Genomic DNA, 72,089 nt, shown 5'->3' with positions numbered 1-72,089 from the left:
TTTCCAATCTAATAGCTTAGATCGAGAAATTTTAATTGAATTTAGTCAAGGATATATTTATTAATTACGTTCTCAAAGTTCGATTATGATTACGACATCCCTCTTCATAATTCGAATTTTGAGAACACGGCAAATAGAAATATTACGACAATATTATAGCAAGAAACTAGTAAAATATCACGTTTTTCATTATGAATCGTATCCCATACGCTTCGGGTATAGGATCGATTGCATATGCTGTAATATTTGATCGTTCTAAAATTTTCCAAATGCCTAGGGCATTAAGAGGGAAAAGGGACTAGAACCGGTTTGACTAAAATAAATTGAACAACTGTCAACGACAATCTAAGGTTCGCTAAGGATTGGTCGCTTATGATCAGTTGGAAGTATAGTAATGAATGGACCATATCGACATTATTATGAATAGATAAGACTCTATTCACAATGACTTGTTATATGGAAAATATGGAAATGTTTCCATATTGGGAGTTGGACGTTAAGAATTTATGTCTAGATTAGAAACTTCTATGCAAGAAGGATGTTCAAAGGAATGTACTTTGAATGTGAGTCTTCATGACTATGGAATTGTCTTGTAACAATCTCCAATAGAGCACTTTGTAATTTCATTGGCAAAGTCTTGGTGACTTTGGCGCTGTGATATTACGAAAGGACCGTTACATAAAATGTTAGAATCTGACATATTCTAGTAGTGGCGAGAATTTTGTATTCTTACACTAATGATTAGGAATTGTGAAATGAGCATCATTGGAAATGTGTTCAATTGATCTATTTCACAAAGTAAGGACCATATGTAAACATAGTGTGCATGCTAAGAGCATGGAACAATTTTTGTTATAATTCAAGTAATAAGTTGATTACCCGAAACAACAAATAATGAGTAATCAATATGGTGATTAAATAAAAGTGTTTTATTTATACTCAAAAGTTTGAGGCCATATAGGATTTGTATTATTCTTGTGTTTCACTTTGCATGTTTTGACTTCCCGAATAATAAGATTATTCAAACCCTCCACAGTCGCTCATACTTTGGAAGTAGGTATGAAAGAAGACTGTCATGAATCCGTCTGTAGATTGACTAAAGCGTTTAGACATAGCACAAGTTTGCTGCAGAGTTCATGAGTGCTGTTATAAGATTAGAGTATTGGATTAAACCCACGCTCACTTGGATCGCTTCATGGATTTTATCACGAGTGATTGGTGAGACGATAATATCTTATATTCTTGAAACCGAGATGTGTGAGTTGTATTCTGCAAGTCGGTTGCACATTGATAATATGTAAACGCACCAGTAACTTGGTGTTATACAACATATTCTTGTGTGTGATTTGATGAGTAGGTACAAGCGAGCATTCGAGTCGAAGTTTATCCGTTCCTTTTACCTAAAGTGGGATAAAAGCGATATCTGTGGGCCCCTCGATGATTTAGTGATGACACCCTAAGCGCATAGCCAAGCCGTGACTAAGTTGATGCGTTCAATTGTAGTCTGTTGTCATTCTTCATAAATATAAATCAGGAAACAACACGTGAACATAGAGTATGATTAAAATCCATGTCTCAGTTCATACGATATCTAGAATGGAGGAATATATGATCCCTTATCTAAAGGACAGGTTACTGATAAGATTAGAGTTCGACAGTGTCTTTCAGAGCTACGATTGCTAATCGAATAATACTTGCATTTATAGTTACTAGACGTATCCAAGTGGGAGACTGTTGGATTAGTGTCTAAGCCCGTAACTATATTTAGTAAGTATTTGACCCGGTTGTGCATTGTCCTTTTGGGTTGCCTTCACCAAAGCAACTTGATAGGATGATTTATGGAGAAAGAGGATTAATTATGATTTATTAATATATTATATGAATAATATAAAAGGAGAAATCATATTGTTTAATTAATATTAGTAAAGAATTAATTAAGAATTAGTTTTGTGACTAAAAGACATTAATTAAACTTAGGGGACTGGAATTGTAATTATAAGATAATTACAATTGGGCTATGGATCACCTTGGAACATAGGTTGGACGAATTCTATGGGAAGGCCATAAGGAATTCGTCTAAGGGGTGTTCTAAAGGAGTCCATGGGCTGCTTGGAGCCTAAGCAGTCAAATTAGGGTTTCCTTGTTTGATAACCCTAATAGCCTCACTATATAAAGACCCCTATGGTCCCAAAAACGTGGCTAACTCTTTTGGAAGAACCCTAGGACGTTTTTTGGTGCTCCTCATCCTTCTCATAAGTCATCCTCTTGCTTGTGGTGTTTGTAAACCATTAGAGGAGTGATATTTGTGACTCTAAGCTCCAAGGATACGAGATTCAAGCCATTCTATAAGAGGTATTCATCTAGATATATTCTTACATGTTAATTTCGATATACATATGCTAGATCTAGGGTTTATGAGCTTTGGATGATTACTGCATGTTCATTAGACAAACTAGATCCAAAGCTTTAGGGTTTGCATGTACACCATAGGAATGATGTAGTGCTCATAACCCATCACCTCCCTCAGGTGCTTCTCGTGCTGCTCCTCAGTCTTGGAATAAACCAAGATGACGTTGTACTCTCCCAATCCCGCAATTTGGAAAATGATCTATCGCTATCCGCTAATAATTCTCGGTATGAAATTGGCATATGAAATCTCTTGCAAATATAATTCAAACACAAAAAGAGGATAACCCAGAGTTACACTTACTCAAACCCTTGGAACAAAAGGCTCCCTTGTGCATTTTCCCGCAAGTGCTGCACCGAATTTGGTCCTGCTGGCCTCTCAAAAGCTAATCCTAAATCTTGGGTCTCCTCCCGAGACCCTTCAGTATAAGCAACTGATCTGATTCCCTCTTACCAATGTGCTCCAACTCCATATCCCGTTCTCGAGCTCTAGAAGTCATATCATTCCGGGTCTTGCACCCTGAGATACTCACGATCTCCCTGCTATCATTATACAGTATGTTCTGATACCTTACCTTCTTCATTTCCTAATCTTCTGCATACTATGGTACCATATAATCTCTTTCCCGAGACTTGCCAGTGATCACTGCCACAGTCTCAGTCGTCTGGTGGAGATCTAACAACTCTTGAGCCAACTGCTGCGCCTCAATCGCCTGGGCACACTCTGCCCAGAATTTGGTCTAAAAGTCATCCCATGACATAGCATCAACCGATCATCACTCAACCTTCTACCAACCTCTTTCCATCAATCACGTGCCCTGTCCTTCAGGAGGCAGGAAGCAAGTCGGTTCTTGTCCCCTTTCGAGACTACGGCTGGTACAAAAATATTGGCGACATCTGCCAATCACCTGCTGCTAGCAATGGGGTCCCTAGTCCCATGATAATTTGGAGCTTCACAAGCTCTGAAATACCCACCTTGATCATACTGAAGATCACAAGAGTCTGGTCAATGATACTGCGCGTACTCTCAGATGGAATGAACTCCCTCATCTGACCATCAAGCTACCCGGCTCCAGAGTCCGAGCCTGATCCCTCGCCGGTACTAGAACTGCCATCTGGTCTGCCACGTAGCATCACTATACTCGGTAATATACCATCACTAACATCATAATACTCATCATAACTCGAGGGATCTCACACACTACAAGTTTCCTGGATTCATCTCAGCCTTCCTTGATTCGAGTACGGATCCTCTGCTTTCAGTATTACGGGCCCATACTACCTTCCACATCTATCTGTACTTTCCTCAAGAACTGCCTTGACTCCACCAGGTCCCTTCTACTACTACTACTACTACTGCTGATCTCATACTAAACTCTACCTAGGCTTGCCCTAGGGTAATCACCAACCCACTCTCCGCTATCAGCTGCATAAGAAGTCCCTGCTACCTCCCCCTAACTAGCTTGTGAATATTATTACATATTACTAAGACTAGATAATTCTTCGAATGAGAGATCCTACCATACAACGGTTGAACTCAAACAAGAGTTGCGCAATAGAGCTATACCTAGCCTTCTGAAATTATTTAATCCTCGCAATATGTAACGTAACATATTCATTTACTAGTTAGTAAAAGATAACTAAGACTCCTTAAAGCACAAAGCAAGCAACATTCAAGCATCGAGTAAACATAATCAAGCATATCTCTTTCAGGCTATCCCTGACTAATCTGTACTAGCATGTAGTTCATAGAGCTGATACACATATAATAGGCACATAAGGCATCCTTCCTAGATCCTTAGTCCTAATCTAGCATGTTGTTCTCATAAAGTTGATAATCATAACATAACATAAACTTGTATGGGTAATTTGGGAGTACTTACTTGAGCTCGGCTGATTGCATGCACCACACCTTTTTCTCTTTTCAAAGTTCTTTTCTTTTTCAAAATTCTTTTCTCATTTCAAAATTCTTTTTAAAAAAATGATTTTCTTTTGAAAATTTTCATACCAAGTCCTTAGTTTGAGTCCAGACACACCCGAGAGTGTGCCCAAATCCCTCAAACCAAGGCTCTGATACCAACTTGAAACATCCCAAAAATACAGTCTAAAAATTTCGTTTTAAATCATTAATAAAACCATAATTATCATTCAACATGTAAAAATCATAAATCGTATATCTTAAGAAGATCATAACATCTGTCAATATATCAGAGTATAAACATCTCAGGCTGAACAAATGGTGTGTGCACTGCAATCATCTCGAGCTCCTCTTTTGAAAACCGAAGTACCTGAAACCAAAACTGAAAACTGTAAGCACGAAGCTTAGCGAGTCTCCCCAAACTACCACATACCATACACATAACATGCAACTAGGAGATACGGGTCCTGCCCACTCTCATGGAGATTCGGGCTCCGCCCACACTCCACTATCTAGGAGATTCGGGCCCCTCCCACACTCCGCTGTCTAGGAGATTCGGGCCCCGCCCACACTCCGCTGTCTAGGAGATTCGGGCCCTGCCCACACTCTGCTGTCTAGGAGATTCAGGCCCCGCCCACACTCTGCTGTCTAGGAGATTCGGGCCCCGCCCACACTCTGCTGTCTAGGAGATTCGGGCCCCGCCCACACTCCGCTGTCTAGGAGATTCGGACCCCGCCCACACTCCGCTACTAACATGCATACAAGTATCACACATACAACAAGTATATCTAATTCTATCAAGCAGTCACATATCCATACTCAAATAATACTACGAGATTCGGGCCCCGCCCACACTCGGCTGCTATGAAATTCGGGCCCCGCCCACACTTGAATAATAATGAGATACGGGCCCCGCCCACACTCACATACATAAACAACCACATACATATATCACACAGACAACAAGTATAGCAATCCAACAATCTGACTGATATATATACTCTGGTAATAATGAGATACGGGCCCCGCCCACACTCCGTGTTCCTATCAAGAACGTATAAACTACACGAGCCGACATTGGTGCCTTAGACCCGTTCCTACTAGAAGAGGACTCACCTCACACTGCTGAAATCCCACTGACAAAACCCTAGCTGCTGGATGACAGATTCTCGAATCTGGCAACATCCAAATAACACCTAATTAACCATTTTGGTTTCCAATGCATAACTCTAAAATACACACTTGGGGTAAAAGGACCATTTACCCCTAACATAGCTTGGTCCAAGACCAAGGCCCCACTCATACTCTGAAAGCCCAAAAAGTCCAATAATCAACCAAGACCCAATAATGGCCCAATTTTCCAAATTGGGCCCAAACCTCTACATGGTCTTGCCTTAAGGCCCAACAATTTATTCTTGGTCTAATACTTGGCATTATGATGGTCCAATATCTCATAATCATCAAGGCCCAGTTATGGCCCATCTATGGCCCAATTTTCCAAATTGGGCCCAAGCCTGTCCAATGTACTTATCCTGAAGCCCAATCCAAATACTCTAGTCTATTTACTTATTAATAGTTGGCCCATCAAGAGTCCAGACATCTAGGCCCAACTCTAAACCCAGCACAATTAGGGTTTTCTAATGAAATGACGATTAGTGTTAATTAGAAACACTTAACCATATAAGGACATAATCTATTAACCCCATCAATCTACCAGGTCAATCATACAGTGTAATTGGGCATAATTCAAATTTCAATTCCAATGGCCCATAACGTGGGTCCCGATAGGTCCAAACCAAAAAACCCAAAATTAGGGTTTCTAACCCAAACACGATCCAACCAAGTCCAATATTAAGCTTTTAGGTCCATTAGGCTTCCACTAGGCCGAGCACCACCCACTGCCACCTCGGGTAGTGGTGGTCGGCGGCGGCTCACGACGGCAGCCACCACCTCACGGTGGTGGTGGTGGTTTTTTCCCTTCCATCCTTCCGCCAAAAATGCTTAACCAACGCCCGATATGCTAAACACATACACACACAACACCATTCAAAACACACACAACCACCACCTCACGACGGCTGGTGGTGGTGAAGCGGTGGCAGCCACCACCTCATGGTGGTGGCGTTGAATTTCCGGCAAAAAAGAACATTCCACATAATCGAAATGCAACAGCAAAGTAAAAACTCGAACATGCACCCACACAGCCACCGCCTAGGCGGCAGTCGTCGCCGGAAAGATAAACAGTGGCCCTATGACCACCGACGCCGGTAACGATGTCTCCGACGTCGTAACCACTAGAACAAACGAGAGAGAGAGAGAGAGAGAAGAAGAAGATGGGTTGCGTGGGACTTACCGATCGTTTCAGGTGACTCACGACCCACTCACGGCGAACAGAACGAGTTTCTCCAGTCCTAGGTAGTTCTTCGGTTACCCTCCGATGTCTCCGGGAGCCAGCGTCGCGATGACAACGTTCGCCTGGCACTGTAGCGGCGGCGACGGGTTTTGGTGTTGCACTGTTGCTGAAGGCACTCCCATGGTGGCGGCTAAAACTATGTGCCCTAGGGTTAGAGTTTAGATGATGGGAAGGGACACCGGTGTATCCCGTGTTATACCAAACTTTCATTCGTTTTAACAAGTTTAGTCCCTCCTCCACAAATCTTTTCCAACTTAAGACCAAAATTTACCCTTTAAACCCTGATCCCATAAATTCCTTTCATAATAGGTCCCTAAATTACCAATCAGCCCCCTAAGCCTTCAAATCTTTTCAATTTAAATCCATTAATTACCAAACGCACACTGACTTCTGAAATCCTTTTCAAATTAAATCCAGAACTTACAGTTTTAACCCCCAACTTCTAAAATTGTAACAATTAACCCTTGAGACCAACGCCTTGCCATATTATTACAGATTTCAGGGCTACTATTAATTTATTAATTTGCTCATTTATTTATTTAATAAACGAGGTGTTACAAAAACCATGCCACTTATCAAACAAACTATCCACTCAACTCCTGATTACTTGAGGCTCCTACTAGAAAATAGAATCACAGACCAACTGCTGCTGCTGAAAACCTTTCGCTTGACCAAAAGGGATTAGGTATTCCTTCGAGAAAATTCCATGAACACAATGAGCTACAAGATACAGATTTCTTTAACCGATGGACCATACGCTGCTGCTATAATTCTGAAGCCCCATAAGTTGCTCGACCTTCACACAGGTATAACTATTTCAAATCACAAACACAAAATCCTTTGCCATACCGATTTCCTAGCCCACATCTCACTGAAATACAGACCTTGCACGAATACACTCGTGATTCCCTACGCAAGTTTCCACCAAAAGCCAACTCGAAAATGGCAACTCATGAAATTTTCTCATAACCCTTTCGTAAGACTGATGAGCATCCATTCATGAATCTGCCCCTAGTCCCTGACTGGAGACACAACCAAAAACATGCATAACATGATCCTCAAAATATGTTGACCTTGAACTTCACCCAAATCCCAATTCATATGATGTACCAAAACCTTAAATAACCCTTGACTCTCTACCATTCCATTACCAACCACTTCTCCGACGAGCAAAGATAATCAAACCAAGAATTTCTACGTTGCATCCAACCCCTATCAGATAAGGTGTACCCCCCACCTGGAAAACCACTCGAGACATTCATAAAGAGCTTTATGATTTGCGACCTCATAACCGATTCCCAACTTGATAATCAAACCCCTAACAACAGCTTGCGAACAAACATAATTATAATGCATACATTCCCCAAAGACTTTCTGATACCTGACTTATACTCCCTACAACCCTTACTGCTCCCTTTATCCAAACCAAATTATTTGTGAGTCTCCCGACTTCCATCAACGTGTCAACACCGAAAGTACTACAAGCAGAAGAAATGAACAATCATGATCACTTGGCCCACAACTTATAACTCGAATACCCCTACAAGGTCCTCAGCATAGTTCTGGATTTCCTTCGAGCCCACATCATGAGTCTGGAGTGCCTTACCCGGCCCTCAGCCCATGTCTGGAATGCTCCCGATATCACACTGATCTTGTCAACATTACATCATTCGCCAAGCACTCCGGGCCTAAAGATGATGGGTTTTGAGCATAACAACATCATATGTGATCATGCAACCCTAATTGCTTTGGATCTAAGTTTTTCACTAATTGAACATGCAAAATAAATTCCAAATAAATAACCCTAGATCTAGCATATATAACTCGAAATTTATACATAAAAAGGGTTAAGAAGATTACTTTGCTTGATCTTGACCTTCGAAAGCTTAGTGCCTCAAATGTTGCACCTCTAATGGCTCACAAACACTTGTAGCAAGAGGATGAGAAGGAGAGATGAGGATACTCTAAGAATTTCGGCTAGGGTTTCTTTAAGGAAGCAGTGGCCGAAAATCACAAGACATGGGGTCTTTAAATAGTTGGTGGGTTGCTAGGGTTTCTGGAGGAAACCCTAATTTCCTGCTTAGGGCTTAAGCAACCCATGGACCTCCCACTAGGAGGCCTTGGACGAATTCTATAGGGCCTCCCTATAGATTTCGTCCACTCCTTTCCAAAGGAGTCCAGCAACTCGGTTTTGCAACTATCAATGATTTGCAAAACAGTCCCCGTACTTTTAATCAGTTCGTTTAATCCCAAAATTAATTCAAAATTAATTTCTGATCAAATACTAATTAAATAATATGATTTCTAATTAATATATTATTCTCATAATATATTAATAAATAATTTATTAACCTCTCTCTCCATAAGTCATCATGTCAAGTTGCTAAAGTGAAGGCAACCCAAAAGGACCATGCTACTACCAAATCAAGTACATACCAAATATAGTTATGGGCTTAGACACCTAATCCAACAGTATCCCACTTGGATAAGTCTGATAACTATAATTGTAAGTACGCCTTCAGAATCTGATTAGCAATCCTAGCTATCAAAAGTCGTTGTCGAACTCTGACCTAGTCAATTGTGTGTCCTTAAGATAAGGGATCATATAATCCTCCGTTCTGCAAGATATCATGTGGACGAAGACATGGAACAAAATCATTCTCATTTTCCAACAGTTTGTTTCCCGATTTTTGATTTGTATGACAACGAACTTAATTGAACACATCAATTCATTCCTGACCGGTCCAGACACATAAGTTAACACAAAATCATCGAGGAGCCCAAGATATTGCTTTTACCCCTTGATATCAAAAGGAACAGATAAACTTTGACTTATATGCTTTTACTATTCACTCATCAAATCATACACAACAATACATTTTATAACATCAAGTTACTGATGTGTTTACACATTATCAATGCACAACCAACTCGTAAACAACAACTCATATATCTCGGTTTAAAGACTATACGATATTATCGTCTCATAATTACTCATGATAAATTCAATGAAGTCATTCAAATGAGCGTGGGTTTAATCCAATACTCAAATCCCCATTTTAGGTGTACTCATGAACGTTGCAGCAAACAATTGATATGTCTAAACACTTAGACAATCTATAATTCAATTCATGACAGTCTTAATTCACTACATACTTCTAAAGTATAATGACTGTGGACAATTCAATTCATGACAGTCTTAATTCACTACGTACTTCCAAAGATAGTAAACAATACTCATAAATAAATCTCTATTAATTAATCATCAAATGCCAATTACATTTATCTATTACAAGTTTCTAAAATATCTATCTAATCACTAAAACTAATATCATCCTTCAGACTAATGCTCCTCGCATGTTGAACGTGCCTAATCCTACTCAGACACTTTGTGAGGGGATCTGCACGATTAACTTCTGATGATACCCTCTTGATGACGAGGAGTCCTTCTTCTACCCGATGTCTGATGAAGTGATATTTTATGTCCATATGTCTGGATCTTCCATGATCCCTTGGTTCCTTGGTTAAAGCAACTGGTCCTTCATTATCGCAGAAAATCTCCATAGGCTCCTTTATGGCTGGAACAACTCCAAGGTCTCCAATGAAGTTCTTCAACCATATAGCCTCCTTTGACGCTTCGATCATGACTATATACTCTGACTCGCACGTTGAATCAGTCACGGTCTCCTGCTTGTAACTTTTTCAAGTTACTGTTCCTCCATTGAGTGTAAAGACCCACACAGACTGAGAACGAAAGTTGTATCAGTCTGTCTGAAAACTGGAGTCACTATAACCAGTAACTCTCAAGTCATCACTGCCTCTAAATACAAGGTCCCAGTCCTTTGTCCTTCGCAGATACTTAAGAATATTCTTAACTGTTATCCAGTGAGCTTTACCCAGTTCCGTTGATATCGACTGACCATGCTCAAAGCAAAAGCCACATTAGGGTGAGTACATGTCATAACGTACATGATCGAGCCAACGGTAGAAGCATATGGTACTCGACTCATTTCCGCTATCTCTTCATCGGTACTCGGACTCTGAGTCTTACTCAACTTGGTATTTCTCTGGATAGGCAATTCTCATTTCTTGGAATTCTCCATGCTAAAATGCTTTAACACTTTATCCAAATAAGTACTTTGACTAAGTCTAATTAGTCTTTTACTCCTGTTTCTCAAAATCCTTATTCCCAGAATATAAGTAGCCTCTCCTAGATCCTTCATAGCGAAACACTTTCCAAGCCAGGACTTGACTTCCTGCAAGGTTGGAACGTCGTTTCCTATTAGTAGTATGTCATCAACATATAATACTAGAAAGCTAACTATACTCCCACTAGCTTTGACATATACACTGGAGTCATCCTCACTCCTAGAGAAGCCAAATTCTTTGACATTCTCATCAAAGCAAAGATTCCATCTGCAAGAAGCTTGCTTCAATCCATAGATTGATTTCTCAAGCTTACACACTCTATTGGCAACCTTCTTTGTCGGGACTAGATTAAGGATATGTGCAGCAGTCTCTAAGGCATACCCCCAGAATGAGATTAGTAGCAAAGCTCGACTCATCATGGAACAAACCATGTCCAACATGACGCCTCTCAGCCACACCATTAAGTTTTGGTGTCCTACGAGGTGTCAATTATGAAACAATTTCACATTCCTTAAGATAGGCATGAAACTCGATACTAAGATACTCACCACCCCTATCGGATCTGAGCATCTTGATCTTCTTACCCAATTGATTTTCGACTTCATGTTTAAACTCTTTAAACTTTTCAAAGGTTTTTGACTTGTGCTTGATTAAGTAGATATATCCATATCTGCTATAATCATCAGTAAATGTCACATAAAATCGATTTGCATCCCTTGTGGTGGATCTGAAGGGCCCACACACATCTGTGTGTATGAGATCCAACAATCCTTCACCTCTTTCACAAGAACCAGTGAAAGGTGATTTAGTCATCTTTCCAAGCAAACAAGACTCGCATGTATCATCCGGCCTTAGGTCAAATGATTCCAACACTCCATCCTTTTGGAGTTGGGCATTACGCTTCTTGTTGACATGTCCAAGACGACAATGCCACAAGCATGGTTTGTCTAAATCATCAGACGCATCAATTTATAACACACTATTTCCTATAGCGTCTACAACCATCAAAGTTTCATATACACCATCACAAGGCAATGCTTCAAAATAAAATACACCATTATAATAAGCATTAATAGAACCAATTTCATTATTAAATGAAAATCTAAAACCTTGTCTGTACAAACCATGAAAAGAAATAATATTCCTCGTCATTTCTGACGAGTAGAAACAATTGTTCAAGTCTAAACATAACCCACTATTAAGCAATAAAGAATAAACGCTGATCTTGGTAACAGGTGACGATCTCCTATTTCCCATTATCAAGTTCATCTTCCCGTGCTCCACATCCCTACTTCTTCTTAGTCTCTGCAAGTCAGAGCAAATGTGAAAACCACATCCTGTATCAAGGACCCAAGAATTAGAATGTAATGAGTTTTTAGACATAATAGTGTAAATACCTGCCGAGGTAGGCTTGATCTTACCATCCTTAATGTCTTGCAGGTACTTGGGGCAACTTCATTTCCAATGCCCCTTATCTTGGCTGTAGAAGCACATTGCTTCTTTTGGATTTGAAGAGGGAGGGACAGAACCGGATTTTCCTTTGGATCCACTAGAGGACCCTTCATGAGGCTTTCCCTTCCAGTTTGACTTAGAGGGAGCTTTCCTATTTTTCCCCTTCCCTTGTCCAATAGCCAGGACTGGAGCAGCAGCAGTAGGAGTGGATTCAACAGCTTTTCCTTTCCATCCACTTTCAGCAGTTGTCAGCAAGCCTTGAAGTTTGCTCAAGGTGACTTCCTCTTTGCTCAGATGATAAGTCATTTTGAACTGATCATATCAAGGATAAAATAAGTGTAGGACTATGTCAATAGCCAACTCCTTATCAAAGTTCACATTCAGTTTGAGAAAACGATCCACATATCTCTGCATGAGTTGCAGGTGGGTCGTGATGGACTCTCCATCCTTCATCTTGGCAGTAATGAATGACCTGACTATCTCATACCTTTCTTGATGTGGTCTTTGATGGTACTTCTCCATCAAGTCCTGACACATCTCATAAGGCCAATAGTCTTCATAAAACTGCTGAAGCTCAGGATTCATAGTCACCACCATAATGCACCACGCCTTAGTGGCATCCTTGCATTGGGCCCTATACTCAACAATTTCTGCAGGAGTAGCTTTGGTTTCGTCTATCTCGTTCAACTGTTTGTCGAGGACGTATTCCTTGTCCTCGAATCGCAAGGCCATTATGATGTTGCGAATCCAATCATTAAAATTGGATCCATCGAATGTCACCTTGGCACAAATGCTCAAGAGCGAGAAGGACTTGGAGGAGCCAGAAGCGTTGTTTGAAGTAGACATCTGAAAAAGAAGAAAGACAAGTTTTGATTAGATATGGAAATCCTTAATATAACACCCAAAATGAAATATTAAGGCTAGGACCCAACACAATAATTCACAATTCAGAAAAGGGATGTCGTAATCTAACTGTAAATTATTTGAAGGTAGATAAATGACGATTTCCGATTCCACCATGAAAACGAAATTTTAAATGAATTAGGTTTTGAATGAAATGAAATTCCTAGATCCTTTGAGATTCATTGAACTATTCAATGACATGTTTAATCTCGATTATGCCCTTCAAGTTTGTGACTGGGATACCGAGGATCACAAACAAGGTGTGAATAACCATGCAAAATAGCTTGGTACTCTCGATGTAATTTACCACCTAATCAATGTGCCGGTTAACCACACACGCTCCATTGATCAATGATAATTTACGAGCTACCCATTGCCACCCTTTGTTAGTCCAAGTTAGTGTGCCAGTTAACCACACACGCTCCACTAACGACTTGACAAAATGCAATGTGCAATTTCATGGATTAGCATAAAATTCACAATTTCCTAAAGTAACTAAGATTGGGAATTTATAAAAACATTTAGTTACTTTATATTTAAAATTATACTTACTAATGAGGAACTAATGTCTTATCCTACCCGTTTGGCTAATGACCCTCCACTAGTCAAGAGTGCGGTGGGTAAGAATGGATACCCAATGACGGTCATTTTACAAGCCGCTTCCTTAAACACCCCTTATAGACCAGCTTCGTGAATGAGGCCTACTAACGGTAACACTGACTTTCTTATACATATACACATATATATAAATATATATATATATATATATATATATATATATATATATATATATATATATATATATATATATATATATATAAATTAAGCTTTTTATATTATAATAGTATAAGGGTGTATTGTAAACTTTTAAATACTAGGGTTCTAGAATTTAATATTTCAAAATTAAACTTTTAATTAAATTTTAAATTCCAAAACTAAATGGTGTAATTTGAAACTTTTCAAAATTACTAGATCACATCTTAAATAATTAAATTAATCAAATAATTTTGTCATTATCATAAAATTTGACCAAATCAATCTGATTTGATAAGGAAATCAGATTACCATTGAGAAAATTCAATTCAAGGCATTTAAAACGAATTATGGTAATTATCCTAATCCAAACAAGATCTGAAAATCGAAAAATCAGGAAACTGAGGAGTCAGCTCGTCGAGTCAGGCTATGAACTCGTCGATGTAACATCCTGGAATTCATGTATATTCCTTTGATCCTTTTCTTTCCCCAATTTGTCAAAATTAGTCCTTGAAAGAAAAGTTTGGCTTTTGAGTACGCTGAGCGTAAGAGAGAGTACGATGCGCGTACTCATGAGCCTGTTCTTGACGCAGAGTCTACCCAGTACGTTGGGCGTACCATAGTGTATGCTAGGCGTACTAGGCCCAGAATGAAACCCTAATTCTAAGTGAGTCCCCTATTTAAAGAATGTTATGGCCTCCTTCTTGGCCACCATTTCTAGAGACTTGTCCACCAAAAACCCTAATCCTCATTCTTGTAGCTAGAGAGTGCTTTGAGAGCTTGTTGGTGCGTTCTTGAGTATTAGAAGTGGAAAGGAAGCTTTGGAGAAGAAGGAGTGAGAGCCCAATCACTTGGATCTGAGCTTAGCAGTGAGGGAAGCTTCATTTGGAGGTATAAAGCTTCAAGCTTTCTTACCCTTTTCTTTTGTGTATATATATGAGGTGTTTTAGGGTTTTGTCCCCAAAGTTGATGGCTTTATGAGTTGATGAGCCCCAAGAATCCGAGATCTGTCGCTTGTCAATGTATTTTGTGTTATAGTGTCATAAAAATCCAATCTTGGACGTTAGGAGTGAGCCATGCATGAGATATGAGCTCTTTAGTGAAGGAAGTGGTGTGTTTTGGATGTTGATGACCATTACAGCCATGTAAAGGCGTAAAGTCTTCCTCTTTATGGATTAGGAGGCTGTAGGGGGTCCATATCTGTATTTTGAGCCAAGGTCTTAACTGATTTAGACCATAAGTGAAATAATAGTGAAACCAGGATTTACGCTGGGCGTAATCCCAGTACGCACAGCGTAAGGGGTCGAGCTCCCTGATACTGTGAAGCGGTCGAGTACGCCCAACGTAGGAACTGGTATGCGCCGCGTAGTCCGGAGGGTTGACTTTCATTGACTTTTAGGGTTTAGTCAACATTTGGACCTTTGGGCCATTGGAGGGGTAAAATGGTCTTTTACCCTTCTGAGAGAATATAGGGAGGGATTGGTCTAGCCTTGAGAGCCGTTATTGATTTGAGATAATTACTTTATGTGATTAGGCGGGGGCTAGGTCATTGTTTGAGTTTGGGGATATCGAGCACGTGAGTTACTAGGCATCATATGAGGTGAGTCTTCTCACCATACCTTACCTAGAGTGGTAATTATGTGTGACCAGAAGGTCTTATGTGCTATGACGAGTATGTGATATATGTTTCTATGTTTCTATGTATATGTTATGTATGTTATGAGTAGCATGGTATGGACCGGAAGGTCAGTATGGTATGGACCGGAAGGTCAACAGGGTATGGATCGGAAGGTCAGCAGTGTTGGACCGGAAGGTCAATATGGTATGGACCGGAAGGTCGACAGAGTAGGACCGGAAGGTCTACTCAGATTGTGGGACCGGAAGGTCCCTGAGACACATTGACCGGAAGGTCTCGTAGAGCTATAGCCTCGAGTGGCTAGTTGTATGTACATGGTATTTTAGGGAACTCACTAAGCATGCGTGCTTACCGTTTATGTGATATGTGTTTCAGGTACTTCAGAGGACCGCGGGAAGGCACCGACATGATTGTACACACACACTATGTTTTGGGAAGAGCTACTGTGGATCCTGGATTTATGTGATGATTTTGAAAACTTTGTTAAATGAATAATTGGTGTTGAACAATATGATATATGTTTTTATGAATTAAAAATGAAAAATTGGTTTGAATTTCCACGACGTTACAAGTTGGTATCAGAGCCTTGGTTTGAGGGATTTGGATACACCTTCGGGCATATCTGAACTCAAACTGAGGATTAGAGAAAAGTTTTCAAAAGAAACAATTTTCTAATATAAGTAAAAGATTTTCAAGAAAGCGGAAAAGAGCAGTGTGTACAATCAGCCAGCGCCCGAACGGTGATTTCCCAAAATACCCTTACGTTATATGTTATGAGATATTATGTGATATGTTATGCATGCTAGAGAGTGGGCTAGGTATTCATATCTAGGACTAGAGTGGCCTGATTTGTGATGCCTTAGACTAGGAGTTACTGCTACTATGAGTTACTACGAGAGTGATTAGGTAGCAGAGAGGAGCTTACGAGAGGTCTACTGGAAAGTGGCCTGTGTGTGATGAGATGTAGAGTACTTGTGAACTGGAATCCTAGGAGGAGGACTTGGGGTGAATATTGACGTGGTGTGGAAGGTAGTATAGGGCCCGTACTACTGGAAACACCGGATTAGTAAGCAGTCCAAGTAAGAATCCTTAGGATACTAAGGAACAAGTAGGATTGGGTGATCGAGTGCGATTATGATCGAACGAGTCTGTGATTTCTTTTATGTTGTGGTTCAGAGACATCGTGGTTGGTACACGTCACACACTAGAGAGCAGCGGAGTCAGTGATGACGAGATTCGCAGGATGATTCATGATGGGGTGGCCGCAGCTATACGAGAGGCCATACCGGAGATGTTTGGGTCTATTAAGACCACGTTGATTGAAACGTTCGATGAGCGATTCGCTGCTGTTATGGAGGCTGCTGCTGCTGCAGCCACCGCAGCTGTCGCAGCTGCTAGTCCACAGGGGGGTGACTCGTTGCTGTACCGAGAGTTCAGCAACATGAAGCCACCAGAGTTTTACGGGACACATGATCCGATAGCCGCAATGAGGTGGATCTCTGATGTTGAGGGATGTTTCTACACTTGTTCCTGTCTGGAACATTTGAGAGTACGGTTCGCGCTGAACCAGCTTCGCTTGGGAGTGAAGGACCGGTGGAAGTTTGTGACGGCAGATTTTACTCCTGCAGAGCTTACCGCGGTGACCTGGGAGAGGTTCACCACTATGTTCAGAGAAGAGTATGTTCCCCCGGTGGAGAGGGAACGTTTGGCCCAGGAGTTCTTGTCCCTCAAGCAGGGGACGGAGTCTGTGATGATGATCACACAGATGTTTCATGAGAGGGTGTTGTTTTTCCCTGAGCACGTGTCTACCGAGCAGGCACGCATGAGTCGATATTTGAGCATATTGAGGAGAGACATTCGGGAGTTCATGGCGAACTCGACGTACCGAACATTTGCCGAGCTCCAGGAAAATGCTCGGAAGAGGGAGATTGAGCTAGAGACTTAGGCCAGGGAGGAGGCCGAGTCTCAGAGGAGGGACAGGCGGCCAGTGCAGTCTCAGCCGGCAGCCAAGCAGGCAAAGCCCGCCGATACGAGATCTGGAGGCCAGAAGGGCCGCACTTGTGGGAAGTGCGGTAAGGGACATGATGGAGTTTGTCGAGCAGGTGCTTGCTACAAATGTGGCAAGGAGGGGCATATAGCCAAGGATTGCCCCAAAGGATTCATGGTTTGCTTTCATTGCAACCAGACTGGCCACCGGAGGGCTGAGTGCCCGCAGCTGTTACAGGGATCTGCCCCTTCTGCTGCACGAGCTACTGAGGGTCGACCAGCGAAGGCCGAGGCACCGAAGGCACGAGGGAGAGCCTTCCAGATGACAGCGGAGGAGGTCCGCACAACACCTGATGTTGTGGCTGGTATGTATTCTTATGCTTATGCTGTATTTGAGGTATATGTACTTATAGTATGATATGCGTAGGTACTTTTCTTGTGAATTTTGTACCTGCTTTGGTGTTATTTGACTCGGGTGTGAGTCGTTCGTTTGTGTCATTAGCATTTAGCCACCATATCAGCATTCGACGGGAGGCGTTGACTCGGCCCCTGCGAGTTTCCATAGCTGACGAGCGCGCGGTTCTGGCTACTGATGTGATACGAGGATGTGTACTCCAGATCTTCGGTGTTGATTTCCCGATAGATTTGGTCCCGATTGCGATGGGGGATGTTTTTGTCATTGTGGGCATGGATTGGTTGAGCCGAGTTGGAGCTGTTATCGACTGCGAGCATTAGTTGGTGACCATACGAGACCCTAGTGGGGGAGTACTTACGGTGTATGGCGAGGGTACCCGATCTGGGTCAGCATTTTGTTCGGCTGCCAGAGCGAGACAGAGTCTACAACAGGGCTGTAGAGGGTTTGTAGCCTATGTGATGGATACACGAGTTTCCGCAGAGAGGCCGAGTTCTGTCGGTGAGGTACCGATAGTGCGAGAGTTTCCGGATGTTTCCCCGAGGAGTTTCCGGGTGTGCTACCCGAGAGACCGGTGGAGTTTCGTATCGATTTGATTCCGTGGGCGACACCTATTGCCAAGGCACCGTATCGCCTTGCGCCACCGGAGATGCAGGAGTTATCCTCGCAGCTTCAGGAGCTGTTGGGGAAGGGATTCATCCGACCGAGTAGCTCACCGTGGGGAGCACCGATCCTTTTTGTAAAGAAAAAGGATGGTTCACACCGGATGTGCATTGATTACCGGGAGTTGAACAAGTTGACGGTCAAGAACCGTTATCCACTACCGAGGATCGATGATCTGTTCGATCAGTTGCAGGGAGCGTCTTGGTTCTCCAAGATAGACTTGAGGTCTGGATATCATCAAATGAGGGTGCGTGATGAGGATATCCAGAAGACGGCGTTTAGGACTCGTTATGGGCATTACGAGTTCGTGGTGATGCCTTTTGGGCTCATCAATGCACCAGCAGCATTCATGGATCTCATGAACCGAGTATGCAGACCGATGTTGGATCGATCGGTGATCATGTTCATCGACGAAATTCTAGTGTATTCGAGATCCAGAGAGCAGCATGAGGAGCATCAGAGGGAGATCCTTGGAGTGTTGAGATCGAAGAGGCTTCATGCCAAATTCTCCAAGTGTGATTTCTGGTTACGAGAAGTCTAGTTCTTGGGGCACCTCGTTAATCAGAATGGGATTCTGGTCGATCCGACCAAGATTGAGACTGTTATGAGTTGGGAGGTGCCGAGATCCCCCACCGAGATCGGGAGTTTTCTGGGATTGGCCGGATACTATCAGAGATTTATTAGAGACTTCTCCAAGATTGCCGTTCCCCTCACCAGATTGACCCGGAAGGGCGTTGCTTTTACTTGGGGTCCAGAGCAGCAGACCTCGTTTGAGACTGTTCGCCAGAGACTATGCGAAGCCCCAGTGTTAGCCCTTCCCGAGGGAATGGAGGATTTTATGGTTTACTGCGATGTGTCTATATCAGGGTTGGGTGCGGTACTCATGCAGAGAGGGCACGTGATAGCATACGCATCGAGGCAGCTGAAGCCTCACGAGACGAGGTACCCCATCCATGATTTAGAGTTGGGGTAAGTGGTGTTTGTCCTCAAGATATGGCGCCATTATTTGTATGGGGTTCGGTGTACCATATACACGGACCACAAGAGTTTGAAGTATCTGATGGATCAGCCCAACCTGAATATGTGTCAGAGGAGATGGTTGGATGTGGTAAAGGATTACGACTGTGAGATCATGCACCACCCGGGCAAGGCTAACGTGGTAGCCGATGCTCTAAGCCGCAGGGCGGAGAGTGCCCCTATTTGAGATATATGTATGAGGATGACGGTGATGAATCCGGTGTTGGATACCATTCGAGAGGCTCAGGCAGAGGCTGTGAGACCGGAGAACCGCAAGAGGGAGCGGGTGATTGGACAGGTGTCCGAGTTTGTGACGGATAGCCGGGGGCTTATGACCTTTCGCGGTCGGATTCGGGTGTCGTTTACGGGCGGGGCACGTAGCATACTGATGGAGAAGGCGCACAGATCGAGATTCTCTATCCATCCCGGGGCCACTAAGATGTATTTGGATCTGAAGAGGGATTACTGGTGGCCATGTATGAAGAGGGATGTTGCGTGGGTAGTTGAGAGGTGCTTGACCTGTCGCCGAGTTAAGGCCGAGCACCAGCGTCCGCATGGTAAGTTGCAGCCACTAGAGGTTCCCCAGTGGAAGTGGGGACAGATTTCTATGGATTTTATCACCAAATTACCGAGAACCGAGAGGGGTGTTGACACAATTTGGGTGATTGTGGATCGGATGACGAAGAGCGCTCACTTCCTTGCTATCAGTGAGAGCTCTTCTGCAGAGAGACTGGCAGAGATGTATGTGAGAGAGGTGGTGTCGCGGCATGGAGTACCGATCTCGATTGTGTCAGACCGAGATGTACGTTTTACTTCCAGGTTCTGGAAGAAGTTTCATGAGGAATTGGGTACGAGATTGCACTTCAGTACTGCTTATCACCCACAGACGGACGGGCAGAGTGAGCGGACGATACAGACGCTCGAGGACATGCTTCGAGCATGTGTTATGGACTTCGGTGGAAGTTGGGATACATACCTACCCTTGGCTGAGTTTTCTTACAACAACATCCACCATTCGAGTATTGGTATGCCTCCCTTTGAGCTGTTATATGGGAGGAGGTGTCGAACTCCCATCTGTTGGGGAGAGGTAGGGCAGCAAGTGATGGGTAGCACTGAGATAGTGCTTAAGACGACTGAGCAGACACAGCAGGTCAGACAGAGGTTACTGACAGCCCAGAGCCGCCAGAAGAGTTATGCGGATTGGCGGCGATCCGAGCTCGAGTTCCAGGTTGAAGATTTCATACTCCTGAAGGTGTCTCCTTCGAAAGGAGTGATCCAGTTTAGGAAGAGGGGCAAGCTGGGGCCCCGATACATTGGTCCGTTCAGGGTGACCGCGAGAGTAGGTAAGGTAGCATACCGTCTAGAGCTACCCGAGGAGTTGATTCAGATCCATGATACCTTCCACATATCCTAGTTGAGGAAGTGTATAGCCGATGAGAAGGCGGTAGTGCCGCTAGAGGATATTCACCGGTACTTGATGGATCAAGTACCCTTTTGATATGCACCGGTACTTGATGGATCGCTACCATCAAAGTGCTCGTCAAGAGAGGTATGACATCATCTCCTCCATGATAACAACCCGGATGAAGGATGGTGAACCCATCACGGGCCACATGCAGAAAATGCAAAGGTATGTGGATCGTTTGCTGAAATTGAATGAGAACTTCCCCGAGGAGTTGACAATTGACATCATTTTGCACTCCTTACCTTCGTGTTATGATCAATTTCGGATGACATATCACATGAACAAGGAGGAAGTTACACTCAGCGAACTTCAAGGACTTTTGAAGACCGCAGAAAATGGTCTTAAAGGTAAATCGGTTGTAACAACCCGATATTTTAAGTCAAATGTAACATTCAAAAAGTCAAATATAATGAACTATTAGGAATCAACGAAATTAGCGTAAAAAATGAAGTGTTCTAAAATCTTAATTGGGATGCATAAAGTGTTAGATATCGTGCCAAGGTTTCCAAAAACATAAAGAACACTCAAATCCGAGTTATAACGAAGGAGTTATGACCAATCGAAAATCCACGACACACCTGGTAAAACACTGCTAAACGTAAAAAGTGAAACTTCAATAAAATGATTTTTAACCTTAGGTATCTAAACGAAAGTCGTAGATTACGTTAAACCGTGAACATACATAAAAAGAACGCCCAAATCTGACTTCGTATGAGGAACTTATGATTTTTCTAAATTTCGGAATAGCGGTAGACAGCTAAAAACTCGAAATAAAGATCGAGCGATTTTTAGCCGACGCAACCTAAACGGGAGTTGAAGGTCTCTACAATAGTAGTGCAATGGTAAAAAGACATACGAAAACGGACGTCGGATAAAGAAGTTATGGATTTTTAACGGAATTATCATGTCCCGGCCTATTAAATAAAATATAATTAAAAATAAAATCAAAATTAACCGACGAAGTCTAAATGAAAGTTGTAGAGTATTTTCTCACCTTCGCGTGGATATAAAGAACGTCAAAATCGGAGCTCGTATGCAAAAGTTACGGATTTTCCAAGTTCGAGGTGCACAAAACGAGACGATTTACGCCCAGCGTACCCTCGTACGCCCAGCGTACTCGGATGCTAGGCTCCAGATCGTCCACGTCGCCCCTACGCCTCTACGCCGTCCCGTCCGAAGTCCGGCAATCGAAGATGCGGTCATGCATGACGTCCGAGTACGCCCCGCGTACCCTCGTACGCCCATCGTACCGTGGGCCTTCAGCCACTATAAAAAGGATGCGAGGGTTCCGGGCATAAGTGCTCATTTTCTCTTTTCCTCTTGCGTTTTTACTCCGTTTTACGTGCAAGAAATATCCCGAAGCCCTGGTTTTCATACCTCAGCCCCGACGAAGGTCCAAAGCCCCGAGATTCCCGAGAATCTCACCACTTTCCGGTCGAAGCGCCGCCCGTGAAAAATCTCGTTTTCTTCGAATCACCACACTTTTCAGGTGAGTTCATACCCCTACTTTTTACCTCTTTTCATATTTTAGGGGGGGGGGAATACAAGTGCAATACGGGAAAAACTTATCATTTTATACGGATTCAAATACACCATCTACATTTTATAAATGTTAGAATAACTTTTATATCAACGTTATACTTTACATGCAAAGTTAGTATTACATCGAGTTTTTATCGCCAAATGGAACAAACTTTCGGAAAAACTATAATGGGTATAGTTTGCGGGTTATTCATTACATCTTTACGTAAACATTGTGAAAATGAAATACTTTCATCTACACGAAATATAGACTTTTCTTGTCGTAAATCTATTAAATACTAAGAGTTGTGAGACATTCAGCTTCAACGTACTATCAAGTACGTATTTCAAGTCCTGTATTATAAACCATAATCTCTTGGAGGGAGAGCGTGATACTTGTGTATAGATCTATACGGGATTGACAATCCCGCACCTAAACTGTTAGCTACAGTTAGACCGGCAGGTCTGGGGTGACAAACGTCATAACACTACAACGCATGAAGAACGTTGTTACAGGCAGTCTAGGTCAATAGCATGGTTATAAAACTCACACGGAAGTATTAAAATAAGTTTGATTTACGAGACTTTTGAATGCATTCAGTAAATACATTATTTGAGTATAAATACACTTTCATTATTTTGAGCACGAAAGACACTATTGTACTCTAGTCCTTGGAACTTTTTCAAACTATATGTAGAAAATATTGGATTTTCTGGAAAACACGTTCAATTATTTTTACTAAAGGACATACAAATTTCAGTACAAAAACGCTTATGAACTCACCAACTTAATTGTTGACACTTTTCAAAACTACTTGTATTTCTCAGGGAATCAGTAATACAGGTAACCATCAGCTTTTGGAGAAGGAACGCTAAGGCGTCTATTATCAAAACATTTAAAATCATCATATTTGTAATATTCTTTTGAAACATGTATTACACGCAACAATGTAAGTTTTTATTATATTTATGATGGTTGTGTTTACTTTCTTTACAATATTCAACTGTTATGATACTACGTGAAGTCACCCACCCCCGAATGTTTCCGCCATCCTGGTTTGAGGGTGTGACAGATTGGTATCAGAGCATTGTTTATAGTGAACTAAGTATATCGAACCATATAATATATACATACTATAAATGCAAAGGGACCAAAAACCCTATAACATAACGTTTTCATAAACGATACTTTTAATAAATTAAAGTGATATACATTTTTTTTTAAAAAATATAAGTACACGCATGCATCAATCTCGTATCATAGCAAAGTTTTATAAAGAAGTATTAAGACAAGTTGCGACACTACGACTAGGCCTCGGGGTATGTAAATCAAATCGAGAATAAATATAGCCTGATCAACTATATTTATCCTGGATGTGACCAACGTATGTCGAGGAATGGTCGTAGTAAGCAACAAGTCGAAAACGTACCGAATTAAATACTAGAATCAAACTCACGAATTTGAAATAATATAGGAGTATTTTGCAAAAACTAAAAGAACTGTTATAATCATGCGAATCTCAGTATTTAATTAGAAATAGGAATCGTCGAATAAAATTTACCCTTATCGAAAATTTCCCTTCTTACTCCCGAGTTTTATATAATTCTCTTGCCCCTATTCTCGATCAGACGAAATGGCAGGTTTTCACATTCCCGGGGATCCCTACTACCCTAACCAGGGTAATGGAGGCTGGATTGAGGAAGAACCCGAAGAGGATTCCGAAGAGGAAATTCCCGAGGAAGAACCCGAAGAAGAATCTGAAGAGGATCCTGAGGAAGACCCAGACGAAGATACAGAAGAGGAAGGAGATGGTGGGAGCACAGACTCGGAGCCCGAGATCTACAATCCTCCCCGAGGAGCAGCAAATACCCCAAGGAACTTTCAGGGCCCGGCGCCCCGCTGGGCTGTGGATCTGAAGCGATGGAGCAGGTAACAAGGGCAACGCCCACCCTACGGCATGGCGCGAGGCTTTTATAACCTCCGCAACGGGGTTTCGGCTGACAGGGCACTCCCTGTCATGGTCCGACGCATTGCCAACCAAGGCGAGCAAGCAAGAGCAAATGCCAACCAACTTTTGGACATTAGGGCCACCGCTGCTGTCACCGCGGTACGTCTTCGTCGTCTGGACAAAGAACATGAGCGAACAATAGAGCACACCTTTTCCCTGCAGAGGGACATTACTGCTACAAGAAACGAAGTGAGGGAGCTCCATAAGAGCCAAGCCGCCATGGAGAGGCGCGTCATCGAGGCCGAACGTCAAGTAGCCCGAGCTAAGGCTTCCACAACCACATACCATGGTCCGCAGCGTGCCACCCGCTCAGAGTAGAGCACGTACTTCTGACGCTATGTATATACCTATTAAATAAGTGTTGGTGCTACTCTTTTCTTTAAGAATGTAAACCCGACGAATTGTGAGAACGCAGTTCGGGGGTCGAAATGCGGTCAAATTTTCCCATTTTCATTGGTGTACCCTAGACCTATATAAGGTCAAATTTTCCTGATCGTTGTATCATATACTAATATCAATGAAATTGACACGCGTTTATTATTTCCTTGAGTATTCCATTAAAATTCTTAAAAGAAGCATACACTTATTTTTGAAAGTTTCCATTTACATGCGAAAACCAGAAATGTTCAGAACTAAAACTGATAATACTAAAACCTTCCATAATCATTTCTAATGACTTATCAAGAATTCGTCTCTTAACTTGTGGCAGAATCATGCCACCAAGGAGAAATCCCCGACGTTTCAATACAAACGGAGCACCAGCACCAGCACCACCTCCACCACCCCCTCCATCAATGGATGCTGCTACCTTTCAGGCTGTTGTAACAGCCGCCGTAACCGCAGCAATGGCACAAATGAGTAACAACGGATCAGGAGGAGGGATAAATAGCTCTACTAATGGCCAAAATCAAGGTCGCTCTGGGGAATGTACTTACAAAGACTTCTCCAACAGCAAACCCATCCCCTTTAATGGATCTGGGGGAGTGATGGCTCTATCCCAATGGATAGAGAAAACGGAAGCTGTGTTCGAGATATGCTCATGCCCCGAGGAAAGCAAAGTAAAATTTGCCGCCTGTACTTTCTCCGAGCGAGCCCTAACGTGGTGGAATGGCCACGTCAAGTCACTAACTCTGGTGGTGGCAAACTCAATGGGTTGGGAGAACCTGAAACGGATGCTACTACGAGAGTACTGCCCAAGGGGCGAGATTCAGAAGCTCGAACAGGAGCTTTGGGGCCTTACGATGGTAGGCTCGGACATCACAAGCTATACGAATAGGTTCAGTGATTTGATGATACTATGCCCAGGAATGATGATTCTGGAAAGCCAAAAGGTGGAAAGGTATATCTGGGGGCTGTCGCCCCAACTTCAAGGAAGTGTGCTAGCTTCCAAACCCACGACGTTCGACAGCGCCAAGGAACTGGTACAATCTCTCGTTGATCATGGGGTCTGCCAAAGTATCACGACCGTCGTCCCGGAACCAACCAAAGGAAGCAACAACAATGATAGCAATGCCAACAACAACAACAAGAAGAAGTTTTGGAACAAGAGGAAAGGTCAAACTTCGCAAGAACCATCAAAGAAACAAATAGTGGCGGTCCATGCCGCTACTGCCCCCACTGCTGTTCCCGCTACCCCCGCGCCGACAAAACAATACGCTGGGAATCTGCCAAAGTGCAACAAATGCAATTACCATCACCACGGTAATTGCCGGGAAATGCACTGTAAAAACTGCGACAGAAAAGGGCACACTGCCCGTTTCTGTAAGGCACCGGCGCGACCAATCACCCAAGTTTCTGGTACTGGAGTAAGCCAGGCATGTTATGGGTGTGGGGAAACTGGGCACTTCAAGAGGGATTGCCCTAAGGCAAAGAATGTTGGCGGTGTAGGAAGAGTGCTGGCAATAGGGCAGAAAGAGGCAATAGCTGATCCCACGGTGGTTACGGGTACGTTTCTCCTCAATGACATTTATGCATGCATACTCTTTGACTGTGGTGTGGAGAGAAGTTTCGTGAGTCATAAATTCAAACACTTACTTACTCAAAAACCCCAAGCACTCAATAAAACATTCACGGTAGAAATGGCAAACGGGAAAACGGAAAGCACAAACGATATGTACATGGGCTGTACGTTAAATTTAAATGAACACTCGTTCCAAATCGACCTTATGCCGATTACTATAAGAAGTTTTGATGTCATCATCGGTATGGACTGGTTAAGCCTTCACCATGCCGATATACTTTGTCACGAAAGGGTCGTTCGCCTCAATCTGCCAAGTGGCAAAACTCTTGTCATTTATGGTGACAAACCCAGTGCAAATTTACAAATCATCTCATGCGTCAAAGCCCAAAAATACCTTCGCAAGGAATATCATGCCTTTCTAGCCCACGTAGTAGACAAGAAACGAGAAATGAAGGACATTAAAGACATTCCGGAAGTCTGTAATTTCCCCGACATTTTCCCTAAAGATCTTCCAGGGATCCCACCAGAACGTCAAGTCGAGTTCAGGATCGACTTGATTCCCGGAGCTACCCCAGTAGCAAAATCGCCATACCGTCTAGCACCGGCTGAAATGCAGGAGTTATCTAGCCAGCTGAACGAGCTTCTAAGCAAGGGATTCATCAGACCGAGCTTCTCACCTTGGGGAGCACCAGTCTTGTTTGTAAAGAAGAAGGACGGATCTTTTCGCATGTGCATTGATTACCGGGAGCTGAAGAAACTCACGATCAAGAACCGATATCCCTTACCACGCATAGACGATCTATTCGACCAACTACAAGGAGCGAGCTACTTCTCAAAGATCGATTTGCGGTCTGGGTATCACCAGCTACGAGTTCTGGAAGGAGACATTCCCAAAACAGCATTCCGAACTCGCTATGGTCACTACGAGTTTGTGGTGATGCCCTTTGGCTTAACAAATGCACCGACGGTGTTCATGGATTTGATGAACCAAGTATGTCGTCCGTTCGTGGACAAATTTGTAATCGTGTTCATAGACGATATACTCATCTATTCAAGGAGCAAGGATGAACATAGCCAACATCTCCGACAAGTCTTACAAACGTTAAGGACGGAGAAGCTTTACGCAAAATTCTCAAAATGCGAGTTTTGGATTCGGAAGGTAGATTTCCTAGGTCACGTAGTCAGCGAGGAGGGGATACACGTGGACCCTTCCAAAATCAAGGCAATCGAGAACTGGACAACTCCAAGGACTCCAACGGAAATCCGACAATTCTTGGGCCTCGCCGGGTATTACTGAAGGTTCATACAAAACTTCTCAAAGATTGCTAAGCCACTTACCACCCTGACTCAGAAGGGAGTAACCTTCAGCTGGGGAGAGAAACAAGACGTTGCATTCCAAACATTAAAGCGAGCCCTATGTAGTGCACCTATATTATCTTTGCCAGAAGGAAGAGAAGACTTCGTGGTCTACTGTGACGCGTCAAACCAGGGACTTGGATGTGTCCTGATGCAACGAGGGAAGGTCATCGCATACGCCTCAAGACAACTGAAGACGCGCGAGGTAAACTACACCACGCACGATCTCGAACTAGGAGCCGTCGTTTTCGCCCTAAAGATTTGGAGGCACTACCTCTACGGCACGAAATGTACAATCTTCACCGATCATAAAAGCCTTCAACACATCCTCAGTCAAAAGGAACTCAACATGAGACAAAGACGGTGGGTAGAACTATTAAACGATTACGAATGCGAAATTCGTTATCATCCCGGGAAAGCTAATGTAGTGGCCGATGCACTCAGCCGAAAGGAATACTCGGGCCGCCGAGTGAAATCCTTAACAATGACCATCCACTCACACTTGTCCGCACAAATCAAAGAAGCACAGGAAGAAGCCTTGAGGCCAGAGAACGTGACAGGTGAAGCATTGAGAGGAATGGACAAAAACCTTGAAGTCAGGGATGACGGAGTTCGTTGTCTCATGAATCGGATCTGGACACCAAAATTTGGTGGATTCAGGGATGTTGTCATGAACGAAGCTCATAAAACTCGCTACTCCGTACATCCCGGCTCAGACAAGATGTACTTAGACCTCAAGAAACTGTATTGGTGGCCGAACATGAAAGCCGAAATTGCTACCTACGTAGGCAAATGTTTGACTTGCGCCAAAGTCAAGGTGGAATACCAAAAGCCCTCAGGATTGTTGCAATAATCAGAAATACCCGAATGGAAGTGGGAGCGGATAACCATGGACTTCATAACTAAGTTACCCAAGACGGCAAGCGGACTCGACACCATCTGGGTGATCGTCGACAGGTTAACCAAATCCGCGCACTTCCTACCAATCAAGGAAACGGATAAACTGGAGAAACTAACTAGAACATACATCAGGGAGATTGTACGACTGCATGGTGTGCTAATATCCATTATCTCGGACCGAGATAGTAGATTCACCTCGAGGTTCTGGCAGTCACTACAAAAATCTTTAGGAACGAAGCTAGACATGAGTACCACCTACCACCCACAGACCGACGGCCAGAGTGAGAGAACCATTCAAACCTTGGAAGATATGCTAAGAGCTTGTGTGATCGATTTTGGTAAGGCGTGGGACACCCATTTACCATTGGTCGAGTTCTCGTACAACAATAGCTATCACACTAGCATCAAGGTTGCCCCATTCAAAGCCCTCTATGGCCGTAAGTGCAGATCACCTCTGTGCTGGGCCGAAGTGGGTGACACCCAACTAGCAAGAGGACAAGCAACTGACAGCACTCTCACTGGACCAGAAATCATAAGGGAAACTACGGAAAAGATTGTTCAAATCCGGGAGCGACTGAAGGCTTCCAGAAACAGACAAAAGAGTTATGCGGACAAAAGAAGGAAACCTTTAGAATTTCAGGATGGAGACCGAGTGCTATTGAAGGTCTCGCCCTGGAAGGGGTTAATATGTTTCGGAAAGCGTGGTAAACTAAACCCAAGATATATCGGACCATTCAAGATCCTTGCCAGGATCGGACCAGTGGGGTACAAACTTCGATTACCACAGGAACTCAATAACGTACACCTTATCTTTCACGTGTCGATGAGACCCTCGTTATTCCTCTAGACGAAATTGAAATCAACGAACGTCTCCAATTCGTTGAAGAGCCAGTAGAGATCATGGATCGGGAAATTAAAAGAACTAAACAAAGCCGCATACCCATTGTGAAGGTCCGTTGGAACGCCAGGCGAGAACCTGAATACACCTGGGAACGCGAGGACCAGATGAGACAAAAGTACCCACATCTTTTTCCTAATCCATAAACTCTGTCTTAGATTAAATTTCGGGACGAAATTCCCTCTAACAGGGGGATGATGTAACAACCCGATATTTTAAGTCAAATGTAACATTCAAAAAGTCAAATATAATGAACTATTTGGAATCAACGAAATTAGCGAAAAAATGAAGTGTTCTAAAATCTTAATTGGGATGCATAAAGTGTTAGATATCGTGCCAAGGTTTCCAAAAACATAAAGAACACTCAAATCCGAGTTATAACGAAGGAGTTATGACCAATCGAAAATCCACGACACACCCGGTAAAACACTGCTAAACGTAAAAAGTGAAACTTCAATAAAATGATTTTTAACCTTAGGTATCTAAACGAAAGTCGTAGATTACGTTAAACCGTGAACATACATAAAAAGAACGCCCAAATCTGACTTCGTATGAGGAAGTTACGATTTTTCTAAATTTCGGAACAGTGGTAGACAGCTAAAAACTCGAAATAAAGATCGAGTGATTTTTAGCCGACGCAACCTAAACGAGAGTTCAAGGTCTCTACAATAGTAGTGCAATGGTAAAAAGACATACGAAAACGGACGTCGGATAAAGAAGTTATGGATTTTTAATGGAATTATCATGTCCCGGCCTATTAAATAAAATATAATTAAAAATAAAATCAAAATTAGCCGACGAAGTCTAAATGAAAGTTGTAGATTATTTTCTCACCTTCGCGTGGATATAAAGAACGTCAATATCGGAGCTCGTATGCAAACGTTACGGATTTTACAAGTTCGAGGTGCACAAAACGAGACGATTTACGCCCAGCGTACCCTCGTACGCCCAGCGTACTCGGATGCTAGGCTCCGGATCGTCCACGTCGCCCCCTACGCCTCTACGCCGTCCTGTCCGAAGTCCGGCAATCGAAGATGCGGTCATGCATGACGTCCGAGTACGCCCCGCGTACCCTCGTACGCCCAGCGTACCGAGGGCCTTCAGCCACTATAAAAAGGATGCGAGGGTTTCGGGCATAAGTGCTCATTTTCTCTTTTCCTCTTGCGTTTTAACTCCGTTTTACGTGCAAGAAATATCTCGAAGCCCCGGTTTTCATACCGCAGCCCCGACGAAGGTCCAGAGCCCCGAGATTCCCGAGAATCTCACCACTTTCCGGTCGAAGCGCCGCTCGTGAAAAATCTCGTTTTCTTCGAATCACCACACTTTTCAGGTGAGTTCATACCCCTAATTTTTACGTCTTTTCATATTTTAGGGGGGGGGAATACAAGTTCAATACGGGAAAAACTTATCATTTTATACGAATTCAAATACACCATCTACATTTTATAAATGTTAGAATAACTTTTATATCAACGTTATACTTTACATGCAAATTTAGTATTACATCGAGTTTTTATCGCCAAATGGAACACACTTTCGGAAAAACTATAATGGGTATAGTTTGCGGGTTATTCATTACATCTTTACGTAAACATTGTGAAAATGAAATACTTTCATCTACACGAAATATAGACTTTTCTTTTCGTAAATCTATTAAATACTAAGAGTTGTGAGACATTCAGCTTCAACGTACTCTCAAGTACGTATTTCAAGTCCTGTATTATAAACCATAATCTCTTGGAGGGAGAGCGTGATACTTGTGTATAGATCTATACGGGATTGACAATCCCGCACCTAAACTGTTAGCTACAGTTAGACCGGCAGGTCTAGGGTGACAAACGTCATAACACTACAACGCCTGAAGAACGTTGTTACAGGCAGTCTAGGTCAATAGCATGGTTATAAAACTCACACGGAAGTATTAAAATAATCTTGATTTACGAGACTTTTGAATGCATTCAGTAAATACATTATTTGAGTATAAATACACTTTCATTATTTTGAGCACGAAAGACACTACTGTACTCTAGTCCTTGGAACTTTTTCAAACTATATGTAGAAAATATTGGATTTTCTGGAAAACACGTTCAGTTATTTTTACTAAAGGACATACAAATTTCATTACAAAAACGCTTATGAACTCACCAACTTAATTGTTGACACTTTTCAAAACTACTTGTATTTCTCAGGGAATCAGTAATACAGGTAACCATCAGCTTTTTGAGAAGGAACGCTAAGGCGTCTATTATCAAAACATTTAAAATCATCATATTTGTAATATTCTTTTGAAACATGTATTACACGCAACAATGTAAGTTTTTATTATATTTATGATGGTTGTGTTTACTTTCTTTACAATATTCAACTGTTATGATACTACGTGAAGTCACCCACCCCCGAATGTTTCCGCCATCCTAGTTTGAGGGTGTGACATCGGTTGTTACCACTCCTACTCCTATCGCGTCCCCTGTCTTGGCAATCGGGAAAGGTAAAGGGAAGAAGCGGAAGAGCCCTTTGAATGGTACCAAGGGAAAGTCCCTTGATGGCTCCTCTTCGAGTGGAACCAAAAGAGGTTATGTCACTCCTTCTGCCAACCCTAAAGAGGCCGAATGCTTCTATTGCCATGAAAAGTCACACTGGAAGCGAAACTGCCCAAAGTACCTGCAAGATGTTAAGGATGGGAAAGTGAAACCCAACCATGCAGGTATTTACACTATATTGTCTAATAACTCACCCTATTCTAATTCTTGGGTCCTTGATACAGGTTGTGGTATTCGCATATGTTCTGATTTGCAGGGACTAAGAAGAAGTGAGAATGTGGAGCATGGGAAGATAAACTTAATCATGGGAAATAGGAAAGCTTCACCTGTCACCAAGATTGGAGTTTATTCTTTGTTGCTAAGTAGTGGGTTAACATTAGATTTGAATAAATGTTGTTACTCGTCTGAAATGGCGAGAAATATTATTTCCTTTCATGGTTTGTACAAACAAGGTTTTACCTTTTCGTTTGATAATGAATGTGGTGGTATTAATGCTTTCTTTAATAATGTTCTTTATTTTAAAGCATTACCTTGTGATGGTGTATATGAAACTGGGTCGGTTGTAGATAACCTAGGAAATAATGTGTTGTGTATTGATTCTTCCACTAGCTTGGATAAAGCATCATTATGGCATTGTCGTCTTGGACATGTAAGCAAGAAACACATAGGCCAACTCCAAAAGGATGGAGTCTTGGAGTCATTTGACCTAAAGTCGGATGATAGTTGTGAATCTTGTTTGCTTGGGAAAATGACAAAGTCACCCTTCACTGGTACTTGTGCTAGGGGTGAGGGTTTGTTGGATCTCATACATACTGATGTGTATGGACCCTTCAGAACCGCCACAAGGGATGCTAACCGCTTCTATGTGACTTTTACTGATGATTATAGTAGATATGGATATGTCTACTTAATCAAGCATAAGTCAGAAACCTTTGAAAAGTTCAAAAAGTTTAAACAGGAAGTGGAGAATCAGCTGGGCAGGAACATTAAGATGCTTCGATCCGATCCAGGTGGTGAGTATCTTAGTACAGAGTTCCTTGACTATCTTAAGGAATTTGGGATTGTCTCACAATTGACACCTCCCAGGACACCGCAGTTGAATGGTGTGGCTGAGGGGCGTAATCGGACCTTGTTGGACATGGTTCGTTCCATGATGAGTCGAGCTTCGCTACCAATCTCATTTTGGGGGTATGCCTTAGAGACTGCCGCCCATATCCTTAATCTAATCCCTACAAAGAAGGTTTCCAAAACACCTCACGAGATGTGGACTGGAAAAGTTCCCAATCTAGATCACATCAAGATTTGGGGTTGCAAGGCTTTCGTGAGGTGCGAGACTCACGATAAGCTCGAACCTCGGAGTAAGCGGTGTATTTTCATCGGCTACCCATAGAAATCCTTTGGTTACCTTTTCTGCAGACCCAGTGATAATGTGGTCTTTGTAGCAAGGAGAGGAGTCTTTCGCAAGAGAGAGTTCATAAGCCAAGTAAACAGTGGGAGGCAAATTGATCTTGAAGAAATTCAAGAGTCAAATGGTGAAGGAACCTCAAACCCTAGTAATCAACCTGAGGAGGAAACTCCTGTTGATCTGACTGACGAGTCTGTACCTCTGAGGCGTTCCACGAGAGTTAGGAATGCACCTGAGCATTACTATGGTTTCCATATTACTGGTGAAGGTGATACACTTATCAGTGATAGCACACTGGTAAGTCTGGATGAACCTAACAGTTACACGGAAGCCATGGCAGGCCCTGAGGCTGCTAAATGGAAAGAGGCTATGGACAGCGAGATACATTCCATGTATGACAATCAAGTTTGGAACTTGGTTGACAATATACCAGGTCGTAAGACAGTCGGGTGCAAATGGATCTTCAAGAAGAAGACCGACATGGATGGTAATGTACACACTTATAAGGCGCGACTGGTTGCAAAGGGCTTTTCTCAAACTCCGGGAGTTGATTATGATGAGACCTTTTCACCAGTAGCAAAGATTAAGTCTATTAGGGTTATGTTAGCCATTGCTGCATTTCATGATTATGAAATATGGCAAATGGATGTCAAAACCGCTTTCCTTAATGGAAAGTTGGCTGAGGATGTTTACATGAATCAACCAGAGGGTTTTGTCAGTACAGAATACCCTAATAGAGTGTGTAAGCTTGAGAAATCCATCTATGGATTGAAACAAGCACCTCGCAGAAGGAATCTTTGTTTCGATGAGAAAGTCAAAGAGTTTGGCTTTTCGAGGAGCGAAGATGAGTCCTGTGTATATGTCAAGGCTAGTGGGAGTATAGTTAGCTTTTTGGTATTGTATGTGGATGACATACTACTCATAGGAAATGACATCCCAACTCTGCATGAAGTGAAGTCCTGGCATGGGAAGTGTTTCGCTATGAAGCACCTTTGTGAAGCTGCCTATATCCTAGGGATAAGGATTTTGAGAGACAGGAGTAAGAGACTAATTGGACTTAGTCAGAGTACCTACTTGGATAAGGTGATGAATAAGTTCAGCATGCAGAATTCCAAGAAAGGAGAGTTACCGATCCAGAGTAACGCCAGATTGAGTAAGACTCAGAGCCCGAGTACAGAGGCTGAGATAGTTGAGATGAGTCGAGTACCGTATGCTTCCGCTGTAGGCTCGATCATGTATGCTATGACTTGTACTCGTCCTGATGTGGCCTTTGCTTTGATCATGGTCAGCAGATATCAGGGGAACCCTGGCAAGGCTCACTGGACTGCGGTAAAGAACATTCTCAAGTACCTGCGGAGGACTAAGGACTGGGTCCTTACCCTCGGTGGGAGTGATGACTTGAGAGTAGTGGGGTATAGTGATGCTAGCTTCCAGACTGATAGGGATAATTTCCGCTCTCAGTCAGGCTGGGTCTTTACCTTAAACGGAGGAGCAATTACTTGGAAAAGTTCCAAGCAGGAGACAGTGGTTGATTCAACTTGCGAATCAGAGTATATAGCAGCAAGCGAGACAGCAAAGGAGGCTATATGGCTAAAGAACTTCATTGGAGACCTTGGAGTTTTACCAGCTATAAAGGAGCCTATGGAGATTTTATGTGATAGTGAAAGTGAAGTTGCCTTACCCAAGGAACCAAGGGATCACGGAAGATCCAGATACATCGACAGAAAATACCATTTCATCAGACATCGAATAGAAGAAGGACTCCTCGTGGCAAAGAGGGCATCATCGGATGAGAATCCAGCAGATCCCCTCACGAAGGGACTGGGTAGGGTTAAGCATCTTCAGCATGCGAGGCACATAGGGCGAAAGGATGATATTAGTTTTAGAAATTAGATAGCTTTGAAATTTGTAAGGTGTAATTGACATTTGATGATAAATAAAAGTTGTTGTTTATTTATAAGTAAAGTGTTGTTATCTTCTGTCAATCGTTTACTATCATTTCATTTTGCATGTTTTGACTTCCAGAATAATTATGTTATGGTATATCATATTATTCAAATTCTCCACAGTCGGTCATATGTTGGAAGTAGATATGAATCAAGACTGTCATGAAGCTGGCTTGTAGATGTCTAAAGTGTTGGACATAGCAAGAGTTGCTACAACATTCATGAGTGCTCATATGTTCTGAGTATTGGATTCAACCCACGCTCACTTGTATCACTTCATGGAATTTATCTCGAGTGATCGTGAGACGGTAATATCATATAAGTCTTCAAACCTAGAGATATGAGTTGTTGACTATGAGTTGGTTATACATTGATTGTACGAAAACACATTGGTAACTCGATGTTATAAAACGTGTCTTTGTGTATAATTCAACAAGTAGTAGAACAAGCATATGAGTCGAAGTTTATATGTTCCTTCTTGGATTAGAAGCGATATTTGGACCCCTCGATGATTTTTTTGTTACCTATGTACCGGGCCCGGTCAGAACTAAATTGATGTGTTCGATTAAGTTCTATGTCAAACAAATCGGAAATCGGGAAACAAACTGTTGGACAATAAGTAAGACATTGTTCCATGTATTTGTCCGACTGATATCTGAGACATAGGATTATATGATCACTTATCTTAAATGATGTATCATCATCATCTTAGTTTCACAAGACTTTGAAAGAGCTACGATTTCTGATCGGTTCCTGAAGTCATTCTTGCAATTATAGTTATTAGACTTATCCAAGTGGGAGACTGTTGGATTAGGTGTCTAAGTTCATAACTATTTCTGGAATGTACATGACCCGGTTGGCATGGTCCATTTGGGTTGCATGGCATTGCAGCACTTGGATAGACTAAATGAGTAAAATGACACTTTTGGTTTATTAATATATTATAAGTTCTAATATACTAATAATATTATTTAACTAGTATTGATCAAGAATTAATTTAGAATTAATTTGGTGATCAAAAGGAGACTAATTAAATATATGGGGTTGATTGTGTAAATCATTCATTCTTATATAGTGGGCTCATGATCGATGGTTTATTAAGTTGGGCTAAAACCCATAAGGTGCTCCATGGATAGTCCATGGAGGTTATAAACCCATGGATCATGGAATATGAAAATCCATGCACATTAGGGTTTACATGGAGTAACCCTACATGTGGCACACTATATAAGAAGCTCCATGGCTAGCAAAATCGACTACTAAGAAAGAACAAGAGGGATAACCGATTTTGAGTGAGTGTGGACTTCTCTCAAAGTTATTCCAAGAGTTGTGGTGTTGTGTGAAACATTTGAGGCATCACACTTGAGGTGCTAGGCTCACAAGGTTCTCAAGGAATCCAAGCAACAAGAAAGGTATGCTCTCCTAATAGCTTTTATGTTTCAAAGTTCCCCATGCCATGCTAGTTAGGTTAAGAACCTTGGAAAATCAAATTTACATGTATCTTAGTAAAACATAGATCCAAGGTTTCTAGGGTTGCATGTACACCTTAGGAGTGTTAGAATGCTCAAAACCCATTAAAGGCAACCCAAAAGGACCATGCTACTACCAAATCAAGTACATACCAAATATAGTTATGGGCTTAGACACCTAATCCAACAAAAGATACTCACCTCATTCCATCGCCTTGCAGGGACCTAATCAACGTCCCTCATAACGCTAACCGAGCACAACAATGCCGAAATCATACCACACACGATTCCTTTTACAGAACAAGCTGCTACCAATGCAAAACTCTACGAAAACATGGTCGCACACGACCCGAGAATAGGATAAACGAACGCACTCTTGATCCAATTCAAAGGCTATAACCCAAAAGAACCATGCACATAATTCGAACCAAGTGCTCCAATGCTATATTTCCCAGCTCACATATGCCCCTATCGACAATATATATGAATTTACCACCATGCACATCCTTATGGAACCCATAACCTCATCCAAAAAGGGAAGAAATACCAAAGTTTAATCGAAACAACACCTTAATTGATTGAGACTGAACAGATTCCACCAGTACGAAACTAGCTCGAGAAGACTTCCAAGGTGATCTTGAATGCTACCAAAACCTGAGCCTGCTATGAACCAAAATTCCACTCCATCATTGAGGGTAATCATACCCATAGACCAAAGGAACATAGAACATACTGAACTTAATGACAGGTTGACCCGTCCATTGAAATTCGAATGTCACAACTTGAACCATCGCAGAACCTCCGTTGAATGATGAATGCGAAGACCAACAATCGAGACTGCATTGATAACTAACCCAATAACCCAATACACTGCTTGCAGAATACCCCTATTAACCATTCTTCCAACACAAAAAACTCAAACAGATCAATGATCCTCCAGGCAGAATACCTAGTTCTCCCCCACTTAGGGATCGAACTACCACCCACTGGTGTTGTGAACAAACCAAATCTCAACCGGCTTAACCAGGTACAACCACCCCTGACTCTTATGTTAGATTAGTGTCTAAGTCCATAACTATTTTGGTATGTACTTGACCCGATTATGAGCATGGTCCTTTTGGGTTGCCTTCACCATAGCAATATGTAGGATGAATTAAGGAGAGAAAGGTTTAATTATGATTTATTAATATATTATGAGAATAATATATTAAAGAAGAAATCATATTGTTTAATTAATATTAGTCAAGAATTAATAAAGAATTAATTTTGTGGCTAAAAGAGATTAATTAAACTTAGGGGACTGGAATTGTAATTATAGGATAATTGCAATTGGGCTATGGATCACCTTGGAATAATAGGTTGGACGAATTCTATGGGGAAGCCCATTAGAAATCGTCCAAGGCATGTTCCAGAAGGGGTCCATGGGCTGCTTAGGGCTTAAGCAGTCAAATTAGGGTTTCCTTGTTGGATAACCCTAATAGCCTAAGTATATAAGGAACCCTTGGGCACCAAAAACGTGGCTTACACGGGGATTAGGGTTTCCAGCCGTTTTTGGTGCCTCCTCTCTCTTCTCTCCTTCATCCAATTGCTTAGTGGTGTTTGTGACTCCATTAGAGGTGCAACACTTGAGGCACTAAGCTTTCTGAAGCCACAGATTGATTGTTATTGCTATATAACAATCAAAGGTAAGATCTAAACCCTAATTTCAGTTATAGTTTATTAGATCTAGGGTTTATGGCTTTGGATTATCAATTGCATGTTCATTAGACAAACTAGATCCAAAGCTATTAGGGTTTGCATGTACACCATAGGATTGATGTATTGCTCAAAACCCATCAGTGGTATCAGAGCCTAGGGCTGTTTGTTAGTGAATTTGATGCTTACTTGATCGAAAATTGGCTGAAAAACGATTTTTTTTGAATTTTGGGGCTGGACTCGCCGAGTCTATGACTGAACTCGCTGAGTCCACTGGGTACTCGACGAGTCCAGTGCTGACTCGACGAGTCAGCGCGTCTAGCAGCGTTTTTTGGCGATTTTCTTGCTGTTTTGGTTTGGGATACTTACCACAAACGTTTTTAATTCATAAAATCCATTTTTTATTGAGATTAGGTGATTATCCTTGCCAAAATAGAAGATAATTGTCAAAATTTAGATAATCTTTTGTTTTATTAGATAAAGATTGATTATTTGTAATTTAGATTTGAATTATCTTGTGAAAAAGTTTCAATATTCCCCTTTAGGTTTTATAGTTTAAATTTGAACTTAAAAGTTTTGTTTTTTTGAAATTTAAATAGTTAAACCCTAATGTTTTGTAAAGTTTCAAAACTTGCCCTTAAGTTTTGGAATTTAAATTTTTTGATTAAAAGTTTAATTTTGAAATATTTAAATTCTAAACCCTAATGTTTTGAAATGTTTCAAAACTTGCCCTCAAGTTTTGGAATTTAAAATTTTGATTAGTAGTTTAATTATGTAATATTTAAATTCTAAAACTCTAGTATTTTGAAAAGTTCAAATTACACCCTCATGGTTTTGTTAAGTTAATTAAAAGTTTAATTAAAAGAGAAAGTTAATAAAACCACCTAGTATTTTAAAAGTGTAAAATACACCCTATACTATATATATGTAACATTAAAAGTCTAATATTATATATATATATATATATATATATATATATATATATATATATATATATATATGAGTAAAGAGTCAGTCTTACCGTTAGTAGGCCTCATTCACGAAGCTGGTCTATAAGGGGTGTTTAAGGAAATTGCCTATAAAATGGCGATTGAATGGGTATCCACTCTTACCCACCGCACTCTTGACTAGTGGAGGGTCGTTAGCTGAACGGGTAGGATAGGACAGAAACCTTCCATTATAAGTATAATGAAGTACAAAGTAACTAAATGTTTTTCCAATTTCCCAAATCATAGTTACTTTAGGCAAAATGTGAAATTGTATGCTAATCCATGGAATGACACTTTGTACCCTTGCCGAGACGTTAGTGGAGCGTGTGTGGTTAACCGACACACTAACTTGGGTTTGGCATTGGTAGCGAAGGGTGGCTCGATGTTTATCATTGATCAATGGAGCGTGTGTGGCTAACCGGCACATTGATTAGGTGATAGTAGCATTGAGTGCACCACGTGATTCGCACGGTTATTCACACCTTGTTTGTGATCCTCGGCATCCCAGTCACAAACTTGAAGGGCATAATCGAGATTAAACATGCCATTGAAAAGTTCAATGAATCTCAAAAGATCTAGGAGTTTCAATTCATTTAAAACTTAAATTTTCTTTTTCGTTTTTCATGATGGAAATTGGTAAATCGTCATTTACCTACCTTCAAATATTCTGCAACCAGATTACGGCATCCCTGTTCTAGGTTGTAAAGTATTGTGTTGGATCCTAGCCTTGATGTTTCATTTGGGTGTTACATCAAGGATTCTAATCAACTAGACTTGAATTTCTCCTGTTTTGTAGATGTCTGAATCTTACAATGCTCTTCCCAAATCCCATGGAACAAGTTTTCCAAATGGAGATGATATTCCACGATATGATCGAGGAACCAGAGATCATGCTTCACTTCCTCCACCTCCTCCAATTATTCTCCCTGACCCACAAGTTCGAAGGCTTGAAAAGTTCAAGCTCACTCAAGCCCTTTTGGCAAGTAAACACAAAGATGGGAAACCTGTGTGTGCACACATCTTAGAGATGAAGTCACACATTGATAGGTTAAGGATGATGGGTGTCGATATCTCAGAGATGTTGGCTGTTGACTGGGTTCTTCAGTCGCTTCCTGAATCATATAGAGAGTACTATATGATGGACCACGACGTGACCCTCATTGATCTAACCTATTTGCTTATAGCTGCTGAATCAGCAATGATTTGGCGTGCTGGTCAAGCAAATTTGTCTGGTGAATCAAACTCCCAAACTTCAATGGACACTGGCAACATTGGAAGTCCAGAAAAGACTAAGTATGTGATTGTCCGATGAGCTGTGCCAAAGGAGTCCATTTGCTTTATTGCCAAGAGAAGGGGCATTGAAGACGAAGCTGCCCAAACTACCTGAGAGATCTAAGAGATGGGAGAGTCAAGACGTTTGGCTCCGCTTCAGGTAAAATCCAATAACTAACTCTATAAGTTCCTATTCTTTGATTTTCAATACATGATGTGATAAGATTACATTTTGATGTTTTCTAGGATCGAAGAAAAGAGAGGAAGCTTAAGGGAAGAAGTACGCTGAATCTGATCGTGAATAAATGGATTTCGATCGCATTGCTTGAAGATCGGATTTTTGAGCAACTACTTTAGAGTTAGAATAGATTGCTTAGAAATTGAAATAGCATAGTTTTAATTTGAATTGCATTGTAAGGACAAGTTTTTCCGCAATAAAATGAATTTTGATTTCGTCCTATTTATTTATCCTTGCAATGGAATATGTGAAAATGGATGTTTATGTATTTCTAATTTTAGCAATGTTGAATTGGATGTGATTCTTGATTATGTTATTTGTGAAATGTCAAGAATTTACCAAATAGGGAGAGTTTCTCATCGCCCAAGTTTCAATTGGACAGAAACTTGGAATCATGCAACATGCATTGCGTGATGAATGAGAAACTTCATATTTTGGAAATTAGACTAATTCCTTGACAAAGAGTCAAGTGAAGGGCTAGGGATCAGGTACACTTGGTTGTGCGCTGATCAAGTCCACCACAAGAGTGATAAAGATATTCGCCATGATTTACTAAAGTTTAGTAAATATGATTATACTTATAAGACTAAGTGTAATTCTGAGTTGATTGAAAAGGTTTCAATAAATGGCAGAACGAATAAGAAGAATCAAGAAGGCAGAAAGATAAAAGTTTCTCTGTTCTAAGAAGAAGGGAGAGTACCTTTTATTGTGTTTTATGATAAAGTATTAATGATTAAGAACCATATCTCAATTGATCCTCTAAGTGAGTCTTAGTACATTTGTATGTCTAAGAAGAGGAATCGGGAATTGTCAAGAAGTCAATCATACTTCGTTCCAATATCGAATCTTAGAGTCATACTCCAAGATTGCGAATTGAGTGACACGTCTTTAGTAGGTTTATAACACTCAACAAATGTGGAATTGGAAAAAGTCTTCTTATTCCTGCACATTTGAGATTGGTAAGTTGTGAAGTCTTGGATAAGACAAAGACCAACTAGAACCAATTATGTGAAGTGATAGTCTTGATAAAAACTACGCTAACTCTTGAATATTTGTTTTGTCAAGGAATGTTTCTTGACAAGAGAATCTTATATGTCAAGGAGTCAGTAGGAGTCTTAATGGTCTTGAAAGGTTTCAAGAACAAATTAAGAGTCAAACCTAGTTGATCATCACTAGCACACGACTTGAGGTTTAAAGCCTATCGTGGATGACATACTCTTTTTCTGTGCCATTCCAATTGAGTTAATTATGCATGTGAGTTCTATGAGTTCTCATTTGAATGCATAAAGACAAAGCACCTTGATCAATGGAAAATACATTGATATGAAAGGGTGAGTTGCTTGGAAGACATGGTGGGCATTCATGTTACCATGAGGCAAGAAATCGAGATTGAGCACGTTCGGTCCATATGAGTTTGGATTTGTCGCAAACTTTGGTTTTGGCAAATTCACATGGATAGGAACACATACACTTTAAAATCTAAGTGTCATGAGGTTTCCCTCCTTCATGAAAATGATTGTAAGGAAATGCTTTCACTAAGAGAGATTTTAAGAAGATTGCAATTGTGAAAATTGTATTCTCAAATTCGATTATGATTACGGCATCCCTCTTCATAGTTCGAGGTGTGAGATTTGGCAATTAGTCTGAACATTTGGGACTTAGTAACATAAGTTCTGAATTTCTTTAGACACACATGTGAGCTTTCTAAGGCAAAGGTGTATGAGGTTAAGAAGCTTAGATAAAGGCTTATCAAAGCATCAAGTATTTAGAAATATGAACTTAAGGAATTCAATAAGCATTGTTTTCTGAAAATTCAGATGTTTTCTAGATATATGTCAAAGCTAGTGGGAGCATAAGAGTTATGCTTGTATGGTAATAATCATCGTCTTAGTGGGAGCATGATTATTATTTTAAGTATTGCAAGTTAGCAATATTAATTATAGGAAACAAAGATTCACTTTGCAAAGTTGCAGGGGTTGAAAATTTGTTTTGCTATAATTAAGGGAGAGAATATTATACTTCATTTCAAATCTAAAGGCTTAGATTGTGGAATTTTAATCAAATTTAGTCAAATATATATGAATGTTGTGTTGGAATGGTTCAACATGAGGAAATTCTATATATGGAAAGGATAATTGCATTCTCAAAATTTGGTTATGATTACGGCATCCCTTTTCATAATCAAAATTGTGAGAACATGGCAATTAGAAATATTATAGCAGAAGACTGGTAAAGTATCACGTCTTCATGTGAGACATTATGAATCGTGTTCCATATGCTTCACAGGATCGATTGCATATGCTATAATGTTTGATCATTCTAAAATTTTCCAAATGCTTAGCGCATTAAGAGGGAAAAAGGACTAGAACGGTTTTGGCTAAAATAATTAAACAACTATCAAAGGACGATCTAAGGTTCGCCAAGGATTTGTTGCTTGTGAGTAGTTGGAAGTATAGTATTGGATGGACCATGTTGACATTATTTTGGATAAATAAGACTCTATTTAGAATGAGTTGTCATATGGCAAATATGGAAACGTTTCCATATTGGGAGTTGGATATTGAGAGTCTATGGCTAGATTAGAAACTTTTATGCAAGAAGGATGTTTAAAGGAATGTACTTTGAATGAGAGACTTCGCGTCTATGGAATTGTCTTGTAACAATTTCCGATAGAATACCTTGGAATTTCATTAGCCAAGTCTTGGTGACTTTTGTGCTATGACATTACGAAAGGATCGTTGCATAAAACGTTAGAATCTGACATATTCCAAAAGTGGCAATAATTTGGTATTCTTACACTAATAATGAGGATTGGGAATTGTGAAATGGGTTTTCATTGGAAAGGTTTTCAATTGATCTATTTCACAAAGTAAGGATAATAGGTAACATAGTGTGCATGCTAGGAGCATGGGACAGCTATTGTTGTAATTCAAGTAATAAGTTGATTATCTGAAACATTAAAGAATGAATAATGAGTAGTCAATATGGTATTTAAATAAAAGGTGTTTTATTTACGCTCAAAAGTTTTGGGACCATATAGGATTAAGTATTATTATTGTGTTTCACTTTGCATTTTTTGACTTCCAGAATAACTAGGTTATTCAAACATCCACAGTCGGTCATACGTTGGGAGTAGGTGTGTAGGAAGACTGTCATGAATCTGTCTGTAGATTGTCTAAAGTGTTTAGACATAGCACAAGTTTGCTGCAGAGTTCATGAGTGCTTTGATAAGATTAAAGTATTGGATTAAACCCATGCTCACTTGAATCACTTCATGGATTTATCACGGGTGATTAGTGACACGATAACATTGTATATTCTTGAAACCGAGACGTGTGAGTTGTTATTTGCTGGTCGGTTGCACATTGATGATAAGTAAACGCACCAGTAACTTGGTGTTATAAAACTTATTGTTGTGTGTGATTCGATTAGTATGTGCAAGCAAGCATTTGAGTCAAAGTTTATCCATTCCTTTTACCCAAAGTGGGATAAAAGCGATATCTGTGGGCCCCTCGATGATTTAGTGATGACACCTAAGCGCTTGGCCAAGCCGGGACTAAGTTGATGAGTTCAATTGTAGTCTGTTGTCAGTCGTCTTAAATCGGATGTCGGGAAACAATATAGAGAGAATGATTTATAATCCATGTCTCATGTCTATACGATATCTTGTAGAATGGAGGAATATATGATCCCTTATCTAAAGGACACGCGTATCTGATAAGATCAGAGTTGACAACGGCTTTTGAAAGCTACGATTACTGATCAGGTTTTGAAGTTATACAAAATAGTTATTAGACTTATCCAAGTGGGAGACTGTTGGATTAGTGTCTAAGTCCATAACTATTTTGGTATGTACTTGACCCGATTATGAGCATGGTCCTTTTGGGTTGCCTTCACCATAGCAATATGTAGGATGAATTAAGGAGAGAAAGGTTTAATTATGATTTATTAATATATTATGAGAATAATATATTAAAGAAGAAATCATATTGTTTAATTAATATTAGTCAAGAATTAATAAAGAATTAATTTTGTGGCTAAAAGAGATTAATTAAACTTAGGGGACTGGAATTGTAATTATAGGATAATTGCAATTGGGCTATGGATCACCTTGGAATAATAGGTTGGACGAATTCTATGGGGAAGCCCATTAGAAATCGTCCAAGGCATGTTCCAGAAGGGGTCCATGGGCTGCTTAGGGCTTAAGCAGTCAAATTAGGGTTTCCTTGTTGGATAACCCTAATAGCCTAAGTATATAAGGAACCCTTGGGCACCAAAAACGTGGCTTACACGGGGATTAGGGTTTCCAGCCGTTTTTGGTGCCTCCTCTCTCTTCTCTCCTTCATCCAATTGCTTAGTGGTGTTTGTGACTCCATTAGAGGTGCAACACTTGAGGCACTAAGCTTTCTGAAGCCACAGATTGATTGTTATTGCTATATAACAATCAAAGGTAAGATCTAAACCCTAATTTCAGTTATAGTTTATTAGGTCTAAGGTTTATGGATTTGGATTATCAATTGCATGTTCATTAGAAAAACTAGATCCAAAGCTATTAGGGTGTGCATGTACACCATAGGATTGATGTATTGCTCAAAACCCATCATCTTGGAGTGTATAACACACATAGGATGATCTTCCAACTAAGGATCAAACGAATCCTCAGAGAATCCTGAATTTCAACCGAAAACCTCTGAAATTTCCCAATCATAACCACTTTAACATTAGGGAAAAACCTAAGCAAATACCAGCTTATGATCTAGAATGCATCCTCATTGTCTGCAATCCCAATTCGAACATAATGGTCGCTCCATTCTTGAGTTCTGTGACTTGAACGCACGACCTTGAGCGAAACCCTCGAGACCTCAAAACCAATGAGCTCACTAGGTTTGCACCAATCAACCCATATCGATATCGCCACTGGCCCCAAAGCAATTACCCGACCCGACCTCATGCTTGATAAATCATAACCAAAAGATTGACAGGAACGGAAACACTACCACGAATCATGGTATCCAACCATACTATCTTCCCTAACCAACCCTTAGAATTCCTGAAACTTTCCTCTATTCGAGTATGGATCCTGTGCTTCCAGTAGTACATGCCCATTACTACTTCCACACCTATCCATACTTTCCTCAAGGATCATCTCGGGTCCTCCAAGACCTACTCATAATAATACTCCCGATACCTACTCAACCACGAAACAATCACACTAAAATACTTCCTAGGCTCTCCTAGGATTCCCCACCTCCCTTGTCATCATCTGCTAAAGAACTCCAATTAATGTCAGCCTACCACTTCATGAATATGATTACATGCAATAAAACTTAAATAATCTTTCGACTAAAGGACCCAACCTTGCAACAGTTGGACTCAAACGAGATATGTGCAATAGGGCTGAATCCTTCACTCTAAGCTTATTTAACCTTCATAGCATGTAACTTAGTATATTCATTTGATGGTCGACTCACATCAATGTGAGTTCCACAAAGCACAAAGCAAGCAGCATTCGAGTAGTGGAGTCAACTGGCACTAAGACACAATATAATTAGACATATCCTCATACGAAATTCTTGATCTCCATCTCTCAGCATCATGGATACATCTTCGACCTGCCCTCACTCTCTCAAGAGTGGATAATCATTCCTCGCGCTGACCTGCTATACATTGCACCCACTCGTGTATGCTAGCCATACATAACACTGGATCCTATAGACAATCGAATATCTAGTCCTACCCTAAACCCTTCATCAGACAAGAATAGGAAATAAGGACAAACCAAACATTCTCAGACTATAGAATCTTAGTTATGTACAACTATGATGCATACACTAAGCAACTACAATAATTATGTCAATTTCATAAAAGGAAGACCCTAGGCTATTAGGCATCATATAATCAGGCAGTTTTATCGTGCAATTCCTGAATATCCCTAGCCTATCACTAGCATGTTGTTCTAACATATCACAACATCAAATAACAGTGTGGTAATTTGGGATCAACTTACTGGCTCCGACTGATCGTACACATCGCATCCTCTTTGATTATCTCAAAACAGTTTGAAAATTGTTTTAAATTTTTTTCCTTAGTTTGAGACTGGATTCACACGAGTGTTTCTCCAATTCACTCAAATCAAGGCTCTGATACCAACTTGTAACGTCCCAAAATTTCAACCAATAATTTGTTTTTCAAAAACAACCCATTTACTACCAAAAGTATTTACAAAACATTGTTTTCCAAAAACATTATTTAAAATGTTTTCTTCCCAAGATCGATGACATAAAATCCGGATATGTACGGTCATGCCTTCGCCTTGCAACGATTCTAAAAAATACCTGAAATCATAAACCAAAAACTGTAAGCACAAAGCTTAGTGAGTTCCCCCAAAGTACCACCACACAAACAGATAACATATACCAATAAACAACATGCATTAGGTCCACAGCTTAAAGAATAAATTACCCCTGATCCCATAGTATGAGTCTGGCTTGCCCATCGGGCCCACATCTCATATTTGGCTTATTCCAGAGCCCACAACATAAGTCTGGCTTGCCCCCGGGGCCTACAGCTTATGTCTGGCTTGCTCCCTGACCCCACAACATAAGTCTGGCTTGCCCCTTGGGACCACAACTTATATCTGGATTGCTCTCTGACCCAATCAGTCATCAGACTGAAATACTCTCAAGCCCCCAGTACGAGTCTGGCATGCCACACGGTCCTCAGCTCATATCTGAAATGCACCTGAGCCCTCAGTATGAGTCTGGCATGCCCCACATGGCCCTCAGCTCATAACTGGAATTCTCTAGGGTTTGTTGGCTACAACACGAAGTAGTACAACCTCAACCCAACACAATATGTCGACATATGACATATAACAATATATACCATATAATCATGCAGACAAAATCACAGGTAGTCCTACAGATCTACCAGACTAGCATATCGGAAACTAGCATAATCATGTGTATCTATTCCATACTTAGCATATCAGCGAATAGTAGGATATCAAACCAATGGGCCGACCTTGGTGCCTTTGACCCTTACGTACAATGAGGAAAACTTACCTCGCACTGCCGAATCTCATAGAAAGAATCTGTGACTGCTGGCCCGCAAGAATCCCTGCGCTATTATTCACAAGATAAACATCCATCAATAATTTGATCCAACCCACACTAAGTTTCCAAACTAGGGTAAAAGACCTTTTTACCCTCTTCATAACTTGGCCTAAAGCCAAGGCCCAATCCAACAATCCAAAAGTCCAAATTCCAAATAAGTACCCAAGGCCCTAGCATGGCCAAATTTTCCAAATTGGGCCCAAACCCCTTCCATGGGCCTTATCCCAAGGCCTAATAAAATTCCCATCCCAAACACCAGAAATCAGATGGCCCAACAAAGCCCTAAACATCTAAGCCGAACACATGGCCCAAACCGAAGACCAAAAGATCTGAAGCCCATTTTGCTAAGTATGCGGGGCGTACTCAGCTGTACGCTAAGCGTACACGCTTTAGGGCTTGTACGCTAAGCGTACTTGCTTGTACGCCCAACGTACCCTCGCATATAGCCAACTTCCAATTTAAGCTCTTAATCCATAACGACTTTACACCACAACCTCGATCTGACTTCCTTGGACTGATTAATCACGTAAAGTTACCAACTTTACGTTCATGCATGGCTAAATGAAGCTCTTAAGTTTTAAAAGGACTTAATATACATCTTAATGCAAGCATGAGACCCAATACCCCATAAAGTTGGCACCTTTATGCATCAGGAACTCCCAATAAGTTCAGATCCAAAAGAATCCTTCAAATGCCTTATCTCTACAACTAACCCAAAAGGTACCAAAGACACAACAAATTAATCCATAAAGAGATCTACACATCTACAAGCCAAGGTATGAACTTGATACCTCAAAGAGATTGCAACAAGTGAGATGATTCTGGATCTAAGACCTTCCTTCCAAGCAAAGCACCTTCAATCTTCAAAGCTTCTTTCACCATGAGAAGAACAACCACTAAAATCCTCTCAAGGGCTCAAGAACACCACAAAGGAAGCTTAAGGGACGACTTAGGGTTTTAGGAGGTTTGGGGGCTGGTAAAGAGGCCAGCCCTAAAGACTTAAGGTGCTTAAATAGGATACAACACCCTTAAATTAGGGTTTCTAGAATCCCTCGTACACCCAGTGTACTCCTCGTACGAGGCCAAAGCTTTGCGACCATCTATTGATTACACTCAGAGTACGCCAAGATACGCCTCGCGTAAGGGACCTCGCATGAGTACGCCCTGTGTACTCCTTATGTACGCCCCGTGTACTAGGGTTTTTCCCAAAAACCTTAAATTCTTCCGAAGGTCATAACTTCTTCATTCTAAATCCGATTCCGATGATCCTTATATCCATGAAAAGGTAGCGAGAATATCTACGCCTTAATCATCTCATGATAGCCTTAAAACTTCCCGAATAAAAATCCAATTTCCATGAAAGCCCGAACTGACACTTTACCGAAATACCCCTTGGCTTTAAAACACAAACCGAACACCCAGATCATCTAAATTACGTCACCCACACCCAAATGGGAATGATTTGGGACAGGGTGTTACAATAAGCGTACGAGATGAGTATTCCCCGCGTACTCATCATATGGGCTTTTGCACTTGACGTTCTCGGTATTGGGCCATGCTTTGAACTTTTAAGGATGGGCCTTGTTGGTCCATTAGACTTCTGATTTTGGGCTTTTGCTAGTATTTTGGGCTCCTTTGGATTTAGGCCCATGATGGGTTTTGGCCCAAATTTGGAAGATTGGGCCATATTGGGTTTCGGGTTTCCATTTAGGATTTGATCCTTTTAAGTAGTTGGGTTGGGCCTTGGTTTTGGGCCAAGTAAGAAAAAGGTAAAATGGTCTTTTACCCTAGTTGTAGGTTAAGTAGCTTAGATTCTGGTTTATGGGTCGAGATCGAATTATTAATTGGATTTTATTTTGATGATGATAGTGCGGGGAATTTCCAGACCAGTAGACAGAGATTCATTTGAGTGTTTCAACAGCTAGAGGTGAGTTTCCTCACTGTGTTTAGCGGGTCGAAGGCACAAATGCCAACCCATGGTTTGATATTTTAGGATGCTAATTGTCTGCGTGACTCTTGCATGTGATATGTGTTTATATGTTTACCGGGCGGAGCCCGATGCCGGGTGGGGCCGATGACTATCTTATATGCTATTTATCTTTGTGATTATTGCATGTGTTTGTATGATTATGTGTTATATGTTTATATGGATACCCGTTGGGGCCCGATTCCAAGCGAGGCCTGATGACCGACATATTTGTTTACCGAGCGGGATCCGATGATGGGCGGGGCCCACTATATGTTTGATATGTATGGTATGTGGTATTTTGGGGAACTCACTAAGCTTTGTGCTTACAGTTTTCAGTTTATGTTTTCAGGTACTTCTCGTTCGAAGGGGAAGAGCCCGGGATGATTGCAGTGCACACCCCACCTCGTTCTGCATTTTATGTTACTCTGATGTTTTGTGATGTTGTTGATACACTTTGTTTCACCAATATTTTTATGATGATGTTTTAGATAATAGTTTTATTAATTTAAAAACGGAAATTTTTAGTCTTAATTTTTGGGACGTTACAATAAATAACAAAAAGTTGTTTGTATTCTCATGCAACAACTATAATTTTGATAAGTTACTTGTTTGTATTCTCATGCAACAACAATAATTAAAAAAAAGTTGTTCACTAAAATGATCACATAATGCCAACCTTTAGGGATCTTTTTAAGCTACGTGTGTGCCTTCATTAACAACAAAATTAAAAGCAACATAAAACAAACAATGTTATTACCAAATCAATGAAATGTGAGAGATGTAAAAGATGTAAAACTAAAGATCCTTTAACAAATTACTTGGAAATCATATACAAATGGATCACCCTTTTCTGTAACGGTAATATCAAAATATATGATGTTGTTGTATCGTTTTCTTCCTTCGATTTTCCTATAAATACATGATAAACGGTTGCTTGCGATTCAGAAGAGAGACTATAACGAGTTAACTTCTGAAAATGTTGGATATAGGGTAAGATCGTGTGAAATAAATGCCACTTATATGACCATAGTGAGCTACCTCTTAGGAGACGTATCATTTACATACATAGTATGTGTATAACATGTTTAACCGACAAATTAGACGCCATTTCAGGAACTAAGATCCTATTTCATGAAGTACATAAAATGGCATGTAGATAAATGAGAAGACATGTCACTTTTAACATATATTAAACATGAAATAAAGGATAATGATGGTCGTAGGATTTCTTTTAAAACTTGACGGCTTTATTCACCGAAATAAAATATAGTGGTCAAACCATAAAAACCTAAATATAATGGCTTTTATGTATATTGCACATACATACATACATGCATACATACATACATACATACATATATTAGTGGCGGACCGAGAAAGAAAAGTCAAGGGTTGCATAATTTTTTTTGGTGGTTGCACTACTAGGAAAAAAATCATTGCTGATGGTAGTTTGCATTAAATAATTTGTCACTAAAGGGTTTATCAATGGATTTACACTAAGTGTACACTTAGCAGACTTTGTAACAGATTTCCGACGGAATTGTAATAAATTTCTGACAGATTTGTAACGGATTTCGACGAATTTACACTAAATTTACACTTGATGGAAAATTTTGAGGGGTAGCTCGTGCTAGATACTAGCTCCTCCCATGCATACATACAATATTATATATTAATTTAACTTAAACTCCATTGGTAGAAGGGTGTACTACTCTGAGATTGTAGTGATTTGAGAGGATAGACATACTTATGTTTGTGCCACGTACGAAATACACTTTTCTAATTGTTGCATTATTCAATTTGGAGTTTGACTGGGGAAAATTATTAGTTTAAGACAAAAATGCAAAAATGGTCCTTGTAGTATGCATTTTTTCTAAGGTTTAGTCCAAACCTCGATTTTTTTTGGCTTCATGATCGTTTTGGCCTAGTTTGTATGTGGAAATGGTCCCTCGGTAAATGAAATGACTTTAATACCCTTGGGTATTTATTTTCTGTTTTTCTTTCATTTTTTAAATATAAATACTTATTTAATAAGAGAGGACCTACCTCTCTCTCTCTCCCTCTATATATATATATATATATATATATATATATATATATATATATATATATATATATATATATATATATATATATATATATATATATATGTGTGTGTGTGTGTGTGTGTGTGTATGTGTGTAGTAGACACAAGAACAAAATTAACATCACCCACCTCTATTGTTTTCTTCTTCACCTTACCTACAATTCTTTTGTTGTCTTAATCAACCTGATTAGCAGATATAACATTTAAAAGTCCCACTTCTCATAAGCTCAAATAAATATACACATTCCACTGTCTTAATTTCTCCCCAAATCCAAATCTCTTCAGATGAGATGAACTAACCAAATTCCTTATGGGGTTATTCATAAAACCCATAAGCTAATCACAAATCCAACCCGATTATTATTTCTTCTGATTCTTCCTCTCTACAATCGACCCAATGAAATCGATATCCACCAATAAAATATGAACAATTGATCGATATAAAACTATGTTTAAAGTCGATCCTTACAAAATTGCTCAAATCTAATAAGAAAAACATAGGCAAAATCAAAGAATGCATTCAGGGTTTAAAGTCTCCCTACCGGAAGGTTTGAATGTCGATATCTCCAATATAATCTTCAATTTTCGTTATCTAACTCATTCTAGCAAACAAAAGGTTCCTAATCACCCCCAAAAAAGTTATTATTTGATAAATAAATACTCTTCAACAACCCAATTTTCCTCACACCAGGCATCGATCCTCCAAAATCGTTGTTCGAATGCTTGATATATCAACCAAAATGTCCATGTCGATTGTCCCTGTTAAACCTATATTCTCGGCCTGTAACCCTAAAATACTCATATGATTTGCAGCGGGAATCATGGAGAGATCTATGGATGTTTATGGTCCATGACCTTTATGATTTGTGGATCTTCGGGGTATACATGAGAAGAAAACACACATAAGTTGTGTGTAGCTCGCGTCTGATCTTGTTTGCAAATTTTTGCTTCGTTTTATCCATGGTGCAATTTGATGCAACAATTGAAACCCAAAAACCTAATTCACCTCATGTCCAAACCAGTATTCTCACCTCTATATTTTTTTGGCTGTCGGAGATGGAAGGTGATCGATTGAATGCCAGAAGGCAGCAAGGGGGAAGGGTGTATGGTGGTCTGGGCTTTTACGGGAAAAAATTGAAAATGAAGTACCCAACAACCATGCTCTTGGGGGGAGAGAGAGAGAGAGAGAGAGAGAGAGAGAGAGTGTGTGTGTGTGTGTGTGTGTGTGTGTGTGAGTGAGAGAGAGAGAGAGAGAGAGAGAAAGAGAGAGAGAGAGAGAGAGATGTGGGTCCCCTCTTATTAAATAAGTATTTAGATTAAAAAAATGAAAGAAAAATAGAAAATAAACACCTAAGGGTATTAAAGTCATTTCACTCTACCAATGGACCATTTCCACATACAAATTAGGCCAAAAGGATCATGAAGCCAAAAAATCGAGGTTTGGACTAAACTTCAGAAAAAATGCATAATACAGGGACCATTTTTTCAGTTTAGTTTTGTCTTAGTTTAGTTACAAAGATATAAATACAAGTAAGCAACATTTGATTTTTTGAAGAAAAAAAATTGAAAACAGTAAACTTTTAAAAATAAACAGTAAATTTTTAAAAATAATAATAAAGAAGAAAACCAAAAAATATATTGCAAACCCGACATTACAAATAATAATAATAATAAATGTCACATAAAATTATCTTTTTGAAAATATAATCAAAATTTAATTAGGATAATGGTACAAAAGTCACTAACTTTTCACTTTTTTGTGATTTTGATACAACAATTTTTCTATTACAATTAAGTCACTATTTTTCCAATTTGTTGCAATTTTGACCAGTTGATTGGTTTGGTTCAGGTCAGCTGGTTGTCAGTGTTGACGTGTCATCCTGACTTGACACTATTTGATTATATGATGATGTCGTGGCATGAGACGTGTTAGAAACAAAAAAAAAGTAGCGCAAAAGACACTATATTTTCATTTTTTTGCGATTTTGACACTAATTTTGAATCTTTTCCAATTTTGACACTCCATTAAAAAAAATGTGAAATATACCCTATAATAAAATGCTTAAACCTCAAATATTATCCAATACAACGAAAATTCAAATGCATATGTATGTATATACTTCTACCTAATATAACGAAATTAAGATGCAGATGTATTAGTCTTATGTTGTGATTTTTGACACTTCTACCTTTGTATGCTCTTCTCCATACTCACATATAAGGTTTAAACGGAAAATTGATTTGATTTTTGTGGTGAAAGATTTTGAATTTCTTTTCATTAAGTAAAGTTAAAAGGCTGAAAAAACAATCATTCAAATCGAGTGTCTTGGTAAGTTGCAAATATCTAACCCCAATGATCTTATGTTGTATTATGATTTCATATATGAAAACCAGCTTAGTAACTCCATGGAGACTGTTGCTCTTTATGTTATTTCAAGATTTCATATATGTTTTTCATAAGTCTCAAAATTTAATACAACTGAAAAACATTGATGGTGCCACTATTAAGTGAAATTTAAGTGTAAGTACTACCCATTGAGCAATTAAAAGTCATGCAGACTAACATATATATATATATATATATATATATATATATATATATATATATATATATATATATATATATATTGTTGGTTAGAGAACTTATTGTTTATATTAGGTCATGCAGACATAATAGTTTGTGTTGATATTAATTCTTTCCCTTACTTTTTTCTACTCGACTATTTTTTCATCAATGCTACTACACCAATCTTATAGGTTGAGATGTCTATTTCTTTTGCTTTATGTATATGCTTCAAGTTTGCGTTCCATTTTAAAATGGTTTAATTGCAAAAATAGTTGTGTAATTTACCTAAGAGTTTCTGGTTATGGAAACCTACTTTCAATTTCCTTGTAACAACTAGTGAGTCTTAATGAAAACCAGCCTATGATTTCAATCGAGGGTGTCACAGGAACAAGATCATGACTAAGTTGTACTTTGGGATTTAGGTGATCATGTTTTCAATACCTACATTGATTTTATGGTAAATATCGTTGTTTGAATAGGAATTAGGAATTATATTTTTTTATGAACCATTGTTTGTTTTTTTTATGTCTTTGCATATATTTATTTCATTTATGTTGCAAACGGAAGAAGACTGAAAACTTAGTGTCAATTTTGAAAACGATTGAAAACCTAGTGTTAAAATCGCAAAATAAAATTAAAACATAGTGTCTTTTGTGCTACTTTTTCGCTTTTGACACGTCATCATGTCACGTCAGGATTATATAACCAAATAGTGTCAAGTAAGCATGACACGTCACCAGTGACTACCGGCTAAGCTGAAGCAAACCGGTCAACTAGTCAGAATTACAAGAAATTGAAAATATAATGACTTAATTGTAACAAAAAAAACATGGTATTAGTATCACAAAAAAAAGTTAGTGACTTTTGTGTCACTTTTGTTTCAAATAATAACAAATTTTTTTTTTCAAATGTCATATAAGCCTTTTTTTTTCTCAAATGTCAAGTTCTCAATTGTTTTTTAAGATATTTTATGAAAAACAACAATTATTGATGGAAAATATAATGGTTTTTCAGATAAACCACATAAATCGAATTGCTTTTCTTTAAATTTCACTATTTTAAACGACCAAAGACTTTGCACAACTTTCTAATCTCGGATATATCCATTCTAATAAATGAAGATTTTTTTGCCATATGTTATACTTTCATTCAATTTTGCCAAATGTCATTTTGTGGTTATTTTAAATTATTTTTTTCACATGTCATTTTATGAGTTTTTCTATTTTATAAATTTCACATAATATTTTAATGTAATAATTATAATAAATGTAGTAATAAATAGATACCAATTTCATCAATGGACTTACCTTCAAATTTTAAAATTCTCAAATTAAAGTTCATTAGTATCTTTTGTTTATTTATTTAAATTATTTGTTTAAATTTAAAAGATAAAAAATATTTCAATTTTAATAATTCATTAATTTTCTTATAAATCTAAAGTTCTCAAATATTTAGACATTCATATATATATATATATAATACATGAGTCTCACAGTTAGTTAACACATATACCAAATCTTAATATAAATGAAGATCCACTTTTGCACATGTCGATCTCTAATGAGTTTTGACACTTGTCATTTTGTGATATTTTTGAAATAAATAATATCTAATGTCAATTTTTGGTTTTTTCAAATTTTAAAATTAAAAAGCCACATAATATTTATACTTATATATGTAAATTATTAAATGAAATTAATATGATAATAAATTGCAATTAATATGTTTGTTCATTCTTTATTTTGAATTTTTATTTTAAAAAATAATTATTGTTTACATTTTGATATTTAGTATTTTTGAAATAAATATTATCCACTTATCAATTTCTGGTTTGTTTTCAATTTTTAAAACTAAAGTCATATACATATATGTAAAGTATTAAATATAATATATATGATATTAACTTGCAATGAATTCGTTTCTTCCTTTTTTATTTTAAAGTTTTATATTAAAAGATATTTACTGTTTACACTTTAATATTTAATTTTTTTTAAATCAACCCGTATAATACAAGGGCTTCACACTCAGCTAGTCAAATATTATATTCTATGCTCAAGTTATTAAATTTGATATCCACTCTTCTCTTTATTATTCCTTTTATGTTTTATGGGTTCCATGTGTTTTTGTAGTAAAGTAACTATGGAAAACACAATTCCATATTTATTTTATCTTAGATAACATGGATTGACAAAATGAATATGCTAAACATGACCTATCTACTCTAATAAATAAAGATTTTTTTTGCCATATGTCACACTATCATTTAATTTGTCAAATGTCATTTTGTGGTTATTTTGAATTAATTTCTTTTCTACATGTCATTTTATGGGTTTTTTATTTTAGTAAATTCTACATAATATTTTAATGTAATAATTACAATAAATGTAATACTAAATGAATATCAATTTTATTAATGGATTTATCTTTTTATTTCAAAATTTCCAAATTAAAACTTATTAGTTTATTTTGTTTATTTATTTAAATTTAAAAGATAAAAAAAAATCAAATTTAATAATTCATTATTTTTTTTTATTTTCTTATAAATCTAAAATTCTTAAATATTTAGACATTTATATTTAATTTTTTTTAATTAACCCATGACATGGGTCTTACATCTTGTTATAATTATAATAACTAGCTCAAGTGGAAACGACAATGAGGAACCATATTAATACCAAGTTGCATGACTACGTACTACCACCAAAATGTCCAAGGTCAGCAACTATTTTTCTTGCAATTGTGGCATTCCTGTTGATTGATCATCAATGGATTACAATGAATCAGGTTGATGAGGTGGTTGAGTCGAGCTGCTAGCTTCGTAAGATGATGTATGATGTTTAAAACCTACAATTAATCAATTACAATGACAAACAAGTTAAAGTTCAAATTACAATGTCACTGATAAGATAATCAACAATACATAAAATGAAGATCAATGAATCTTAAATTTTAAATACTAACCATCACGCTCATCAAAGATGTATTGGGATAAATCAAATCGTTGATCTTGGTCGATTGAGCTGCGAGTTTCATGAAATGGCTCACGCATTTTAAAGCCTACATGATCAAATCACACATCATGATGTCTTCGTTTCCTATATGATAACATTAATTCTTGTTGCCAGTTTCTTATATTTTAAAATATATAGTTTTGTTTGCATGTGAAAACCTAAAAGGTATACCATTAATTAACTAATAAACAAAAAACCTAAGTGAAAACTATAATTTTCAGTGAAGATCACTTACAGGGGAATACGAGAAGAATGAAATCTCGAAGCTTGATCTTCATTTTGTCTAGAAAATGATAGTATGCTTTCCTCCATCTTTTGCTGACAAGCAACGGACCAATCATGATCCAAAAACCAACAATCAATCCAACGATTGTAAATATCACTAAGATCCAATCGATGCCATCAGGATCAGATTCATCATCATTGTCGTTAGATCGGTTGTTGTCGTCCCTATCTGGTTGGCACGCTGGAAGAGGAGCGCCACAAAGTGCATTCCCAACGAAACTAGATTCATTGAAGGATTGAAGCTGAGTGCTTGTGGGGATTCTTCCTGTAAGATTGTTGTACGATACATTCAACGAATTTAGAGCACTTAATCCCGACAAACTCAAAGGAATCCTTCCATCAAGATTGTTCACAGACAAATCTAATGATTCCAGCTGTCTCATTTCACTGATCGTGTTAGGAATTCTTCCTGTTAATTGATTTTGTGAAAGATTCAGGTAACGTAAGCCCGAAAGTGACATAATTTCATCAGGAATTGAACCAGAAAATTTGTTATCCGAAAGGTCTAATGTTGTCACTAGATAAAGAATGGTGTTATATAAAGAAACTCGTCCTTTTGTCACTAATAATGCACTTCCAAGTACTTGATTCTGGAAAAGGGTATCGTAAAGAACAATGGGAGTGGAGGTCTCTTTTCCAGAAATTACAGTGAAATTTGTAAAGCATTTCGGTAGGTACCCAGAAAGATTGTTGTCAGCAAGATCCAAGATTTGAATAGAACTGATATGACATAATCCATCCGGGATTTCACCCTCCAACTTATTGGAACGAAGACTAAGAATTTTCAAACTTGTATCATTTCTTCCTATTGATGATGGTATTCTCCCTGTGAGTTCATTTTCTGCAAGCTCAACAATCAACAAGCTCTTGGAATTCAACAAAGACATGGGTAAATCCCCGGATAACTTGTTATTTCGCATGTCTAGTGATTCCAGGGACGAAATATTTCCCAAAGATGACGGGATTTTACCAGATAACTTGTTTTTTTCTACGTTCAAGATTACTAAAGACTCCCAATTCATCCAACAGTCTGGGATGCGACCTGACATGTTATTGTTTGCAAGATTAAGAACTCTTAACTGTCGTGATTCTTGAATGCCATCGCACAAGAACTGATCTAGAGACCCAGAAAGATTATTGTATGAAAGATCCAGAAAATCCAAGTCGGGTTTATTGAAATTCCCAGGTAATCCACCAGAGAAATGGTTTGAACCTAGATCTAATACTGCTCCTGGTGTAAGAAAACTAACATCTCCCAATTTTCCCATAATGTTATTATGGGATATGTTGAAGTACGTTACAAAAGAGAAAGTACTCCAGATCCACTTCGGGATGGTGTCTGATATGTTTGCATTTGCTAAATCCAACCCTTCCAAGTTTGTTTGCGATTGAACCCACGATGGAAAAAGTGGGCCTATATCGCAAGAACCAATTCGCAACACTTCGAGCTGGAAAGGCGGAATCCAGTCGTTGACTAGGTCAAACACTAACTTATTATCCCCAATCCACAAAGTTTTCAAGGCTGTTAGATTGGCGAAATGATCTTCAGTCACAACACCTGTTAATGAATTGTGATGAAGCGTTAGAAAACTAAGTTTTCCAAGTTTTCCAATACTTTCAGGAAGACTTCCATTCAACTTGTTATAAGAAAGATCCAAAAAATTCAACGAGGATAGATCACCAATAGAATCAGGGATAGAACCCTCGAGTTGATTTATATTAAGCTGTAACGCTTTCAAGAGTGACAAACCTCCTAAAGAGCGTGGAAGAATCCCTGTTAACTTATTGTATGCAATATCAATGCTGCCCAGATTTTTCAATCTTCCTAGTTTTTCTGGTAGTCGACCAGTGACATAATTGCCACGTAAGGCTAACAGTTCCAGTTTAGGTAACTCACATTCACAAAATCTTTCAAGAAGCTCAGTCACATCTCCGGAATAATTGTTAGACTGAAGATCAAGGGTTGTCAAGTTGCAAAGATTATTTAAAGATTTGGGTATCACCTCAACGATTTGATTGTTTGATAAGTCAAGATGAACGATGAAAGACAGGTTTTGAAGGTTGCCAAGAATGGGTTCAATAATATTGCAGTTACTAACATCAAGAATACGGAGATTACTTATGCTATACAAGCTGTTTAGTATGGAAGAAGAATTAACAAAAGTGTTACCGGAAACACGAAGACTCGTCAAAGAAGGCATGCTATCGAAACCACCACGAGTTCCGGGATTTAGACCACCAATAAAGCCATTGGTAAGATCTAAAGAAACTAAATCATGAAGACTGAAAAACCACCCAGGCAACAAACCTTCGAAAAGGTTATACGAAAGATCTAAGACCATAAGAGAAGTAAAACTAACTCTAGTCGGCTCACTAGGAAATTGAGTTAAGCCACATGAAGCAAAGTGCAGTTCTTGCAAAGAAGGTAGAGTGTTGATCGCCTGAAGCCAGTGATCTGAAGCTCCGGTGAGGTTGATGCCACTCATATCCAGGTACTGCAAGCGCTTCAAATTCTCTATCCATTTTAAACTTTCCGATTGAAGATTACCGAGTACAGGATCGTGATCATGAAGATCTAGAACAAGCAACTCAGATAGATTACCGAGTTGATGAGGAATTTCCCCCGTGAACTGCGACCTAGAGATATTAAGATATCTCAGATTTTGAAGAGAGCCGATGAATACTGGAATCGGGGTGATTCCAAAGTCGTTGCAACTCAAGTCTAGGTACCGGAGTTGTTCTAACTTGATCAAAGAATGACTTATGATTCCTCCTAACATTTGTTTTGTTGCTTCTTCGAGTTCTTCTTCTGTGTCGTATGTTCCATGACAATGGCCGTGAATTCCATCGTCAGGTCCACGGAGGCGAAGCTCCTGGACGTGGTGGGTGGAGTTATCGCAGACTACACCGGACCAACTGCAACAGTCGTCGCCGGACCAAGAAGAGAGGCGGTTGGCACGGTCCACCAGGTTGTTCTTGAACTGGATAAGCACGGATCGTTCGGTGGCTATACATTGTACTTGATGTGAGTTCTGATTACAGAAACACGAGGTGTAAAGTGATGAAGCGAAGAGAAGCCAAAGGCAAATTGAAGAAGAAGAAACAGCAACACGTGTGAGAGTCTTCATGGCAGTGATGATTAATGCCAAAAAGTTATGTTTCAGCTGCTCTTATATATAGAATAGAAAAAATATATATTATTTGAAAACTCTCATGAACCACTCAAATCAAGAGCCTATCCACCAAATATTATAAAAAATAGGTTAGGGTGTTGCCCATTGCACCAACTACTTTCATGAAGAAAAATAAAAAGTAAATACCCTACACTTTATTTTGCGTCGATTAAAAGAATATAACTATTGTTTTTTTTTTTTTTTTTTCAGTTCTATATATTTCTAATCAACGTTATAGAATAAATACAATGTATTTTCTTTTATTAAAATACATGTCAAAAAGTCGTCCTCTTGAACAGGAAAAAGGTACGATTTGTACAACTTAGACAAGGACGTTGTCCTCCATCTAATCAAAATACCTTACGGAATGCAATTTCTTACCCAATAATGATCAAACTACGACGACGAAGACATTTTGGTGATAGGGCCGTAACATTACGACATGTATATAGTCTCATTTGAGTTAAATTGGTTTTACCGTTTTAGTAATAATTTGTAATGTTAATATTATAATATATAAAAATTATTAATTATGAAAAATATTTAATTCAATTTAAAGATTAAATACATTAATTATAGGGAATAATTTTTATCGAAAATATAAATGTATGAAGAATATTCATTACAACTAATATATTTCACATTTATTTATAGTAATATATATTTCTTATAAATAATATTTTTTAAAATAAATTACACGATTCGTCCCTAACGTAAGTGTCAAATTGCACATTGAGTCTCTATTTTCAAAAATTAATTCGGAAAGTCCCTCATATATTTAAATTTTGCACGCTTCATCCCTAATTTCGTTAGCTAGACATAAAAAGACGATTTTACCCTTATCTTTATCTTTTTGATTTATTTTTATTTGTTAGTTATATTTAATTAATAAAATATTTATTTGTTTATTTAAAGTAATGGACCCCAGCACGTATACCCTCTTTATCTCTTTATCTCTTCATTCAAGCACGAATCAACTAGAAGCCTCAACTAGAAGCCTGTATTGTCCTCTTTGTCGCCGGTGACTGTGAATCTCATTTTTCCGACTTAATGAGAAAAAGGAGATTGATGAGAATGAGGAAGGAGCACCATGAATCTCATTTTTCGTGCTTAGGTGTTGCAATACATACAATGGAGGAGGAAATGCATCTAGTGACCTCCACTATCCAGCCAGCCATTGACCTCCATCTCCGACTACCTACCATCACCTCCAACCACCTACCAGCGCTCATGTCTACTAAACATCAAAGAAGATGAAGGGTTCCGACCAGTTTTAGCTTCCACAACCCTTTGCCTCCAGTAACCACCACCATTTGCCTCCAACAACCACCTGTAAAGAGCCCCAAACCAAACCAAAATAAAAAAAGAAACTTGAAATTGGTTCCAGAAAATAAAATCGAAACTGGTTCCAGAAACTAAAATCAAAATCAAAATCCTACGTATGGTGGTTGTCTTCTTCTCCGGAAATCACTTCCATAAAAAACAAAGGAGCTTTCAAAGAAATCAGCGAGAACAAGAGACTCAGTGCAAAAAAAGCTCCACCCGAACCCATCTTGTTCCACTCTTCCTTCGTCTTCTCCGACCACTCTACGAGTTGCAGGTATGGTGGTGGCATCGTTTTAGCTACGTCGTTGGAGGCGTTCAGATCTGATACATGGAGGTGAAGATTTGAAGAGATGATGAAGACCTCAGATCTGATACTGGGTTGTGGATGCAAGTGATAAAAGAAAGGGGGAGGAGAAAGATAAAGGGAAAGGGAATAATATCAGTTTCGTGATGGTTGTTTCCGGCAGGAGAAGCGATGTGCAGGTGGAGTGAAGCGATGGCGGTGGTGGCTCCAACAACCCATTTCTCTCTAGCTCCGGCGACCCATGTGAAGAAGATGAACCGACTAGGATTGAATGGTGCGGGTAGAATTAGGGTAGATGGTAACTGTTTGGGGTGGTGGGCCCATTTTTTGTTTTCTGGATTTTTTATTTTTCTTTTAAATAGTTAACAACAAACAAATCATAAAATATATCAAAAAAGAAATAAAAAGGGTAAAATAGACATTTTATGTCCGCCAGGGACGGTCCGAGTTAAAAAAAATACATTACAGGGACAGTCCGAGTTAATTTTTGAAAATAGGGACTCAACGTGCAATTTAACACTTGAACGAGGGACGAATCGTGTAATTTACTCTATTTTTTATATGTGTCTTTAGTTCACATTTATAAAATCTCTATTATCGAAGCATACTAAAGATAGATTGAAAAGGTAAAAGGTAGACAGACATTTATTATGATATAGATGAAACTTGGTGGTAGTTATGAAAAATGGAAATATTGGAAAGTTAAGAGTCTATACAAAATGATAATCAAGAAAACTTGGATGTTTATCTTAAATTGTGCAAGTCAGCTTCCTTAACTGATATTCCGACTATACAATACCCGGGTACAACGAAGTTAATTTGTTCAAGTTGATGTAGAAAGGGTTTTCCCAACCATTGTCTATAGACAAATTCTAGCAAACCAATTATAAGGAGAACCCAAAATAAGAGAAACATTTTTTTAATTATATTTCAGTATCTCAAACAATGCAATATGGTCTTTTTTTATCGCATAAATAATTAAGCTATATATCTTATTATTGATAGAACACTTCGAGTAGAATATTTTTTTGGGGATAATGACTTAAGAGGGTAATAAAGTTTCTTGTTTGTCCATTTTAGGTCTCTAACGTATTTTTTGTGCGTATTACACCATCAAGGTTATTATAACCGTTTACAAATAGTCCTTTTAACAGGAAGAAATCGGTAAAAGGGATTATTTCTAAACGATTATAACAACCTTAATGGTGTAATACACACAAAAAATACGTTAGGGACCTAATATAGACAAACGAAAAACGTTATTACCCTCCTAAGTCATTATTCCCGTATGAAACTATAAACCCCTATAGTAAATTTTTACTTTTTAAATAAGAAACTTGTAGGTCTTGGGGTTGGTAGTTTGGATGCTTTTGGATCGCATTCCGGTAAGAGCTAAACTGGTGGAAAGGGGGGTGATGATAGATTCCTTATTGTGTACTGTGTGTCATAATTCTCAAGAAAGTGTGAAGCATTTGTTGCTGCAGTTTTCGGTTGCTGATCAGGTTTGGAGTCGGGTTGGGTATTGGCTTTAGTTAGACCTTCCTGTGTTTTCATCTATCCGTGATGTGGTGGATTGGGTGGATTCTAGACCGACGGTTCATATGGAACGCCCGATTGTTGAGTCGGTGTTCATGGTGTTCATGATGATGTGGTTACAAAATCCAATCCAAAAAATCCAAACCTTTCTACTTTTTATTCTTTTTAATTTCAACAACTTTATATGAAATACACATATAAAAATAAATACTAAAAATCTTAAAAATATATATTCAAAATAATAAATACTAAAAATCTTAGGAGGGTAATAACGTTTCCTGTTTGTCCATTTTAGGTCCCTATGTATTTTTTGTGCGTATTACACCATTAAGGTTATTCTAACCATTTACAAATAGTCCTTTTAACAGGAAGAAACCGGTAAAAGAGATTATTTCTAAATGGTTATAACAACCTTAATGGTGTAATACACACAAAAAATACGTTAGGGACCTATGAACAAACGGGAAACGTTATTACCTTCCTAAGTCATTATCCCTATTTTTTTGTTCTTGCAACTCTTTTTCTTTAAGTGAACAAAATTTATGTTCTCCATCATTATACTCATTTCCAAGGTTATCAAGTTGACCATCATTTATCATGGAAGAACTCATTCACTTGGACTAGTCTTAAACTAGTGATATGCATCATCCTTTTTGTGTCGTCATTCCAACCGCCTATCGCGACACGTAGTTGTTCAAGGTCGACAGTGAGATTATCCACTACCCGAGAAAGGGCATCAACCCCACAATAGGGTTGATTAAATCCAACATTGCATGTCATCTAGATACTAACGAGCTTTTATACCACCTGGCGTTGAACAAGTCTTGCCAATTTACGTGTAATCACGCAAGTTAGAAACGATCAAATTTAATCGTCTAGATACTAACAAGCTCTGGTACCGTGAACGGGTCTTGCCATTCGTCATGTATTAAAGTGGATGGAACACCCCTATCGATTCCTCAAAACACCCACATTACCTATCATGTGAGATGTAAAAGGGTGGAACACCAACAGTCAAACGAGTGTGTGCTTGTTTTAAACTAGAGACCTACACTATATAATTCTACTCTCTAAACGTTCGCCTTTGATTATTCAAAGTTCATGGTGGATACAAAGTCTAATGAAACCGAGCAAGTAACCTTACTTGGTATCACCAAGTAAGGGTTGTACGATAAAAAAAATAGCATAAGAAACCTATGAAACCACCTCCCATCAGAAGCCCCTAAAACCACCTCCCACCGAAAGCCTTTGAAATCACTCTTGAAACATCCTAAAAATACTAGCCAAAAATTTCGTTTTCAAAATCATTTAGCAAACATAAATATCATTGCCCTAGTATAAAATCATGGAACATGTATCTCAAAATCTCACAAAAACTGTTATCATATCACCATCTCATATAAAATATCATATCCAAAATATCAGAGTAAAACTCCCAGGCTGAAGACTGTGGTGTGTGCCATGCGATCATCCCGAGCCCTTCCCTTTGCTAATGGAAGTACCTGAAACCAAAACTGAAAACTGTAAGCACAAATCTTAGTGAGCTCCCCAAACTACCACATACCATACACATATAACATGTAACTAGGAGATACGGGCCCCGCCCATACTCATGGAGATACGGGCCCCGCCCACACTCCATAATCTCTGAGATACAGGCCCCGCCCACACTCATAGAGATACGGGCCCCGCCCACACTCTCCTGCTATGAGTTCCGGTCCCCGCCCACACTCAGCTACTATGAGATACGGGCCCCGCCCACACTCAGCTACTACTCTATCATACAAGTATCACACAGAAACAAGTATACAAAATTTATCATTAAATCCTGAGTCATATTGCAACCAAACTACTAGGAGATATGGGCCCCGCCCACACTCAACTAACTAAGAGATACGGGCCCCGCCCACACCCAACTAATAAGAGACTCATACTGCGGGCCGACCTTGGCGCCTTAGACCCGTTCCTATTGAAGGGATACTCACCTCGTGTGTCTGGCTGCTGAAACCGTGAGTGAATATTATCTGGCTGCTGCCCCGGCGACTCTCCGACTATAATTCCCACAATGACACATAATCAGAAACTGATAACTAAACTCAGGGTGAAATGACCATTTCACCCTTGGTCAACAATAATATCCTGGTCAAGTCACATTTCCAGTTGACCGGACTCGCCGAGTTGGCTCGACAACTCGCCGAGTCCCAACACTCTCATCTACCCCCAACCCGTCCCTACTCGTCGAGTCTAGCAAGAACTCGACGAGTTCTCCATCAATCATAACATCAAGACAATCTTCATCTGACTCGCCGAGTTCTTCCTGAACTCGTCGAGTTTATGTTTATCTTAAGGACGTGTCTAGTCTGTGACTCGCCGAGTTGTATGAACAACTCGTCGAGTCCGTCTTCATGAGTTGGGAGATGGCCTTGGACTCGCCGAGTACGTTCCTGCACTCGCCGAGTCTCATGGTTTCCAGATCTATGGTTATGTCTATTTCACTGAGTCCTTTCCCTGGACTCATCCAAATCCATTCTGAACTAAAATGGGTTCCTCTTATTCATAACAGTTTGGGCACCAACTTACGACTCGCCGAGTCCCAAGAACGACTCGCCAAGTCCATACATGTCCAAATCTAATAATTCGATTTATGATGTGCAAAACTCATCCAGGAGGTAGATCTAGGCTCCTAAAAAAAATAAAAAATAAAAAATAAAAATTTATGTGCTACAGCGTGTAGTATGTAATATTATTATAGAAAAGGTAAAAAGGTTAAACTCATCCAAATGCATCCAAATTAACGTCATTCTAGAATATAAAACATTGTTAATAATAATATCATTCAGAAATATGCTACGACATAATCCCATATGCGTACAACATTTCCCCTTCAAATCAAATTATTCAAGTTAATGCACTGCCTTTTGATCCCAGTCAACGGGGCTACCACTAAAGTCTCAATTTATGTGTCTAAAACCTTGAACCGGGACTCTAGTTTGGAATATTATTTTTTGGAAAAAAATGGTTTTCCATGTCTATACCTATTCCACCTTACACGCTTTCACAATGGTGCTCTTTTTAAAACGTGACGTGACTTTTCTTTGTATTTTAGGGAATGATTCCATGAGCGCTAATCATCATAAGACCTTATGGTATACCGATGACGAGTAAGCTCGTGGTCTACGTGGCCACGGACGTCCTTCGTGCACATCATCCCAACCTTTTGTGGTTGGGGTGGTCATGCTTATTGTGGTGCAGACAACGAACATAAACGGCCACTGGCTTCCTTCTTCGTTTTCTTACCGTTCAACGGTCAAAAAACTTTGAATTTTGTTTTTTTTAAAATAAAACATTACCTATATATAAACACAGCTATTTAACAACTTAAACACTCAAACCATTCTCTATACTCTCTATCTATAAAAACAAATGTACATAGATTTCTTTAAAAATTTCGACTCGGATGATGATGGAGAATTCATCTTGACCTTCTTCTACGTTGTGCAACACATTCACGATGAAGAAAGTTCGAATGTTTCGCAATCAAGGGTGGTCGTCAATCGAGATCGCCAAGTCGCACACGACTTATTGGTACATGATTACTTTTCCGATAATTGTCTTTACAATGAAGATGTGTTCGAACATCGTTTCCGTCTTAATAAAGTTATATTTTTCCGTATTAGTAATGCTTTAGAGGCCCATTATGATTTTTTAAACAAAAACCCGATGCTAGAGGAAGAATGAGTTTTAGTAATATACAAAAATGTGCGGCTACACTTAGGTATTTAGGATACGGTATAGCTTTTGATGCATCCGACGAGTACTTGAAAGTATCCGAAATGACCGCAATTGAGTGTGTAGATTGGTTTTGTGCATGTGTGTACGAGGTTTTTCACAAATAATATTGGTGTAAACCTACTCCACGTGATATTGAGAGATTATATTTGGATCATGAAGAGAGGCATAGATTTTCGGGTATGCTTGGTAGTCTAGATTGTATGCATATGGCTTGGGAAAAATGTCCAAATGCGTGCCACGATCAATTTACGCGAGATGATATAGGTGAGCCAACTATAAAACTAAAAGTTGTTGCATCTCAGGATTTGTGGATATGACATTCGTTTTTTGGAGTTACGGAGTCTAACAACGATATTAATGCTCTTGGTTACTCTCATCTTTTCAATGATAGTTGGACGAACAAAGCACCTGATATGTCGTTCATGGTGAATGGACATTCGTACAAATACAGTTACTACTTTTGTGATAGGATATACCCTTATTATTCTACATTTATGAAGGCATACTCGGTTCCTTGAAGTGAAAAGGCAACGTTGTTCACAAAAAGGCAGGAATCGGCTAGAAAGGATATCGAAATGGCATTTGGAGCCCTCAAGCAGACATGACATGTAGTGAAATACGCTACACACCTCTGGGATAACGATAAAATTAAACGAATGGTCGAAGCATGCATTATAATGCATAATATAATTATTAAAGATCAAGGTCGAGCGATTTGCACGTATGATCCGGACGACGTTCTCATCCCGACTGAAGAGTTCGTACCCGAAATGACTGGATTTTTAGCACGTGTTATTAAATTCATAATAGTAAAACGAGTTTCAATCTTTGAGAAGATGTTGCAGAACATTTGTACCAACTTAACATGAACAAAAATTAGTTTTTTTTATGTTTGCTTTTTTTTTTGTTTGTTTTTTTTTTAATTCTAGGTTATTTAAGTAATGTAGTTTTTAATATTAATGTAATGTTTATTTATTATTGAATAAAAAACTAGTTAAAAAAATTCTATGGTTTTTTTTTTTTTTTTTTTTTTTTTTAATTTTAAAGTTGTATTTTTTAATTTAAAAAAATTTAAAAAAAATGATGTGGAGTGGAGTGGTGGGTATCTAATAGGTTTAGTGGCAGTTAGTGGTGATGATGTGACACACAACACTATAGTGGTTAGTGGTGGGTATAACGGATGACCTAAATTCATAATCATAGTTAATTTTTTTTTTGAAACAAGAAATTAGCTACCTTACTCTTAAATACAACCTATGTCTCCTAAAAGATTTAAACTCATGACCTCTCATTTGAGATAGACACTCCTTACCGCTAGGCTATGCACATTTATAATCAAAATTTGTTCTATTCATTCGTTTTAGTTTTCGTTGTGTGTAAGACAAATTTACATTCGTTTAATTGGACTATGATTATCGAAACCCAAATAAAAGAATGTATCCATGAGTTCAAGAATTGGATATATATATATATATATATATATATATATATATATATATATATATATTTGCTCTCATCCAAAAGCACACATAAGTACATAACTCAATCACCCAAAAAAAGGGCACCTTTGGATACACGATCCTTGTCAAAATATCGATTTTATTAATGACCAAACAATTTGTTACTAGTTATTGCTTGTTTGTGGCCTAAATGGATGGTGTCATGTATTAATGCAACGCCTGGTTCCTGGTATGTATTTAAATTTATAAATTATTCACTTTTGTAGAGAAACTCGACGAGTTGGAAGCCCCAGACTCGTCGAGTTTGGATGAATTGGGACGCGGGTTAAGAAACCTACTCGACGAGTTGAGAGGTCTCAACTTGACGAGTAGGCTGGCAGAATGAAACCCTAATTTTCAGCGTTTTGCACCCTATTAAAACACCTTAACCCCCATAAGCTGGCCTCATTTCCAGCCTCCACTGTCCAAAACCCTAATCACGAAACCCTAAGCCATTTTTGGTGATTGTGAGCTAATCTTGTGCTTTCTTGGTGAGTTGAAGAAGGAGAAGCTTGAAGGAGGAGCAATAACGTGTGGGAGGAGAGTAGATCCAGAAGTTGAGCTTCATTTCTGGTTCATCTGAGGTATCAAGCTTCAACCTTGTCTATGGCATGCTTAGATATAGTTTTAGGATGTTTTGCTTCATGTTTTGGTCCAAAGATATTGATGGTTGGGATTTAGACGTCCCACTTGGGCAAACCCTTTAGATCTAGGGTCTTGAGGGGACTTCATGGCATAAAGGTGCCAACTTTATGACCATGGATGTCACATGCAACTTCTAGACCATCTTTTTGGTCTTTTAGGCCCTAGTAGGTCATGCATGTGAGTAAAGATGGGAGCTTTACGTGACCAAGTTGTCCCTAAAGTCCAAATCTATGACCTCATGGTCTATCTTGAAGTTTTAATGGCTTTTGGAGTTGGATCTAAGCCCTTTTGAGTTAGGGTTTGAGTTTCATGTGTTGGGGAGAGGTCCTTAATGGGTAAAGTTGGAAACTTTACCCTTCTAGACGTTTTCCCAGCTTAGATCCAGAAGATAGGACCTTGATTTGAAGAATAGGGACTTAATGCATTAAGAAGTGTTAACAGACTGAAGAACTCGACGAGTTCAGGGAAGGACTCGACGAGTTGTATTGAGGAATCCCGATTCTGTTAAAAAGGAAGAACTCGACGAGTTGGATCGCAATTTCATGATTTTATGAGTTATGGGAACTCGACGAGTTGAAGGGAAAACTCGATGAGTCGAGTCAACTCGGAGCGTTGACTTTGACCTTGACTTTGACTTGGACCAAAGTTGGCCCTTAAGGGGTCATGAGTATGAAATGGTACTTAAAGGAAATCTTTTATGTTTAGGAGCTTGAGTTGGGTTGATATTCAAAGCCGAGGATTTTCAGCTACTTTCCAGTATTCGATGTGAGTTACCTTCCCGGTAGCAGTGGGTCTAAGGCACCAAGGCCGGCCCACTAGTAGGAGTTTATAGTTAGATGATTGTCTTTGTGATAATTATCTGGTATGCCACTATCTGTTATGATTTATGTGTTAGTATGCTATGATATTATGTGATAATGGTAGGGGTGAAATAGACCCCATATCCGGTCAATAAGACCGAAGGGGTAGGTCAGGCACCCAGATATGTCTGACAGTATGTTTATGTATGATTATGTATCATGTTATGTGATAGTGGTAGGGGAGAAATAGACCCCGCAACTGGTTGAAAGAGACCGAAGGGGTACGCCAGCACCCAGATATACTAGGCAGGTACCGGCTGAGATAGACCGAAGGGGCAGGCCAACACCCTGATATGCTAGGCAGTACCGGTTGAAAGATACCAAAGGCGGAGACTAGGCAGACGATTGGAGTGTCGGTGAAGAAACCCAAGAGATTCGACTCGAGGTCGAAGGGCGAGCAGGGCTGGAGCCGCTGTGGGAAATGCGGCAAGACACATGAGGGAGTTTGCGGATTAGGGGGATCGGGCTGCTATAAGTGTGGCAAGCTTAGGCACTTTGGTAGGGATTGTACTGCCCCTACCCCCACCATTCAGACATCAGACCTGATTTGC

General features: G+C 39.4%; 1 protein-coding gene across 1 annotated transcript; it reads right to left on the bottom strand.

Annotated features, from left to right (window-relative positions):
• Positions 1 to 57,717: 57,717 nt before the first annotated feature.
• Positions 57,718 to 61,546, bottom strand: LOC145134904 (receptor-like protein EIX2). The gene is made up of 3 exons (XM_079069712.1): positions 58,354 to 61,546; positions 58,069 to 58,164; positions 57,718 to 57,951 (listed from the first exon to the last, which is right to left on the bottom strand). The coding sequence occupies exons 1-3, from the start codon at positions 61,529 to 61,531 to the stop codon at positions 57,878 to 57,880; spliced, it is 3,348 nt and encodes a 1,115-aa protein (XP_078925838.1). The 5' UTR covers positions 61,532 to 61,546; the 3' UTR covers positions 57,718 to 57,877.
• Between the last annotated feature and the right edge of the window lie 10,543 nt (positions 61,547 to 72,089).

This window comes from Lactuca virosa, chromosome 8 (assembly GCF_052849685.1).
Source record: "Lactuca virosa cultivar CGN04683 chromosome 8, Lactuca_virosa_CGN04683_v6, whole genome shotgun sequence".
NCBI lineage: Eukaryota > Viridiplantae > Streptophyta > Magnoliopsida > Asterales > Asteraceae > Lactuca > Lactuca virosa.
Note: the sequence above shows the minus strand (reverse complement) of the source record. Positions and strands in the feature narration are given on the sequence as shown.

Excerpts from the sequence above, each read along its gene's own strand:
- LOC145134904 (XM_079069712.1), bottom strand. The coding sequence starts at position 61,531 with ATGAAGACTCTCACACGTGTTGCTGTTTCTTCTTCTTCAATTTGCCTT. Across the intron at positions 58,165-58,353 it reads CATTCTTCTCGTATTCCCCT|GCTTTAAAATGCGTGAGCCA; the intron begins GTAAGTGATCTT and ends TTGATCATGTAG. Across the intron at positions 57,952-58,068 it reads CATCTTTGATGAGCGTGATG|GTTTTAAACATCATACATCA; the intron begins GTTAGTATTTAA and ends GATTAATTGTAG.